This window comes from Oncorhynchus mykiss, chromosome 11, assembly GCF_057628025.1.
Source record: "Oncorhynchus mykiss isolate SJ-2025 chromosome 11, ASM5762802v1, whole genome shotgun sequence".
In the NCBI taxonomy this organism is placed as follows: Eukaryota; Metazoa; Chordata; class Actinopteri; order Salmoniformes; family Salmonidae; genus Oncorhynchus; species Oncorhynchus mykiss.
Window position 1 is genome coordinate 16,729,056 of NC_143032.1, and position 72,089 is coordinate 16,801,144.

Below are 72,089 nucleotides of genomic sequence, written 5' to 3' on the forward strand. Positions count from 1 at the left end.
GTCTGTGCATATTTTTCAATATAAAGTACTCTGCGAACCATCATACGCATTTGGTGTGTGTCATCATAGTGGTCTCTGACCTGTGGTCAGACTCCCTCAGGCAGAATACATTTGTATTTTTTTCTATGCTGATTTGAATATCATTGAGAAAACAGAAAGGTGTCAAATAATTGTTTCGCAAACATCCTTTCTAAATTTAAAAGTAATCCTAGGAGTATTCATCTAGTTTTTCTAAAGTATCGGTGATCTGATTACAATATGTTTGCTGGTAACATAACGGATTAAAGTTACAGTTTTTTGTAATCCATTACATGTAACATATGACATGTAATCTGTTTACTCACCAACCATGTGCGCACATGCCTGTTTGGCAGACTCTTTGTCAGAGTGACATCAGAGCATTCAACTAAGGTAGATAAACAGCAACGTCTAACAGTCATATCAAGAAAAACATTTCTGTAACCGTTACTCAGCATGTTGTTGCTGTTCGGGCCACTACGTGATCAAGACAAAGGAGATGATTGTGGACTACAGGAAAAGGAGGACTGAGCACGTCCCCATTCTCATCGACGGGGCTGTAGTGGAACAGGTTGAGAGCTTCAAGTTCCTTGGTGTCCACATCCCCAACAAACTATCATGGTCCAAGCACACCAAGACAGTCGTGAAGAGGGCACAACAAAACCTATTCCCCCCTCAGGAGTCCTCAGATCCTCAAAAGGTTCTACAGCTGCACCATCGAGAGCAACCTGACTGGTTGCATCACTGCCTGGTATGGCACCTGCTCGGCCTCCAACAGCAAGGCACTACAGAGGGTATTGAGTACGGCCCAGTACATCACTGGGGTCAAGCTTCCTGCCATCCATGACCTCTATACCAAGCGGTGAAAGAGGAAGGCCCAGAAAATTGTCAAAGACACCAGCCTAGTCATAGACTGTTCTCTCTGCTACCGCATGGCAAGCAGTACCGGAGCGCCAAGTCTAGATCCAAGAGGCTTCTTAACAGCTTCTACCTTCAAGCTATAAGACTACTGAACATCTAATCAAATGGCTACCCAGACTACTTGCATTGCCCCCCCCCTCGCTTTTATGCTGCTGCTACTCTCTATTATTATCTATGCACAAGTCACTTTAATAACTCTACCCACATGTATATATTACCTCAATTACCTCGACTAACCGGTGTACCCACACATTGACTCTGTATCGGTACCCCCTGTATATAGCCTCGCTATTATTATTTTACTGCTGCTCCTTAATTATTTGCTGCTTTATTTCTTTTTTTTTTTGGTAATGTTCTTACAACTGCATTGTTGGTTAATGGCTTGTAAAGTAAGCATTTCCCTGTAAGATCTACACCTGTTGTATTCGGCACATGTAACAAATAAAATTTGATTTGATTTGCAAATGTATTTCTTTATTTTAAAATCCAAAATAGCCTATGTGTTTTTTAATTAAATAACTTTAAAAATAAGTATTTTGTAGTTTATTTTGATACATTGATCTTTATGGTATTTTGAATTGTATTTTATAATTGTATTTTGCCCATTGTATCCACCCTTAACGGGACCTAGTCTGATATTATTACCTGGAGAGAGACGGTGAGAGAGCATGAGAGAGGGAGAGAAAGAAATGTTGACGTTTTTGCATCTAACTAATGTTTGGTGCAGTATTTTCTATTAAAAAGGGCACCAGACACCTTTATATCAGATACATACAGCAAGGCAACGAAAGAGAGAGGGAGGATAACACAAAGCCCCCGAAACTGACCTCTTGTGGAGGGATGCCAAAGGAGGTGATTCTCAGGTCGACTCCTTGGATGACGTCTAACCATGGAATCACAAAGAACAGACTTACACGACAGATCATCACTTTGTGGTACAGTAGATAGGAGCACATTTCAAATCAAATTTGATTTGTCACATGCTTTGTAGACAACAAGTTAAAGATCAAATACAATAAAAAATAGAAATACTGACAAGAGGAATGAATACACAGTGAATAACTAATAAAAATAACAAGTAGAAATAACATGGCTACATACAGAGAGTACCAGCACCGAGTCGATGTGCAGAGGTACGAGGTAATTGAGGTAGCTACAGTGCCTTGCGAAAGTATTCGGCCCCCTTGAACTTTGCGACCTTTTGCCACATTTCAGGCTTCAAACATAAAGATATAAAACTGTATTTTTTTGTGAACAATCCACAACAAGTGGGACACAATCATGAAGTGGAACAACATTTATTGGATATTTCAAACTTTTTTAACAAATCAAAAACGGCAAAATTATTCAGCCCCCTTAAGTTAATACTTTGTAGCGCCACCTTTTGCTGCGATTACAGCTGTAAGTCTCTTGGGGTATGTCTCTATCAGTTTTGCACATCGAGAGACTGACATTTTTTCCCATTCCTCCTTGCAAAACAGCTCGAGCTCAGTGAGGTTGGATGGAGAGCATTTGTGAACAGCAGTTTTCAGTTCTTTCCACAGATTCTCGATTGGATTCAGGTCTGGACTTTGACTTGGCCATTCTAACACCTGGATATGTTTATTTTTGAACCATTCCATTGTAGATTTTGCTTTATGTTTTGGATCATTGTCTTGTTGGAAGACAAATCGTCGTCCCAGTCTCAGGTCTTTTGCAGACTCCATCAGGTTTTCTTCCAGAATGGTCCTGTATTTGGCTCCATCCATCTTCCCATCAATTTTAACCATCTTCCCTGTCCCTGCTGAAGAAAAGCAGGCCCAAACCATGATGCTGCCACCACCATGTTTGACAGTGGGGATGGTGTGTTCAGTGTGATGAGCTGTGTTGCTTTTAAGCCAAACATAACGTTTTGCATTGTTGCCAAAAAGTTCCATTTTGGTTTCATCTGACCAGAGCACCTTCTTCCACATGTTTGGTGTGTCTCCCAGGTGGCTTGTGGCAAACTTTAAACAACACTTTTTATGGATATCTTTAAGAAATGGCTTTCTTCTTGCCACTCTTCCATAAAGGCCAGATTTGTGCAATATACGACTGATTGTTGTCCTATGGACAGAGTCTCCCACCTCAGCTGTAGATCTCTGCAGTTCATCCAGAGTGATCATGGGCCTCTTGGCTGCATCTCTAATCAGTCTTCTCCTTGTATGAGCTGAAAGTTTAGAGGGACGGCCAGGTCTTGGTAGATTTGCAGTGGTCTGATACTCCTTCCATTTCAATATTATCGCTTGCACAGTGCTCCTTGGGATGTTTAAAGCTTGGGAAATCTTTTTGTATCCAAATCCGGCTTTAAACTTCTTCACAACAGTATCTCGGACCTGCCTGGTGTGTTCCTTGTTCTTCATGATGCTCTCTGCGCTTTTAACGGACCTCTGAGACTATCACAGTGCAGGTGCATTTATACGGAGACTTGATTACACACAGGTGGATTGTATTTATCATCATTAGTCATTTAGGTCAACATTGGATCATTCAGAGATCCTCACTGAACTTCTGGAGAGAGTTTGCTGCACTGAAAGTAAAGGGGCTGAATAATTTTGCACGCCCAATTTTTCAGTTTTTGATTTGTTAAAAAAGTTTGAAATATCCAATAAATGTCGTTCCACTTCATGATTGTGTCCCACTTGTTTTTGATTCTTCACAAAAAAATACAGTTTTATATCTTTATGTTTGAAGCCTGAAATGTGGCAAAAGGTCGCAAAGTTCAAGGGGGCCGAATACTTTCGCAAGGCACTGTATGTACTGTACATATAGGTAGGAATAAAGTGACTAGGCAACAGGATAGATAATAGACAGTAGCAGCAATGTGTGTGAGTGTGCGGCGTCAGTATGCATGTGTGTGCATGTTATGTTTGTGTGGGCGTATGTAGTGTGTGTGTTGGGTTTCAGTGTAAGTATGTGTGAGTTTGTGGGTAGAGTCCAGTGTGTGTGCATAGAGTCAGAGAAAAAAAGGATCAATGCAAGTATTCCGGGTAACCATTTCTTTAGCTATTTACAGTACCAGTCTTGTATAGAAGTCTTATGGCTTTGGGGTAGAAACTGTTCAGGGTCCTGTTTGTTTCAGAATTTGCGCATTGGTACTACTTGCGGTGTGGTATCAGAGAAAACAATCTGTGACTTGGGTGGTTGGAGTGTTTTACAATTTTTTTGGCCTTCCTAAGACACCGCCTTGCATAGGTCCTGGATGGCAGAGAGCTCGGCCCCTTTGATGTACTGGGCCGTACGCACTACCCTCTATAGCGCCTTGAGGTGGGATGCCAAGCATTTGCCATACCAAGTGGTGATGCAGTCAGTCAAGATGCTATCGATGGTGCAGCTGTGGAACTGTTTGAGGATCTGATGGTCCATGCCAAATCTTTTCAGATTGTGAACAGAGAGGAACTTGAAGATCCCGACCCACTCCACTACAGCCCCATTGATGTGCATGGGGGGTGTGCTCGGCTCTCCGTTTCCTGTAGTCCATGATCACCTTTGTCTTGCTGACGTTGATGGAGAGGTTGTTGTCTTGGCACCACATTGCCAGGTCTCTGACCTCCTCCCTTTAGGCCGTCTCATTGTTGTTGATGATCAGGCCTACCACTGTTGTGTTATCGGTGGTGTTGGAGTCGCGCGCGACCACACAGTTGTGGGTGAACAGGCGGTACAGGAGGGTACTAAGCACTCACCCTTGAGGGGCCCCCGTGTTGAGGGTCAGCGTGGTGGATGTATTGTTGCCTACCTTCAACACCTAGGGGCGGCCCGTCAGGAAGTCCAGGATCCAGTTGCAGAGGGAGTTGTTCAGTCCCAGGGACCTTAGCTTAGTGATGAGCTTTGAGGGTATTATGGTATTGACTGCTGAGCAGTAGTCAATGAACAGCATTCTCACGAAGGTGTTCCTCTTGTCCAAGTGGGAAAGGTCAATGTGTTGGGGCGGTATGCAATTTGGAGTGGGTCCAGGGTGTCTGGGATGATGGTGTTGATGTGAGCCATGACCAGCCTTTCGAATCATTTCATGGCTACAGATGTGAGAGCCAAAGGGTGATATTAATTTAGACAGGTTACCTTGGCATTCTTGGGTACAGAGACTGTGGTGGTCTGCTTTAAACATGTAGCTATTACAGACTGGGTCAGAGAGAGGTTTAAAATGTCCGTGAAGACACTTGCCAGCTGGTCAGCGTATGCTCTGAGTATGCGTCCTGGTAATCTTTCTGAATCTGAATATTAACCTTTTTTTAACCTTTATTTAACTAGGCAAGTCAGTTAATTATTATTATTTTTATTACCTCACCAGTTCTCATTACTGAACGTTGTAAACCCTTGGATATCTGCACGAACCCTAGCCTAAATTACCTCACCAGTTCTCATTACTGAACGTTGTAAACCCTTGGATATCTGCACGAACCCTAGCCTAAATCAAGAATCAGCCATATACAAATTGGCTTAATTATTTATTTACTAACTAACTAAATAATCACACAGAATTACATAGCAAACACACAGTAGATATTTGGGTTTCTACATGATACAAAGATAAAGTCCCTAGCGGACGAAACCAATATGACGGCTTGGTAGATAGACAAAGGAAAGGGGGTGGGGACTGAGAAAGAGTGGGAAAGACAAAATGGATTCACTACACAATTATATTCATTGAAATGCTAATTGAACGGCCGCACATTCGAAAATAATTGCAATGTATATATTTACGCCCATTTATCGTTGTTGTCTTCTCTGTTGGAATCGCCAGTCTGTCTGCTGGAGAGTCAGTTCATCAGAGAGTCTCTGGTTAACTTCCCCAGAAGTCACAATGTCCTTCGTGGTTGTAGCTTTCTTCACGGCTCTGGATTTTCTATTTATTTTACCTTTATTTAACCAGGCAAGTCAACTGATTCTTATTTTCAATGACAGCCTAGTGGGTTACACTGCCTGTTCAGGGGCAGAACGACAGATTTGTACCTTGTCAGCTCGGGGGTTTGAACTTGCAACCTTCCGGTTACTAGTCCAATGCTCTAACCACTAGGCTACCCTGCCGCCCCTTGGATAGTGTCTGTTGTGTTGCATACAATACAGTCGTATGAAAAAGTTTGGGCACCCCTCTGAGGCTGCATAATAATTTACTGTCATCACAGAAAATGATCACAGTGGCATGCCATTAATTTTCTAATAAAAGCTGAGTACTGGGGTATTGTCCAGACAAAGATTTTTAGCGTAGCAATATTAAGTTGTATGAAATTTGTGAAAAATAGGCTATGCAAAAATGTGGGCACCCTTGTCATTCTGTTGATTTGAATACCTGTAACTACGTAGCACTGATTAATTGGAACACACAATTGGTTTGGTGAGCTCATTAAGCCTTGAACTTCATAGACAAGTGCATCCAATCATGAGAAAAGGTATTTAAGGTGGCCAATTGCAAGTTGTTGTTCTCTTTGACTCTCCTCTGAAGAGTGGCAACATGAGGGCCTCAAAACAACTCTCAAATGACCTGAAAACAAAGATTGTTCAACATTATGGTTTAGAGGAAGGCTACAAAAAGCTATCGCAGAGATTTAAGCTGTCAGTGTCCACTGTGAGGAACATAGTGAGGAAATGGAAGACCACAGCCACAGTTCTTGTTAAGGCCAGAAGTGGCAGGCCACGTAAAATATTGGAAAGGCAAAGGCGAAGGATGGTGAGAACGGTCAAAAACAGCCCACAGACCACCTCCAGAGACCTACAACATCATCTTGCTGCAGATGGTGTCACTGTGCATCGTTCAACAATTCAGAGCACTTTGCACAAGGAGAAGCTGTATGGGAGAGGGATGCGGAAGAAGCCTTTTCTGCACACACGCCACAAACAGAGTCGCTTGAGGTATGCAAACGCACATTTGGACAAGCCAGCTTCATTTTGGAATAAGGTGCTGTGGACTGATTAAACAAAGATTGAGTTATTTGGTCATAACAAGGGACGTTATGCATGGCGGCAAAAGAACACAGCGTTCCAAGAAAAACACTTGCTACCCACAGTAAAATTTGGTGGGGGTTCCATCATGCTGTGGGGCTGTGTGGTCAGTGCCGGGACTGGGAATCTTGTTAAAGTTGAGGGTCGCATGGATTCCACTCAATATCAGCAGATTCTTGGGAATAATGTTGAAGAATCAGTCACAAAGTTGAAGTTACGCCGGGGCCGGATATTTCAACAAGACAACGACCCAAAACACTGCTCAAATTCTACCTGGGCATTTATGCAGAGGAACAAGTACAATGTTGTGGAATGGCCATCCCAGTCCCTAACTGGAGATGTTTTGTAAGGAGGAATGGTCCAAAATTCCTTCATCCAGAATCCAGACACTCATTAGAGGCTATGGGAAGCATCTAGAGGCTGTTATTATAGCAAAAGGAGGCTCTACTAAATATTGATGTGATTTTTCAATTGGGGTGTCCAAATTTCTGCACCTGTCTAATTTTGTTTTGATGCATATTGCACATTTTCTGTTAATCCAATAAACCTCATTTTACTACTGAAATATTACTGTGTCCATCAGTTATTTGATAGATCAAAACTAAATTGCTGATTCAAACACCCAATTATTTATAAATGGAAATCATGAAAATTGACAGGGGTGCCCAAACGTTTTCATACGACTGTAGATGCTTCCACGGTTGTCAGTATTCTTGTACTAGATTCATGTCATTTCTAGCTGCAGACTAGTAGAGATTAGCTCTTATTCTGTAGTGATCAATAGTCTCAGAGTTGAACCATTTCCAGCCATGTAGCCAAAACTAGAACTGTATGGTCTAATGGTCTATAGAATTGTAGCTATTCCAACGTGGGGACTCGGCGTTCTCTGACTTAATCTATATTTTGTATGAAGTGTGCTTTATACTCTGTGGAAGAAGGGGCAATCCATGACGCCTGATGCAATGTCTGGTCTCATGTGTGCGTGGCCACTGACTAGTTTAAACTTTATAACTAAACAAGTATCTCGTTTAGAAGGTCAACATAACATTACATCTTCTCACAAATAGTTTCATATTCAATCATGTATTTTACACAACATTCAGATAGAAAACTACTAACTGATAAATGTACACTTCCAAAGCTACCGTTGTTCTGTGCTAACCTCTTTCCTGATGTCACAAAAATAAAACAACTTCGACAGGATTATTATTTAAATACCCACGGACCATTCCCACATTCTCAAAATAATAAATGTTGTTTAATACTCCAATTTTGGGGATTAGGAGTTGAACAAAGAGAAGCTCTTTGTTCCATATGTTTATTTCCCCTCTCTTTCTGCATGAACAGGGAGAGAGAGTCCCTGCCAGGAACTTATGACCTGTCGTAAAGTCATAAAACATGTGATGGGAGAGAGAGAGTGAGAGAGCCATGGTATATACCCCAAAGGGCCACGTCGTGACAGATGAAATCTATGCAGCCTACTCAATCATTTTTTATAGCTACTGTTTACATATACAGCGTTTCTCACTGAGTTCCCTGAATTCACATCTGACCTTGGAGTCATGACGGATAAAATTCAAATTTTTGGTGACTTTAATATTCACATGGAAAAGTCCACAGACCCACGCCAAAAGGCTTTTGGAGCCATCATCGACTCAGTCGGTTTTGTCCAATATGTCTCCGGACCTAGTCACTGCCACACTCATACTCTAGACCTAGTTTTGTCTCGTGGAATAAATATTGTGGATCTTAATGTTTTTCCTTATGATCCTGGACTATCGGACCACCATTTTATTAGGTTTGCAATCGCAACAAACAATCTGCTTAGACCCCAACCAAGGATCATCAAAAGCTGTGCTATAAATACTCGGATAACCCAAAGATTCCTACTGTAGATGCCCTCCACCTACCCAAGGACGTCAGAGTACAAAAATCGGTTAACCACCTAACTGGGGAAATAAATGTGACCCTGCGTAATACCCTAGATGCAGTCATACCCCTAAAAACAAAAAACATTTGTCATAATAAACTAGCTCCCTGGTATACAGAAAATACTCAAGCCCTGAAGCAAGCTTCCAGATAATTGGAACGGAAATGGCGCTACACCAAACTGGAAGCCTTCCGACTAGCTTGGAAAGACAGTACCATGCAGTATCGAAGAGCCTGCTGCTCGATCATCCTATTTTTCCAGCTTAATTGAGGAGAATAAGAAAAATCTGAAACATATTTTTGATACTGTCGCAAAGCTAACTAAAAAGCAGCATTCCCCAAGAGAGGATGGCTTTCACTTCAGCAGTGATGAATTCATGTACCTCTGAAGAAAAGATTATGATCATTAGAAAGCAAATGATGGACTGCTCTTTAAATCTGCATATTTTTCCAAAGCTTGGTTGTCCTGAGTCTGCATAACACTGCCAGGATCTAGGATCAAGGGAGACACTCAAGTTTTTTAATACTATATCTCTTGACTATATCTCTTTAATACTATATCTCTCTCATTGATGAAAATAGTCATTGCCTCTAAACCTTCAAGCTGCATACTGGACCTTAATCCAACTAAACTACTGAAAGAGCTGCTTCCTATGCTTGGTCCTCCTATGTTGAACATAATAAACGGCTCTCTATCCACCGGCTGTGTACCAAACTCACTAAAAGTGGTAGTAATAAAGCCTCTCTTGAAAAAGCCAAACCTTGACACAGAAAATATAAAAATACTATCGGCCTATATTGAATCTCCCATTCCTCTCATAACTGTTAGAAAAAGCTGTTGCGCAGCAACTCACTGCCTTCCTGAAGACAAACAATGTATATGAAACACTTCATTCTGGTTTTAGACCCCATCATAGCACTGAGACTGCACTCATGAAGGTGGTAAATTGCCTTTTAATGGCGTCAGACCAAGGCTCTGCATATGTCCTCGTGCTCCTAGGCCTTAGTGCTGCTTTTGACACAATCGATCACAAAATTATTTTGGAGAGATTGGAAACCCAAATTGGTCCACACGGACAAGTTCTGGCCTGGTTTAGATCTTATCTGCCTGAAAGATACCAGTTTGTCTCTGCAGATGTTTGTCCTCTGACAAATCAACAGTAAATGTCGGTGTTCCTCAAGGTTCTGTTTTAGGACCACTATTGTTTTCACTATATATTTGACCTCTTGGTGATGTCATTCAGAAACGTAATGTTAACTTTCACTGCTATGCGGACGATACACAGCTGTACATTTCGATGAAACATGGTGAAGCCCCAAAATTGCCCTCCCTGGAAGCCTGTGTTTCAGACATACGGAAGTGGATGGCGGCAAATGTTTTACTTTTAAACTCGGACAAAACAGAGATGCTTGTTCTAGGTCCAAAGAAACAAAGATATCTTCTGTTGGATCTGACAATTCATCTTGATGGTTGTACAGTCGTCTCAAATAAACTGTGAAGGACCTCGTTGTTACTCTAGACCCTGATCTCTCTTTTGACTAACATATCAAGACTGTTTCAAGGACAGCTTTTTTTCCATTTATGTAATATTGCAAAAATCAGAAACTTTCTGTCCTAAAATTATACAAGAAAGTTAAACCATGCTTTTGTCACTTCTAGATTAGACTACTGCAATGATTTACTTTCCAGCTACCTGGAAAAAGCACTAAATAAACTTCAGTTAGTGCTAAACACTGCTGCTAGAATCTTGACTAGAGCCAAACAATGTGATCATATTACTCCAGTGCTAGCCTCCCTACACTGACTTCCTGTTAAGGCTAGGGCTGACATCAAGGTTTTACTGCTAACCTATAAAGAAGAACATGGGCTTGCTTTTCCCTATCACTCTGATTTGGTCCTGCCATACATACTGTTACAGGAATTAAATTCCTCTATGTTTTAACACCCAATTAAAATTAAACACTCTGTCAATTCATAAGGATATGTATAACCCTTATTAGTATAAAAATGGACAGAGCCCAGTCTTATAGTCAAACAGCGACCTTTATTCACGAGAGTACTGAACACGATACAGTTTACCACAGGTTATAAACTGAAAATGACGTCATTAGTTTTCGAACTGTCCCGTCTCTTCTCCCACCCTGGTACAAAGGCAGTATCTCAAGCCTTCCCACATCGTCTCCCTACCAATTTAATATAATTTATGACCGAGCCAAGGTCTTCTTGTGTAGATAAGCATTCTAGCCAGTCTGAAGATATAGTTCATTCATTTCTACCAAGGAACAGACAGTCATTGTTCTAATTATTGATTATATTTACACACATTATATTCAGTACTAGGATTAAGAAAGAAAATGCATACATTTACAGTAACATAATAGTATTCTGATTAGTACATATACAGTAACATAATAGTATTCTGATTAGTCAGTCCTGATTGAAATGTATACATAATTAGTCATTATTGATAAAAATTCCCTTAACACATACCTACAAGTACGCTACGGTCACAAGACGCAGGCCTCCTTACTGTCCCTAGAATTTCTAAGCAAACAGCTGGAGGCAGGGCTTTCTCCCGTAGAGCTCCATTTTTATGGAATGGTCTGCATATCCATGTGAGAGACACAGACTCGGTCTCAACCTTTAAGTCTTTATTGAAGACTCATCTCTTCAGTAGGTCCTATAATTGAGTGTAGTCTGGCCCAGACGTGTGAAGGCGTCACTTGAATGGGTTGAGTCACTGACGTGAGCTTCCTGACTGTGTTGGCGCCCCCTCAGGTTCGTGCCGTGGGGAAGATCTTCATGGGCTACGCTCAGCCTTGTCTCAGGGTAGTAAATTGATGGTTTGAAGATATCCCTCTAGTGGTGTGGGGGCTGTGCTTTGACAAAGTGGGTGGGGTTATATCCTGCCCGGTTGGCCCTGTCCGGGGTATTGTCGGAAGGGGCCATGGTGTCTCCTGACCTCTCCTGTCTCAGCCACAAGTATTTATGCACCAATTGTTTGTGTGTCGGGGGCTAGTGTCAGTCTATTATATCTGGAGTATTTCTCCTGTCTTATCCGGTGTCCTGTGTGAATTTCAGTATGCTCCCTCTAATTCTCTCTCTCTCCCTCTCCTCCCGGAGGCCCTGAGCCCTGGGACCATGCCTCAGGACTACCTGGCCTGATGACTCCTTGCTGTCCGGAGTCCACCCGGTCGTGCTGCTGCTCCAGTTTCAACTGTTCTGCCTGTGGCTATGGAACCCTGAACCCTGACCTGTTCACCGGACGTGCTACCCTGTCCCGGACCTACTGTTTTCAACCCTCTCTCTACGGAACCTGCTGTCTTGAACTCTGAATGCTCGGCTTTGAATAGCCAACTGACATTTACTCCTGAAGTGCTGACCTGTTGCACCCTCTACAACCACTGTGATTATTATTATTTGATCCTGCTGGTCATCTATGAACGTTTGAACATCTTGGCCATGCACTGTTACAATCTCCAGCCGGCACAGACAGAAGAGGGCTTGCCACCTTTCAGAGACTGGTTTCTCTCTAGTTTTCTTCCTAGATTCCTTCCTTTCTAGGGAGTTTTTCCTGGCCACTGTGCTTCTACATCTGCATTGCTTGCTGTTTGTGTCACGTCTGCTCCCGCTCTTCCCCCCCTGGCGCTTGAGGGCTCCTGCCAGTTCGTTGGTCTTCCACGCCCCAACCGGCTTGCCCAGCGCCCATGTCTCGGCGAGTTCACCCACGTGGGACGCCGGGTGGTGCCCCTTGGCCCCCCAATTAAAGGCACGTCTACTCCCCCCTCCCCCCCCCCCCCCCGGCGCTGCCCTGCATCACGCACTCCTGCCATCTATTACGCACACCTGCCTTCCCTCGTCACACCACATCAGCGGGGTGGATTCTGCCGCCAAAGGAACCGGGGATGCCTAAGCCAGCCCGTCAGTTTTCCACGCCCTGGCTGGCTCGAGATGTTTCCTTGCCTCGGTTGGCTCGTCAGGTTTCCATCCCACGTCACACTCCACCGGATCTTTGGGCTCCCTCTCTGCAGCGGGATCGACAAGCGTCTTGCCTCAGCCAGATCGTCGGGCTTCCATGCCTCAGTCGGCTCGCCAGGCTCCCAAGCTCCTGCCGGTTCGTTGGGCTTCTATGCCCCAACCGGCTTGCCCAGCGCCCATGTCTCGGCCGGTTCACCCAGGTGGGATGCCGGGTGGCGCCCCTAGAGGGGTACTGTCACGTCTGCTCCCGCTCTTCCCCCGCCTGGCGCTTGAGGGCGCCAGGCTGCCCTGCATCACGCACTCCTGCCATCTATTATGCACACCTGCCTTCCCTCGTCACACGCATCAGCGGTATTGAACTCCCCTGGACTCACTAATCACCTGTTTATTACCACCCCTATATTTGTCAGTTCCCCTGCTCTGTTCCCTGCTGCAGACTAGTAGAGATTTGCTCTTATTCTGTAGTGATCAATAGTCTCAGAGTTGAACCATTTCCAGCCATGTAGCCAAAACTAGAACTGTATGGTCTAATGGTCTATAGAATTGTAGCTTTTTTTTTCTGTGTTACTCGTTTGCTGATGCTGTTCCTGTCTCGTTCCATGTCCGTTCTATACTAAATGTTTGACTCCCCGTACCTGCTTCGTCTCTCCAGCGTCATCCCATGTGACAGTTTGGGGTTTTAGGCTGGGTTTCTGTATAGCACTTTGTGACATCGGCGGATGTATAAAGGGCTTTATAAATTCATTTGATTGATTGATTGATTGATTCTCTCTGCTACCGTATGGCAAGTGGTACCGGAGCGCCAAGTCTAGGTCCAAGAGGCTTCTCAACAGCTTCTACCCCCAAGCCATAAGACTCCTGAACATCTAATCAAATGGCTACCCAGACTATTTGCACCCCCCCCCCCTCTTTTACGCTGCTGCTACTCCGTTTAGTATCTATGCATAGTCACTTTAATAACTCTACCTACATGTACATATTACCCCAATTACCCCGACTAACCGGTGCCCGTGCACATTGACTCTCTACCAGTACCCCCTGTATATAGTCTCACTATTGTTATTTTACTGCTGCTCTTTAATTATTTGTTACTTTTATTTTTTTATTTTTTGGTATTTTTCTTAAAATTGCATCTTTGGTTAAGGGCTTGTAAGTAAGTATTTCACCTGTTGTATTCAGCACATGTTTATGAATCCCCCCCAACACACACACACCTTTACCTGCACAAAATTGGAATCAGTCATGTAACTTTTGGATTAACCAATTAACCAAAGGATCCATCAAACGCATTTGGGGTGTCATCATATATTGAGTGGTCTCTGACTTGTGGTCAGACTAGCTCAGGTGGAACAAACTTAAACTTGCGCTTTTTTTAATGCAAAATTGAATGTCATTGAGAAAACAGAAAGTATATGTAAAGTATATATAATCTGATTACAATATTTTTGCTGGTAATGCAATTGGTTACAGTTTTTTTGTAAACGCACGCACGCACGCACACACACACACACAAACACACACACACACACACACACACACACACACACACACACACACACACACACACACACACACACACACACACACACACACACACACACACACACACACACACACACACAGGCTACCTGATGATTGTGCCAGTTGAACTTTTCGGCTATCAGTATCCTTTTCCGCACAAGTTGTTTGAAAAAGTAACTGTAATAATGTTACTTGTTTCATTATTCTGTTACTCATAAAAGTAACGTGTTACCCCCAACACTGGTTACGGGGCATTCTGACTCTGGTTGAATAGAAGTAGGTTAATCAGTCTGTAAACATTGGAAAACGAAGTATGAGCTACTGTCCAGAGTTATTTCGAGAGTGACTAGCAGCAACACTGATTATCTAACCTGGTGGTAGGTTAGGAGAATTAACATAACAGGTTAGAATAATTAAGTTAAGGTGAGGAAGAGGGTTAGGGTATGTCTCTCTCTCTTTCTCAATTCAATTCAAGGGGCTTTATTGGCATTTTAAACATATGTTAACATTGCCAAAGCAAGTGAAGTAAATAATAAACAAAAGTGGAATAAACAATCAAAATTAACAGTAAACATTACAGTAAACATTTCCAAAACAATAAAGACATTTCAAATGTCATATTATGTGCAAATAGTTAAAGTACAAAAGTGAAAATAAATAAACATAAATATGGTTCTATTCACAATGGTGTTTGTTCTTCACTGGTTGCCCTTTTCTTGTCTCTCTCTCTCTCTCTCTCTCTTTATCTTGCACACACTTCCTGTGATCTTGTGGCCGCAGAGGCGCGTTTGAAAGAGGGTCTGTGAGATATTGAAGCTTTGAAGAGTGTTCTCTGTCTGTGTCTGTCTCTGCTCTCACTGCAGATTATGGAGAGATTGGTTGATTGATTATCAGAGAGTAACTTTACCAACGCTACCTCTGCTAGCTTCTCTCTGGGGTGAGGAGACAGAGAACACAGGGAGAGGAGAGGACAGGCGAGAAAGAGAAGAGTGGAGTGAAGAAGCAGGGAAGAGTATCAAAAGAAGAGGTGAGGACTGACTGAGGAGAGTGGGAGGACCAGGCCTGGACTGATACAGGAAGAGCGGTAGACCCCCTGTTGCCCCGCTGTTGGGATAGTTACAATGGCATCGCCTCCATTGATGTACCACGGGGCAATCAGTAAACTGGACTGTGAGGATCTGCTGGGAAAGAAGGGGAAGGATGGAGCCTACCTCATCAGAGACAGCGAAACAATCCAAGGAGCCATGTGTCTGTGTGTCTAGTGAGTATTACACTCCTTGTTCTTTTTACAGAAATGTAGGACGTTTAATGTATACCAATCCATCATCCAAGCATTTTATAAATGCTTTATAGAATCCATCCTAGTTTTAATATTGCAGGGTGGTTTGGTGCTTTAGGGAATACTAGTCAGTACTCATTGGAGAAAGCCAGGAACCCCTGTGACATCTATAAAAAAAATGAGTGAGGAAGAAGGGTAACAATTAACCTTACACATTACACACTTGATGATCAGTACAGCCCCCTACCCTCCATGGCTAATTGTATGTGGACACCTGCTCGTCAAACATGGACATTAATATGGAGTTGTTCACCCCTTTGCTGCTATAACAGCATCCACTCTTCTTGGAAGGCTTTCCACTAGATGTTGAAACATTGCTGCAGGGACTTGCTTCCATTCATCCAGAAGAGCATTAGTGAGGTTGGGCACTAATGTTGGGTGTTTAGGCCTGTCTCACAGTCAGCATTCCAATTCATCCCAAAGGTGTTCAATGGAGTTGAGGTCAGGGATCTGTGCAGGTCAGTCAAGTTCTTCCACATCGATCTCAACAAACTGTTTCTGTATGGACCTCACTTTGTGCATGGGTGCATTGTCATGCTGAAACAGGAAAGAACCTTTCGCAAACTGTTGCCACAGAGTTGGAAGCACAGAATTGTCTAGAAGGTCATTGTATTCTGTAGCATTAAGATTTCCCTGCACTGGAACTAAGGGGCCTACCCTAAACCATGAAAAACAGCCCCAGACCATTATTCTTCCTCCATCAAACTTTATAGTTGGCACTATGGATTCGGGCAGGTAGTGTTCTCCTGGCATCTGCCAAACCAAGATCATCCACCGGACTGCCAGATGGTGAAGCATGATTCATCACTCCAGAGAATGCGTTTCCACTGCTCCAGATCCCAATGGCGGTGAGCTTTACACCACTCCAGCCGACGCTTCGCATTGCTCATGGGGATCTTAGGCTTGTGTGTGGCTGATTGGCTCAGCTCAAGCAGGGCAGAAATTTGATGAACTGACTTGTTGGAAAGGTGGCATCCTATGCCATGTTGAAAGTCATTCTATTTTTTATTTTTTTATTTTATTTTGTTGCATATAGATTGTGGCTTCCACAATGTATGTAATTAGAATTGTCTCCATCATTTCCAATCTCCCATATATTTTTTCTGTAAATATATAAAAATATATATTTTTTTTTAAAGAAAAAAAAGTATTATTTTCCCCTAACCCTGCCACCCCTCCCCTAATTGGAGTAAACTAGTGGACAACAACACTTAGGCTTCTACTTCCAGCTTATACATACTATATACATTTTACGGATACAGTATATATTACAATAGTTATCTTTTGTTTGTTTGTAGTAAGAGCCAATTTTGCTCTTTAATGTAGGGCAGACAGACAACTGCCTTACTTTCTCCCCCTTCCACTTGCCTCTTCCATTTTTGCGGTAATGCTGCAATTAGTTGGTTGTAATTTTTAATAGAGCATATATTTACATAGACATAGATACATATATTTACAATAGAGCATATATTTACATATATTTTTTGTTAGCTACAAGTGTGACATATTATATCAATAGTCCGTTTAATTTTGTCTGCCTTGCCATTCCAAATAAAATTGAATATTCTTTGCTCATATAATTCAAAAAACTGTTTGCTAGGTGTAGGCAAGGCCATAAGCAAATAGGTAAACGGGGATATGACTAAAGAGTTATAGGGTGATTTGTCCACAAATGGGCAGGTATTTTCCTTTCCACGGTAGCAAGATCTTATTTATTTTGCCAACTTACTATAAAAATGTATTGTAGTGAGAGCATGTTTTTCTTTCGGAGTATGAACACTGAGTATGTGCATTTCACCATCAGACCATTTTATTGGTAAACTATACGGTAATGTAAAAGTTAGATCTTTTTTATTGATCCAATAATTAATATGGTACATTTATTATCATTTGATTGTAATCCAGAAAGGTTAGAAAATGTATTTAGATCCTCTATGAGGCTGTGGAGGGATCCGAATTATGGATTTAAAAGAAAACACCTTTTTTAAAGCACTGGATTTCTAGGCCCTTGATAGTATTATTGGATCTGATTTTAATAGATAACATTTTGATGCCATAATAAATAGATATGCCGATAGTGGACAACCTTGTTTTACTCCTCTTGACAGTTTAATACTTTCTGAGAAATATACATTATTTACTATTTTACACCTAGGGTTACTATATATATATATATATATATATATACAGTGCCTTGCGAAAGTATTCGGCCCCCTTGAACTTTGTGACCTTTTGCCACATTTCAGGCTTCAAATATAAAGATATAAAACTGTATTGTTTTGTGAAGAATCAACAACAAGTGGGACACAATCATGAAGTGGAACGACATTTATTGGATATTTCAAACTTTTTTAACAAATCAAAAACTGAAAAATTTGGCGTGCAAAATTATTCAGCCCCTTTACTTTCAGTGCAGCAAACTCTCTCCAGAATTTCAGTGAGGATCTCTGAATGATCCAATGTTGACCTAAATGACTAATGATGATAAATACAATCCACCTGTGTGTAATCAAGTCTCCGTATAAATGCACCTGCACTGTGATAGTCTCAGAGGTCCGTTAAAAGCGCAGAGAGCATCATGAAGAACAAGGAACCCACCAGGCAGGTCCGAGATATTGTTGTGGAGAAGTTTAAAGCCGGATTTGGATCCAAAAAGATTTCCCAAGCTTTAAACATCCCAAGGAGCACTGTGCAAGCGATAATATTGAAATGGAAGGAGTATCAGATCACTGCAAATCTACCAAGACCTGGCCGTCCCTCTAAACTTTCAGCTCATACAAGGAGAAGACTGATCAGAGATGCAGCCAAGAGGCCCATGATCACTCTGGATGAACTGCAGAGATCTACAGCTGAGGTGGGAGACTCTGTCCATAGGACAACAATCAGTCGTATATTGCACAAATCTGGCCTTTATGGAAGAGTGGCAAGAAGAAAGCCATTTCTTAAAGATATCCATAAAAAGTGTTTAAAGTTTGCCACAAGCCACCTGGGAGACACACCAAACATGTGGAAGAAGGTGCTCTGGTCAGATGAAACCAAAATTGAACTTTTTGGCAACAATACAAAACATTATGTTTGGCGTAAAAGCAACACAGCTGAACACACCATCCCCACTGTCAAACATGGTGGTGGCAGCATCATGGTTTGGGCCTGCTTTTCTTCAGCAGGGACATGGAAGATGGTTAAAATTGATGGGAAGATGGATGGAGTCAAATACAGGACCATATAAAAGACCTGAGACTGGGACGGAGATTTGTCTTCCAACAAGACAATGATCCAAAACATAAAGCAAAATCTACAATGGAATGGTTCAAAAATAAACATATCCAGGTGTTAGAATGGCCAAGTCAAAGTCCAGACCTGAATCCAATCGAGAATCTGTGGAAAGAACTGAAAACTGCTGTTCACAAATGCTCTCCATCCAACCTCACTGAGCTCGAGCTGTTTTGCAAGGAGGAATGGGAAAAAATGTCAGTCTCTCGATGTGCAAAACTAATAGAGACATACCCCAAGTGACTTACAGCTGTAATCACAGCAAAAGGTGGCGCTACAAAGTATTAACTTAAGGGGGCTGAATAATTTTGCACGCCCAATTTTTCAGTTTTTGATTTGTTAAAAAGGTTTGAAATATCCAATAAATGTCGTTCCACTTCATGATTGTGTCCCACTTGTTGTTGATTCTTCACAAAAAAATAAAGTTTTATATCTTTATGTTTGAAGCCTGAAATGTGGCAAAAGGTCGCAAAGTTCAAGGGGGCCGAATACTTTCGCAAGGCACTGTATATAACTTTAACCCATTGTATAAGAGATTTTCCAAAATGTAAATATTCCAGGAATTCATATATAAATTCCAGTCGTACTTTATCAAAAGCCTTTTTAAAGTCAGCTATGAATACCAGGCAATGTTTCACAGATTTTTCATAGTGTTCTATTGTTTCCGGTACTTGGCTTATTTTATCTCCAATTTATTGTCCATGTAAAAAACCTGTCTGATTAGGATGAATAATATACGACAATACCTTTTTAATTCTATGCACTATAAATGTTTCTAGATTTTTTTGCATCACAACATTGAAGTGTAAGGGGCCTCCAATTGTTTAAATGGACTGGATCTTTATATTTACCACTTGGGTCCTGTTTCAGTAATAATGAAATCAGACCTAGTTGAGTATCTAATAATGTAAAATGTTTATAGGAATGGTTAAAACATGCTAATAATGGTCCTCTGAGTACATCAAAAAAGGTTTGGTATCCCTCAACTGGTATGCCATCCAGCCTTAGACTTTTCCCAGACTTAAATACTTTAATTGTATCAAGAAGTTCCTCCACTGTAATTTGGCATTCACATGATTCATTCTGTATAGCTGTTAATTTTACATTATTAAAAAAAAATCTTTACATTTAACTTTGGCTAGTGGAGATGAAAGGAAAACATATGCTTAAAGTACTTTGCTTACTTTGCTTCTTTCAATATGTAATTTGGTGAACATGGGTGACTGTCATTTGTAACACGTCTCAGTCAATTATTTGTGTGAGTATTTCTATGTTGAAGATTTAAAAGATAATTTGGTGCATTTTTCCCCATATTCCATCCAGTTCGCTTTGTTATAATATCTTATTTCTTGAATAAGTTTCTCCAGTTCTTTTAGTTTTTCCTCTAACTTATTCGTATTCTATGGTACAGATTGTATTGCTATATATCTACTGCCAGTGTTTGTCTCTGGAGATTGTATGGCTGTGTGCTCGATTTTGTACACCTGTCAGCAATGGGTGTGGCTCAAATTTGAAGGGATTTCCACCTACTTTTGGCCATGTACAGTCATGGCCAAAAGTTTTGAGAATAACACAAATATTAATTTTCACAAAGCCTGCTGCCTCAGTGTCTTTAGATATTTTTGTCAGATGTTACTATGGAATACTGAAGTATAATTACAAGCATTTCATAAGTGTCAAAGGCTTTTATTGATAATTACATGAAGTTGATGCAAAAAGTCAATATTTGAATCATTTGTGTTGACCCTTCTTTTTCAAGACCTCTGCAATCCGCCCTGGCATGCTGTCAATTAACATCTGGGCCACATCCTGGCTGATGGCAGCCCATTCTTGCATAATCAATGCTTGGAGTTTGTCAGAATTTGTGGGTTTTTGTTTGTCCACCAGCCTCTTGAGGATTAAGTTCTCAATGGGACAAAGGTCTGGGGAGTTTCCTGGCCATGGACCCAAAATACACTGCTCAAAAAAATAAAGGGAACACTTAAACAACACAATGTAACTCCAAGTCAATCACACTTCTGTGAAATGGAAATTATAGGCAATTAGCAAGACACCCCCAATAAAGGAGTGGTTCTGCAGGTGGTGACCACAGACCACTTCTCAATTCCTATGCTTCCTGGCTGATGTTTTGGTCACTTTTGAATGCTGGCGGTGCTTTCACTCTAGTGGTAGCATGAGACGGAGTCTACAACCCACACAAGTGGCTCAGGTAGTGCAGCTCATCCAGGATGGAACATCAATGCGAGCTGTGGCAAGAAGGTTTGCTGTGTCTGTCAGCGTAGTGTCCAGAGCATGGAGGCGCTACCAGGAGACAGGCCAGTACATCAGGAGACGTGGAGGAGGCAGTAGGAGGGCAACAACCCAGCAGCAGGACCATGAGGGTGGTATGAGGGCCCGACATCCACGGGTGGGGGTTGTGCTTACAGCTCAACACCGTGCAGGACATTTGGCATTTGCCAGAGAACACCAAGATTGGCAAATTCGCTACTGGCGCCCTGTGCTCTTCACAGATGAAAGCAGGTTCACACTGAGCACATGTGACAGACGTGACAGAGTCTGGAGACGCCGTGGAGAACGTTCTGCTGCCTGCAACATCCTCCAGCATGACCGGTTTGGCGGTGGGTCAGTCATGGTGTGGGGTGGCATTTCTTTGGGGGGCCGCACAGCCCTCCATGTGCTCGCCAGAGGTAGCCAGACTGCCATTAGGTACCGAGATGAGATCCTCAGACCCCTTGTGAGACCATATGCTGGTGCGGTTGGCCCTGGGTTCCTCTTAATGCAAGACAATGCTAGACCTCATGTGGCTGGAGTGTGTCAGCAGTTCCTGCAAGATGAAGGCATTGATGCTATGGACTGGCCCGCCCGTTCCCCAGACCTGAATCCAATTGAGCACATCTGGGACATCATGTCTCGCTCCATCCACCAACGCCACGTTGCACCACAGACTGTCCAGGAGTTGGCGTATGCTTTAGTCCAGGTCTGGGAGGAGATCCCTCAGGAGACCATCTGCCACCTCATCAGGAGCATGCCCAGGCGTTGTCGGGAGGTCATACAGGCACGTGGAGGCCACACACACTACTGAGCCTAATTTTGACTTGTTTTAAGGACATTACATCAAAGTTGGATCAGCCTGTAGTGTGGTTTTCCACTTTAATTTTGAGTGGTATTGTTCGTCACCAAACTGTTCCTGGAAGGTTGGGAGAAGTTGCTCTCAGAGGATGGGTTGGTACCATTCTTTATTCATGGCTGTGTTCTTAGGAAACATTGTGAGTGAGCCCACTCCCTTGGCTGAGAAGCAAGCCCACACATGAATGGTCTCAGGATGCTTTACTGTTGGCATGACACAGGACTGATGGTAGCGCTCACCTTGTCTTCTCCGGACAAGCTTTTTGCCGGATGCACCAAACAATCGGAAAGGGGATTCATCAGAGAAAATAACTTTACCCCAGTCCTCAGCAGTCCAATCGCTGTACCTTTTGCAGAATATCAGTCTGTCCCTAATGTTTTTCCTGGAGAGAAGTGACTTCTTTGCTGCCCTTCTTGACACCAGGCCATCCTCCAAAAGTCTTTGCCTCACTGTGCGTGCAGATGCACTCACACCCCTCTACTGCCAATCCTGAGCAAGCTCTGTACTGATGGTGCCCCGACATTGGTACTATTTTCTACATTGTAGAATAATAGCGAAGACATCAGAACTATGAAATAACAATTTATATTTCAGATTCTTCAATGTAGCCACCCTTTGCCTTGATGACAGCGTTGCACACTATTGGCATTCTCTCAGCCAGCTTCATGAGGTAGTCAGCTGGAATGCATTTCAATTATCAGGTGTGCCTTATTAAAAGTTAATTTATGGAATTGATTTCCTTATTAATGTATTTGAGCCAATCAGTTGTGTTGTGACAAGTCAGAGTTTGTATACAGAAGATAGCTCTATTTGGTAAAAGACCAAGTGTCACGTGTGCTCCCTCTCTGGCCTCTAGGTCACCAGGGTGTTTGCACACCTGTCACGTGCATCAGCGCCTAATGACACTCACCTGGACTCCATCACCTCCTTAATTACCTGCCCTATTTGTGTCACTCCCTTTGGTTCATTCCCCAGATGTTGTTTCTGTTTCATGTCTGTATGCTGTTAGTGTTTCTTGTTTTGTATTATGTTCCGTTTCTTTATTAAATATTCACTCACTGATGAAACTGGCTCTAATGAGGACCGCCACTGGAAAGGAAGGCCCAGAGGTACTTCTGCTGCAGAGGAAAAGTTCATTAGATTTACCAGTCTCAGAAATTGCAGTCCAAATAAATGCTTCACAGAGTTCAAGTAACAGACAATCTCAACATCAACTGTTCAGAGGAGACTACGTGAATCAGGCCTTCATGGTCGATTTGCTGCAAAGAAACCACTAATAAAGGACACCAATAAGAAGAGACTTGCTTGGGCCAAGAAACACGAGCAATGGACATTAGATCGCTGGAAATCTGTCCTTTGGTCTGATGAGTCCAAATGTGTCACGTTCACTGTCTTCAAACTCCCTGTCATAGATGAGCATGTAATTCCACATCTTTTAATAAAGTGAAACTTTCACACAAAAAAACAGGTAAACAGAAACCAAACGTGATGCAACCATGGCACACACAAACACACACAGAAAATAAATAATTACCCACAACATTAGGTGGGAAAAAGGCTGCCTAAGTATGATTCTCAATCAGAGACAATGATAGCTGCCTCTGATTGGGAACCACACTCGGCCAAAAACAAAGAAATAGAAAACATAGAATGCCCACCCAAATCACACCCTGACCTAACCAAATAGAGAAATAAAACGTCTCTCTAAGGTCAGGGCGTGACAAAATTAGAGTTTTTTGGTTCCAACCACCGTGTCTTTGAGACGCATAGTACTTGAACAGATGATCTCCGCATGTGTGGTTCTCACCATGAAGCATGTAGTAGGAAGGTGCTTTGCTGGTGACACTGTCTGTGATTTATTTTGAAATCAAGGCACGTTCTGCAGCGATACCCCATCCCATCTGGTTTGCACTTAGTGGGACTATCATTTGTTTTTCAACAGGACATTGACCCTAAAACACCTCCAGGCTGTGTAAGGGCTATTTGACCAATAAAGAGAGTGATGGAGTGCTGCATCAGATGACCTGGCCTCCACAATCAATCACCCGATCTCAAACCAATTGAGATGGTTTGGGATGAGTTGGACCACATAGTGAAGGAAAAGCAGCCAACAAGTGCTCAGTATATGTGGGAACTCCTTCAAGACTGTTGGAAAAGCATTCCAGATGAAGCTGGTTGTTAGAATGCCAAGAGTGTGCAAAGCTGTCATCAAGGCAAAGGGTGGCTACTTTGAAGAATCTCAAATATAAAATATATTTTGATTTGTTTAGCACTTTTTTGGTTACTACATGATTCCATATGTGTTATTTCATAGTTTATGTCTTCACCATTATTCTACAATGTAGAAAATAGTAAAAATAAAGAAAAACCCTTGAATGAGTAGGTGTTCAAACATTTGACTGCTGCTGTATTTGTGTGTTGTGTTTCTGCAGTAAAAAGAAGGTGGTGTATACCTACAGAATCCTCCAGACCCACACTGGAAGCTACACCCTGCAGGTACACCCTGTGTGTGTGTGTGTGTGCGCTTGCGTTTGTATGTGTTTCTGATGGTCTGTCTGTCTGTGTGTAGACAGCGTCTGGTGTAGAGGAGAAATTCTTTAAGACGTTAGAGGAGCTGGTCCGCCATTATAAGCGTCGGGGACAGGGATTGGCTCAGCATCTGCGCCACTCAGTCAAGCGGAAGACACTGCTACAACTTCCCGCCCCCAATGTCATCGACGAGGTTCCTGATTATGAAAGTAAGTAACACTCTGTCTGTCTGTCTGTTAGTTTCACTTCCATCTGTCACTGACTTTTTTTCAGATGTCCAGATCGTTATCATCCTTAAATACACACTCACTACTTGTCCTTTCTCTGTCCCTCTCTTGTCTAGATGTGGATGCATCAGACTACGTTGTTGTCCTGCCCTCTTGATTCAGCAGCACACCCCTGACCTACATCATCTATGAGCCTGTAAATATCTAGGTGTGGTGCCTGCAGGCAGGTTTAACATTTTTTTTTATCCTGATGCCAGGGGCGGATTGGTCATCTTGCTCAAAATGCCAGATGAGCTGGTCAGATGTTAGCCCATAGGGCCTGTCTAATTCATTTTTTAAAGCTAAATTATCATTATCTGGCTAATACTGTAATTGGGGCCTCTAAGGAAAAAAATGGGCTGGTGTGTTAGAAATGCCAGGGCTGATTTTTGGTCTCAGTCCTCCCCTTCCTTATGCAATGTGTTGTGTGCTGTTCTGTGTGCTAGGGATACTGAGATTGTCAGAGAGAATAGTGTTTGTCTGGTTGTTGAAGTGGAAGTTAAAATCAAATTTTATTTGTCACATGCATGGAATACAACGTGTGTAGACTTACTGTGAAATGCTTGCTTACGAGCCCTTTCCTACTATGCTGAGTCAAAAAATATATATATATTTATATACTATAAAATATATAGTAACACAAGAGGAAGAAAAAAACAAGAATGAAGCTATATCATAAAAATAATATTTTGGTGGGTGCTTATATTTGTCCTGTCTTACACATCTACAGGTGTGTATTAATACGCATGTGTGAATTGGAAATTAGTTTTTTGCATAATCCACTCTCCCGGAGACACCTTCAGAGAGTGGGGTAACAGGGAGTACCAGTATCAGTACCATATCAATGTGTAGAAGTACGAGGTTTTTGAGGTAGATATGTACATAAAGGCAGCGTAAAGTGACTAGGCATCGGGATAGATAATAATAAGAGTGAAATAAAGAACAGAGCAGCATATGTGTGTGTGTGGCGTCAGTATGCGTGTATGTGTTGTGCGAATGTAGCGTATCTAAATGTATGTGGGTTTGTGAGAGAGTCAGTGTATGTATAATATGTATATATCATCTTGTGAGTGAATAGTATCAGTGCACATATGGTTTGAAACATCCCATAGAAACATTAATATATTTTTGTTACTATGGCATTCCGAATAGAGTTTATTTACTTGTAAAGATTTAGGCCTACTCTGGATAAGACTAAGCTGTAATGTGTAAATGTTCCTAGCTTAAATAAAAAGTTTGTAAACACCAGTATTTATCTACTTTTCCCCTAACTAAATTAAAATGCTGTTATGTAACATGTAACCAACTGTGTGTTGTTGTAACATAAACCCCCCCCCCCCCCCCCCATACTCAGTCTGGGCTACATAGACATACACACTCATGCTCACACACATCCACTTGTTTTTGTCACACTTGTTTTCTCACCTCTCTGCAATGTCCCCTGCTGTAGACAGTGTGTTTCACTTTCAGCCTTCCCTGAACCAGAGGACACTGGGGTGTAATCATTACGTCTTGCAATGGAAACCGTTTACTCAAATATCTCTTAATTAATTAGGTGGGACTTGCAACTCTTCTTCTTATAATTCTTCTGCGCGCTGCTCCTTTTACACCGTTTTAGCTAGAAACGCCGTTCAAACTTTAAAACATGCGGACTTGTCTGCATTGAGTTGCTTACATTATTTGACTTTATAAAATATTTTATACTTTTTAAACTATTGAACTTTTTGGCCCTCTTTTTGTCCTCCATCCACTTCCATGGCATTTCCTCAACATTCTAAAACTCATGACTTCAATATTCACTGTAAACAATGTAGCTGCTACTTTGATCAATTTCCCCATAAGTTAGGCAAAAAATGTGAGGGTATGACATCTTGGTCTACTTCTAACTAATTTAGCTAACTTCCATGGAACTTTCAAATGATAACAATGGGAGACCACATTCTAAACATGAGACAATGAGTAAATATTGTGACTTTTGACATGAATAATCAATTACCTTAAACACTTTTCCCAACAATGCGTTGTAGATAAAAACAGACAGACACACACACCATCCTCACCTTCAACCATACATTCATTCCTTTATCATAGCAATCAGTCCAACTTAACCTCCTTTCATCTCTTCAACCCTCCATCCATGAGGTCTTCCATCCCATTATCCTTACTTTATTTATCTATCCATTTATTTATCTATCCAGTAATAACTATCTTTTAACAGATTTATCATTTGATTAATAATTAACATATGTTTGAAGTAAGGGATAAATGCTTGAGATAAAGTTGATTAATTTCTTTGAAACTTCAACAATGCCTCCTTGTTTTCTGTACTCTACTATTACAGTTTGCCTATACTGTGGTATTCTAGCAGGAGACTGTCTGAAAGTGTAGTAGTCAAAGTGTTGTTATTTGTGATGAAATATGTGCTCAAACTGCCCCACAATCCAAAGTAATAAGGTTGACAGGGTAGTGTATCAAAGTAATCGGACCAATTATTTTATTAAATTGAACTTTGACTATATTTAACTGCTTGGCTTAAGTAAAACAGTTTAAACTTCTTCCACTAACACAACAATACTTGTAAAGAGTTGAAGCAAGTCCCACCAATTTTTCTTAATGGAAATTACCATCTACTTATGTGTAAATATTGCCAAGCCAATAGGAACATTTTGTGTGAAAGATAAAATGTCTCACTAATAATGTTTCTTGCCTGAATTTGTCTACAGAGAATGGAAACATTAAAACAGCATTAGAAAAAACTGGCTGCATGTGGTTGACCAAATAAGTGATATTTATAGGCTTGCTGACTTTTCTGGGTTGACTGACGCGACAATACTCCAATGCTGTCCAACCACAGTTTCCACCCCCCCGTAGGCAATTCGGGCCACCCATGTCATGACCAACTGAAATGCACAAACCACAGAGCTTCTAAGTATGCAACATCACAAGACTTCCGGGAATGCATACAAAAAGACCAAATGGTTTGGGGTTTGAGAAGTCAATGAAAGAAGTGAAGAATTCTTCCTTAGTTGTTCCTTTTTCTAAAGGCACAACCTAGATTCAAGCCATTAAACAAGTTTCCATTGACCCAGATTTGTTCGACAAAAGCAATGTAGCAAAAAAATTCATTGCGACATGGATAATGGAAACAGCAGATATACAGTGCCTTCAGAAAGTATTCAGACCCCTTGACTTTTTCCACATTTTGTTACGTTACAGCCTTACTGTAAATGTATTAAATAAAACCTTTCCCTCAGCAATCTACGCACGATACCCCATAATGACAAGGCGAAAACAGGTTTTTAGAAATATCTTATTTACATAAGTATTCAGACCCTTTACTATGAGACTCTAAATTGAGCTCAGGTGCATCCTGTTTCCATTGATCATCCTTGAGATGTTTCTACAACTTGATTGGAGTTCACCTGTGTTAAATTCAATTGATTGGACATGATTTGGAAAGGCACTCCCCTGTCTATATAAGGTCCCACAGTTGACAGTGCATGTCAGAGCAAAAACCAAGCCATGAGGTCGAAGGAATTGTCCGTAGAGCTCTTAGAGAGGATTGTGTTGAGGCACAGATCTGGGGAAGGGTACCAAAAAAATGTCTGTGGCATTGAAGGTCCACAAGAACACAGTGGACTCCATCATTCTTAAATGGAAGAAGTTTGTAACCACCAAGACTCTTCCTAGAGCTCGTCGCCCAGCCAAACTGAGCAATCGGTGGAGAAGGGCCTTGGTCAGAGAGGTGACCAAGAACCCAATGGTCATTCTGACAGAGCTCTAGAAGTCCTCTGTGGAGATGGAAGAACCTTCCAAAAGGACAACCATCTCTGCAGCACTCCACCAATCAGGTCTTTATGGTAGTGGCCAGACAGAAGCCACTCCTCGATAAAAGGCAAATGACAGCCCGCTTGGAGTTTGCCAAAAGGCACCTAAAGAACTCTCAGACCATGAGAAACCAGATTCTCTGGTCTGATGAAACCAAGATTGAACTCTTTGGCCTGAATGCCAAGCGTCATGTCTGGAGGAAACCTGGCACCATCCCTACGGTGAAGGATGGTGGTGGCAGCATCATGTTGTGGGGATGTTTTTCAGCGGTAGGGACTGGGAGACTAGTCAGGATCGAGGCAAAGATGAACGGAGCAAAGTACAGAGAGATCCTTGATGAAAACCTGCTCCAGAGTGCTCAGGATCTCAGACTGGGGTGAAGGTTCACCTTCCAACAGGACAACAACCCTAATCACACAGCCAAGACGAAGCAGGAGTGGTCACTGAATGTCCTTGAGTGGCCCAGCCAGAGCCCAGACTTGAACCCGATCGAACATCTCTGGAGAGACCTGAAGGCACTGTAGGATACATTTTCTATAGCTCCACAGGGGTGGATTTTCTTTTGTCTAACTTCCGTTATTGCGACAAATTATGATGGAAACTGTTTTTTTTTTTTGTTTAATAAATTCTGATTGCCAAATTCTTTTGAAGGTACATGGGGCACTTAATGTTATCGCGTAACTAACTATAAGCTCCACTCCATATTTAATTCTAAATGCCTAGTGCTTGCAAAATAACATTGCTAAACTATAAAAAATAATGTTTCTTTGCAGGACAAGGATTGTCCTAACTTTCAAGAATGCCTGAATTGCTTTGCCTTGCTGTTCTGGTTGGCTGGCAAGTTTCATCTTCCAATTATTTCAGATCTACAGGAGTGAAGTTTCACCATGGACCTTGGCGATACGTTAAAGAATTATTTGAATATGGCAAATATTAGTCAATTATTGCATTTCATCCATGCTGGCTTTTGTGGGCTACCTGAGACATGAAACAGATCGGTGGAAGGGCGTATCAGGCTGTCGCCAATTTATTAATTTGCCTAAATGGGTAATGGAAACACTTGAATCACTACATCTTTAATTGCCTCTGTAGGTTTTTGAGAAAATGTAATTTTTTTAATATAAGTGACATGACTGTCAGCTGTATTTATTGACACAATATAGTCCAATGGAGACGTACCCTAGCAAGCAATTGTTGCATCTATTTTCAATGCGAACTTTCGAAATGTTGACCTAAAATTCTCTGTGCACATTCATGTTAACATAGCTATCGTCATAAGTAGTTGAATATGTTATTACTCCAACTTCGTGAAAGTGACAAACTAGCTAGGTTTCCATCCAATTGGCGACAGATTTTCATGCAAATTTTCTAATATCTGCATAAAGAATATATGCAAATTTTTCCACCAGTGGTGTGTTTCCACCCAACACGGCTTGTTGCAGATAAAAGTCAGTGTGCGATGACATAGTGCACACAAAATGTACCTTTTCACTTAAGTTTTCATGTACCGAATACAGTTCTAAAGTTCAATGTGTTTCCATCACATTTTCAACTCTACCTATAGATTTGTCACAAAAACTGTAATTGAATAGCAAATGTGTCTACTCTGGACTTGGCACATGCGCTCTAGCCAACAGCTTGCGGATACAATGCAGGTGGGCTGTGCTGGTAGGCTAGTAATACATAATGAAATTATTATGGATACCTGTTTCCATCACAGCTTTCATGATAAAAAAAATAAAACAATTATGACTTTACTTGCATAAATACTGTGGAGTGTTCATTTTTGTAAAAAAAGGATATTGAAGGGCTGCCTTTGGAATTGACAGGCTGCACATGGACAGTTCGGCGCAAGACGACTGTTGGACTCCATTACGTTTTTCTATGCATGAGCTATGGGAACTAGGAAATCTCCGACCTCCGACTTCAGTGAGTTCACGACAACTGGGAACTCGGAAAAATACGTGGTCAAATCATGACGTCAGTGATCTTCAGGTCGGAAAGTCTGAGATCTGGAAAGAGGCACGAGTTGGATGACCTTTCAAAAAATATTTCCAGTCTGAGCTCTTTTTTTTTGCAAGTTCCCAGTAGTCTTGAACTCACTGAAGTCGGAGGTCGGAGATTTCCTAGTTCCCAGTTGTTTTGAATGCAGCATCAGCTAGCCAACGTCGCCATGACAACGGCTGCAAGCGGGATTAGGGATTGCTATTGGAGAAGCAATTTTAGCCTTTCTTCATATTGTACGGTCTTTGCTCAAGCCATAAAGCCCCACAGTGGAGGTGTCATAAAACCCGTTAAACATAGCGGTCAAACAGGGAAATGGTTCCAATAATTTTTGCATCACCAATTTTTCCCATATAGGAATTAGAAACACTTCAAATAAGTGCTGTGTTTGTGTAGGCTTACCCTGGCGTGACTTTTTGTTAACGTAAATCTCTTTTAAAGTAGACGTCATGCAAAACTACAAATCCCTGCAAGCTGCTGTACATCATCTCTAGCTGACACACATGTATTGTGTCCATTTAACACTTGCACAAGACAATTCACAGAGTTGTCCATCTAAAGAAATATAGCCAATTTATTCATTACTACAGTTAGCTAACATTAGATAGTTAATCCAGAGATTCTTACCTTTGCCTCGATTCGACAATCTCGTCTAGATCATCATGGCATTAGTAGTTATATATGATTGCCACATTAGCAGATAATTAGCGTTTCACTTTTTGGGGTTAGATATAGTCAAATATAGTGTAACGACTCTGTGTTTATAAGCGCGGAAATCGACTCTGCTGCACAAGCATACTTTTGCGGCTCAGTCGATATCGCGCCGGACCTCGGGCTAGAAGGTCGAGGGTTCGAGACCTGCTCCCTGCTGTTTCATTATAATATTGATAAAAGTCACCTTGTCCTAGAGAGATTTACACAGTTATCAAAATGTCATATCAGGGTAAGCCTACACGAAACCCAGCCCTTATTTGAAGTGTTTCTAAAATCCCCTATGGGAAAAATGAAAGGTAGAAAAATGATTGGAACTATTTCCCTGATTGACCGGTAGGTTTTATGGGTATTATGACTCATGTGGCACTCTATAGACCCCTTTCCAGTATACAACACACTGACTTCATGCTCAGATGCTAGCAGACTATTGGCGACAGTAAAAAAGCCATCGCCATCTTCGCCCATTCAACATAGCCTAGATTTACATTTATATTACTTCTAAACATAATAACCCTTTAGGGTTCTCATACACTTACAATTATGTTTTGATTCTTGCTTGAACAGTCTCTAATATTATATTTGGTTGTGATATTTGCAAAATAATTATTTTGGATGCAGCAATTGTTAGCTAGAATGCTAACGCTCATTGAATAAGGCTGTAGCAAAAGCTAGCCAAAGTGACATTTTACTGGCTGATTGAAAGGGGTCTATAGAAGTGCGTGGCACCAACTTTATTTTAATATTTTTTTTCTTTAATTTTACATTTTTTTTTAATTCAGAAAAAACAGTAAACATGCAAGAAGTATATGTACGGTAGTTGTAGCGATGAGACAAGATAGTAACTACTAACAATTGGATACCACGAAAAAAATGACAGATTATACAATGACCTTAAAAGATACACACATATTGATTGTTTTAACAGCTTTCTTATTAGAAGAATGTAACCGCCGTTATTGGTGGAAGAAGGTGAGGACCAAGGTGCAGCGTGGTACGTGTCCATATTTATTCAAATGAACACGGAGATAACAAAATAACAAAGAGAAACAACCGATATGGTTCTCAATCAGGGACAACGATAAACAGCTGCCTGTGATTGAGAACCATACCAGGCCAAACACAGAAATCCCAAAACATAGAAAAAGGAACGTAGACAACCCACCCAACTCACGCCCTGACCATACTAAAACAAAGACATAATAAAAGAACTAAGGTCAGAACGTGTCAAAGAATGTACTGCTCAAATTCCTTATAGAAAACACGGAAGTGTTTTTTTATTAGTGAATTTTTCCATTACCACAATTAGATTTATCCTTATTATAGTTAATTAAGGAAACCGAACAGCACAGCGTGGCACCGACTTGCCTTGTTTGCGCATTTCGGTCATGTCTTGCATGGCACCTGCCTACGTAATACTTACAATCTTGAAAGTGTGTGCTAAACTAGGGGGTGATGATAGTTCTAAGGCTGGTTTCTTTTTTACAGCAATTACTTAAATTGTTATCTAAATTATTTTTAAACAACCCTTTACTTTGGTTTGATATCGTTCTACCGGTGTGTGTGTGTTATCCGGCTCCGAGCTGCAAGTCGCAGACAGGGGGCGGGCCTAGATGCAGGCCAGAAAACAGAGCCGGGCTTAGCTCTCATCCAATGGCTACAGCTCTCTGGCTGACGGGGAGGAGTCATGCTGTCTACAGGCGCTGCAGCTGCTGACTGAACTACTGGAGGCACGGCAACCCAACGTGGACGTACAGAACTAAAAGTGGAAGCCTGTATCTACATAGCTTCATCATCCAGTCTAAATCGGTGATAACTCCTGTATGTACATCCAAAGTGATTTTTCTTTGTCCTTTCTTATGTGTTTCTCTTCAGGAGGGGTTGGGTTGAGGTTGTGTGCGTGTGTTGGGCTTTGTTGAGTTGTTGGTTCCAATGGTGTTGGGTCTACAACAGGGACGGGACCCAGCCGCACCACACACACCACCAGCTTGCTACTAAATATAAATTACAAGGGGGGACTGGTCTGTGTGTTGGTCTGTGTGTGTGTGTGTGTGTGTGTGTGTGTGTGTGCGTGATCAGCCTTAATTCTTCCACTGCTGTGTAATGAGGATTGTGTGTAGCATGGTGTCTCGTCAGGTGAGCTCCCAGGTCTGTCTCTCTCAGGTTCAAATACTGCTCTCCTGTTGCCATAACAATGACCCCCTCACCAGCCACGACTGCAAATGCATCAACACAGGCATCAAGCATTCTCATACCAAAGAGATGGACTCAAAATTATGTGTGTGTGTGTTTCAGTCAAGTGTGTGGTGAGGCGGTTTTGAAGCCTCTGGAGTTATGAGTAAACTGAGACAGAAGGTGAAAGACATGGAGACCAGCTTCTACAGAATACTACAGGTACACACACACCTGTGGAGCTGAGCTAAATGATTGACACGTTAAATCTCTCTCCCTGTAGGACCAGAGGAGGGTCACATTCCTCTCTCTGGCTCTCACGTTCAATCACTAAGAACATGTTCAGACCGGGCTTCGTCTACTGTTTGAGGCCACGCCTCTCCCAGACTTTCCTTCACTAGCGTGAGGGACTGAACACAAACATAAACAAGCACAATTAAATCAAATGTTATTTGTCACATGCTTTGTAAACAACAGGTGTAGACTAACAGTGAAATGCTTACTTACGGGCCCTTCCCAACAATGTAGAGAGAAAGAAAATATAGAAAAGTAATAACATGTAATGATAAAAGTAATAATAAATAACTTGGCTATTTGTATTTATTATGGATCCCCATTAGCTGCTGCCAAGGCCCCTACTCTACTACCACATATCTACAACACTAAATCCATGTGTACGTACTAACTTATTCCTTGCCACCCATTCTGAAACTAACTACAGCTCTTTGTTAAGTGTTGCAGTCATTTCAGTCGCTGTGGTAGCTGACGTGTATAGAGTTGAGTCATCTGCATACAGATCTAACAAAATGTAAGTGCTGTGCTTGTTGAATGTCCTTCCCTATAAGCATGCTGAAAGTCTGTTGTCAACTTGTTTACTGTAAAATAGCATTGTATTTGGTAAAACACAATTCTTTCCAAAAGTTTACAAAGGGTTGGTAACAGGCTGATTGGTTGGCTATTTGAGCCAGTAAAGAGGGGAATAACTTTTGCTTCCCTCCAGGCCTGAGGGCACATTCTTTCTAGTAGATTTAAATTGAAGATGTGGCAAATAGGATTGACAATATCGTCCTCATTAATTTTCCATCCAAGTTGTCAGACTCCGGTGGTTTGTCATTGTTAATAGACAACCATTTTCTCACCTCTTCCACACCTACTTTACGGAATTCAAAATTACAATGCCTGTCTTTCATAATTTGGTCAGATATACTTGGATGTGTAGTGTCAGCGTTTGTTGCTGGCATGTCATGCCTAAGTTTGCTAATCTTGCCAAAGAATCATTAAAGTAGTTGGCAATATCAGTGGGTTTTGTGATGAATGAGCAATCTGATTCAATGAATGATGGAGCGGAGTTTGCCTTTTTGCCCATAATTTCATTGAAGGTGCTCCAAAGCTTTTTACTATCATTCTTTGTCATTTATCTTTGTTTCATAGTGTAGTTTCTTCTTCTTTTTATTCAGTTTAGTCACATGATTTCTGAATTTGCAGTACGTTTGCCAATCGGCTGTACTGCCAGACCTATTTGCCATTTATTTCGCGTCATCCCTCTCAACCATCCTCATCAATCCACAGGGATTTAAGTTTCTACAATAATTTTCTCAATGTGTGCCTGCTTATTAGTAACTGGGGTAAGCAATTCCATAAATGTGGTAAGTACAGCGTCTGGTTGCTCCTCATTACACACCACAGACCAACAATTCTTTATATCAATAATGGGAATCACTGCAAAACTTCTTGTATGACCTCTTATACACAATATTAGGCCCATCCTTCGGATCTTTGGTTTTCCTAGATATGGCTACTATATTGTGATCACTACATCTGATGGATCTGGATACTGCTTTCAAACAAATATCTGCAGCATTAGTAAAGATGTGATCAATTGATGATTTCATTCCTGTGCTGTTTGTAACTACCCTGGTAGGTTGATTGATAACCTGAACCAGCTTGCAGGCATTAGTTAGAGTTTGAAGCTTTCTCTTGAGTGGGCAGCCTGATGAAAGCAAGTCAATTTTAATCACCCAGAAAATGTACCTCTCTGTTTATATCACATACATTATCAAGATTTTCACACTTTATCCAGATACTGACTGTTAGCACTTGGTGATCTATAGTAGCTTCCCACAAAAATGGGCTTTAGGTGAGGCAGATTAACCTGGAGCCATATTACTTCAATAGCATTTAACACGAGATCCTCTTAAGCTTTACAGAAATGTGGTTCTGGATATAAACAGCCACACCTCCACCTTGGGCATTTCTGTCTTCACTGTAGATCTTATAACCATGTATTGCTACCACTGTATCATCAAAGGTATTATCTAAGTGAGTTTCAGAAATTGTCAGAATAGGAATGTCATCTGTCATCTAGCAAATTATGGATTTCATGAATCGGGGGAAGAAGGCAGATGGGCCGAGAATGATTCTTCTTCTTTCTGGTTCCGACACACATTGATTTACGCTGACCTGGAGTCCAACAATGAGCAGCCATTTACGCTCACCTGGAGTCCAACAATGAGCAGCCATTTACGCTCACCTGGAGTCCAACAATGAGCAGCCATTTACGCTCACCTGGAGTCCAACAATGAGCAGCCATTTACGCTCACCTGGAGTCCAACAATGAGCAGCCATTTACGCTCACCTGGAGTCCAACAATGAGCAGCCATTTACGCTCACCTGGAGTCCAACAATGAGCAGCCATTTACGCTCACCTGGAGTCCAACAATGAGCAGCCATTTACGCTCACCTGGAGTCCAACAATGAGCAGCCATTTACGCTCACCTGGAGTCCAACAATGAGCATCCATTTTCTGGTTCAAGCTAGTAGAGGGGTGCAGTGGCAGAAACTGATAATAGTCCAGGAAAGCCCCGTTATGATCCTTTTGATAGGAATCATTTAAAGATCCCGATCCTTATTCAGTACAAGGCGCTTGGTCAATGTTTGTATTTCAAATCAAATCTAATGTATTTATTTAGCCCTTCGTACATCAGCTGATAACTCAAAGTGCTGTACAGAAACCCAGCCTAAAACCCCAAACAGCAAGCAATGCAGGTGTAGACGCACGGTGGCTAGGAAAAACTCCCTAGAAAGGCCAAAACCTAGGAAGAAACCTAGAGAGGAACCAGGCTATGAGGGGTGGCCTCTTCTGGCTGTGCCGGGTGGAGATTATAACAGAACATGGCCAAGATGTTCAAATGTTAATAAATGACCAGCATGGTCAAATAATAATAATCACAGTAGTTGTCGAGGGTGCAGCAAGTCAGCACCTCAGGAGTAAATGTCAGTTGGCTTTTCATAGCCGATCCTTAAGAGTATCTCTACCACTCCTGCTGTCTCTAGAGAGCTGAAAACAGCAAGTCTGGGACAGGTAGCACGTCCGGTGCTAACAGGTCAGGATTCCATAGCCGAGGCAGAACAGTTGAAACTGGAGCAGCAGCACAACCAGGTGTTTCTTCATGAAGAATAATAATCCTTTCTTTAGCTGCATCAAGTTCAATTCATTTTTTCACAAATTAAGGTACCCATCTGACCTTTCCCGGTGACTACAGCGAACATGTCGCAGATTATACACTTAATAGTCCGCGAGTGCCCATCAGATTCAAAGGAGTTTTCACTGCTGAAAGCTGACAGTCCAAGGGAACAAACATTTGCCACGCCGCCGGGGACTTAGATGCACCCTCCATGGCCGCCCCTACCAGCGCCTCGCACAATTGTGTTGTCTGTCTCGTTGAATGTGAAGAGTGAGAGAGAAGGGAGGCGGGTGATGGCTGGGTCAGTTGTCAGCGGCAGGTTGCCGGCTGTTCCTTGCTACGCACCTGCTCGGCTGCGTGTTAACGTTTGGTGTAGCTTCAGAGCTGTGTCGGGCGTATCCCCAGTGTCTGTAGTCGTGGGGAATACACAACATACAGTTACAGCATGTACTGTCCAACAACTGGAGTCACACTCACACACTGGAAAAAAGCTATTTCCTTTAGTAGTTCTATAGAGAGCGTTGTATGTTGAGCTCTTGGTAGCCTGGCTCGGTTAAGTGAGGAAAAAACTAAGATGTTGGAAGATGTGTAAAATGCAGAGTTTTGATTTAAAAGGTTATTTAAAGTTTAAAAAATGAAAAGTTTGGTAGGTAGCCAAGTCGCACCAAGCAGCACAAAAATGCGGAAGTGTGCCGTTTTCACACTGTACCTAGTCGATGTGCAGGGGTACGAGGTAATTGAAGTAGATATGTACATAAACCTAGGAATAAAGTGACAGAAAGTAAACAGTAGCAGCAGTGTATGTGATGAGTCAAAGTTTGTGCAAAAAGGATCCATGCAGATTGTCCTGGTAGTTATTTTGCTAACTATTAAACTAACTATTTAGCAGTCTTAGGGCTTGGGGGTAGAAGCTGTTCAGGGTCCTGTTGGTTCCAGATTTGGTCCATCGGTATTACTTGCTGTGCAGTAGCAGAGAGAACAGGGTATAACTTGGATGGCAGGAGTCTGACAATTTTGAGGTTCTTCCTCTGACACCACCTGGTATATAACTCCTAGAAGGCAAGGAGCTCAGTCCCAGTGATGTAGTGGTCCGTCCGTCCACTACCCTCTGTAGCGCCTTGCGGTTGGATGCCAAGCTTGATGGTTCGTCGGGCGGGCATAGCCGGATTTCTTTTAAGCTTCTGGGTCCCGCTCATTGAAAGTGGCAGCTCTACCCTTTAGCTCATTGCAGATGTTGCCTGTAATCCATGGCTTCTGGTGGGGGTACGTAGTGTCACTGCGGTGACGACGTCATCAATGCACTTTTTGATGAAGCCAGTGACTGATGTGGTATACTCCTGTAGTCTACATATGCCCATCAAAAAAAAGAAGATGACATCAGATGAGAACCTCGGTGAATACCGGTAAACCTCTTATTTAGAAGTTATTTTCCCTGTAACAATTGCTTGTTTCTCCTTTCACATTTTTAAAACCCAAATGCCTCCTTAGGCTTCCCTTACACTCGGCAAACTATAATGAATTCTAGTTCAACAGCAATACGTCATGTCTTTTTATCCTGGCGATTTTATTATATCATTACATTTTACATGTATTTATTTATTGTTGTTGCTGATGGAAAAAAATAACAGATGTTTTTCGTCTATTAATAAAAATAAAACCAAACTAATTAGAATGATCCACACTGTCCTGGTTTTATGGTGAGAACGTCCACGGTACACATGCAATGCAACTTCTGGAGAAGTGGCAATGCGATCTCTGGTTCCAATATATAATTGTTTTTATTTGGGAGCAGTATAAAGGTGAGTGGACATTCTCCCTTTCGCTTTATATTGGATCTGTCCAGCTACTGTGAAAAGTTTAGATGTGTTTAAAATCCTCCATGATGACCCACGGGGAGCAATTATGGTGCCTGTAAGTGTATTTAGGCATAGCCTATTTAAAACAAGTTGTGGTGTTTAGAATTTGATTAGAATTAGTATCTCTTTAATGTTGCATATTGACAATGTTTGGCATGTCCATGCTCAGCCATAATGTAATTTACAGTAGGCATATCCCCTATATCAGTGCTAATGCTATGTATATATTTCTACACTGAAGCCAGGGGAATTGCTTAGAACATATTTAGCAAAGATGGGATGGGTCTAGATATTTTAAAAATTATAACAGAATAACATTGGAATTTGAGTTTTTTCCAAGGCAATAATAAAAGACCATAAATACACAACTTCAAGCATCCACATGTACTGTATAGCTATGGAGCACGTTCTGATTGGCATGTGAGGGACCAACCCTCGACACACCCACAACTTGCTTCTTCATCAAAACCCAGTCCTTTCGTGCCACCCAGAGTAACAGTTTTTAAAATACTTTGTGAATTTCATGGGATGGTATTGTCAAGATTCAATTGTTATTGTACTTTTTAGGATGATATTGGCAGAATATATTTGTGCTCTGCAAATGTTTCGTCATTTCATTTGGAGGCTTTAGAGAGAACTCTGATACGTTAAAACAACCTGATCTCCAAAGTCCACGTCTGTTGGTATCAATCACGCACAAACAGGAGCTCCCGCGGTGCAACACCGGTTACACCAGCACTGCGCTGATCATTATTGGTTGTGAAAATAGATAAACATATTTCTAACACACCCCTAGTGCTACTGCCAGAGCGCTGATCATTATTGGTTGTGAAAATAGATAAACATATTTCTAACACACCCCTAGTGCTACTGCCAGAGCTTAGATTTACCATTGCGTTAGGTTTGTCAATCGATTACAAATTACATGACCCTCCTGTGGACTAAATAAAAAATACTAAACCCTCCCCTGACTGAAATTTAAAAAACGTACATTTTCCTCTGGGTAACAATTGTGTAAATTTCAACCACTCCCTGAATATCTTTGTTCAATGTCATGATTCCTCTCATCCCTCCCAAATGTGTAGCTGTATTTTTATTTATTTATTTAAAACTTTTTTAACATTGTCTATGGGCAAGCACAGATTTGTTTTCAGATCCCTCCTATGTACTTCACTCATTTACAGTCACCCTTTTAGCCAATGGTGTTACATACATTTTCTTCTTGTTGGGACAAGTGACTTCAGCTTTCGGCCAAGTAAAAAATCTGTTCTGCATGTCAGAGGGACAAGCGTCTAAAGAAGTTAATGTCAAGTCCTCCCACTGGGCACGGACATAAATTCTATGTCTAGTCCACTTTGGTTCAATGTAATTGCATTGGAATTACGTGGAAATAACATTGATTCAACCAGTGTGTGTCCAGTGGGCTGTCACTGTTTTACTGTCCACTGTATTGATATTGAAATAAATATTGACTGGTCAGATGATCAGTGTATTCATTGTTTGATCAAAACTCCTACATTTCTCCTGTAGTGGGAACAACTGGAGTGGGGTTTGAACCAGCAACCAGAACCTGACCTGTTATACAAGTCCAGACCTCTGTAGTAGACAAAGCTACACAGGGAGGTACATTAAAATGAAGGAGTTTTATACACATCCAACTTACCCATCCAAAACCTACAGTACTGTATAGAGGGACCCAGTAGGCCTGTAATTGCTCTTTATATTCTGCAGTCCTCAATGAATGTATCTGTAATGCAGGAACCTTTTCTGTAAATTCATTGCCTGGAAGGCCACACATTAGTGAAGCAAAGCTCATACGTGTACTGTGTCCCCTCACATACTTTCTGTCTCTCACACACCCTACCCCCTATCCTGTATCTCTGTGGCGGAAGTGGGGGATTGCATGCCTACCCCGGCCTGTCTCCGCCTGTTCCCGCCACTCACGGCTCCGGGGGTCACGTCACGAGCACAAGGAGAGAATGGATAACTTTTTTTAAGTTCCAGAGTCTGTCCGGTGTCGAACAGCCATGAACCACCGTTTATTGGGACCGGGAGCCCTGGTTCTGTTCGCAGTCCTTGTAACAGGTAAGTCCGTTGACGTGTAACGTTTTATTTTTTCCTTGTGAGCATTTTGGATATATTGTTTTTGTTCAATTAGGGCTATTTATTCCCAAAATAACGTTTATCTTTCAACATGTTCTATTGAAAGTGGACTATATTTTCTGTAGCTGATGCCTAATTGTAGCCTAAAAGTGAGTTATGACCAGTATTAGGCCTGTGATTCACTACACACACTGGTTCAATGTCCAAGACTTCTTAAAACCTTTTACTGCAGTGGGCTAAATCAGAGTCACAGTGTTTCTTGGTAGTCTTAAACAAATCTACCATGAAACAAAAGTATATACCTCAAACACATGGTTATGGGCTTAAAAAAAGAGGACGCCTGTACCATGTCACATACAAAGTTGAAATGTATTACATTTTGAGTTTGCATCCCAATATTACACTTTATATAGTATATGTCACATAAGACTGAAATATAACAAAACTGACATAGAAACACTGGATTTTCATTGTTTATTTGATTTATTTATGTTTGTTAAATATGAAAAGTATGAATAATATTCGACCCATGAGGCCACTAGGTCATTTGACTGCAGCAAAGGGCTACTCTCCATTGGATTGAGGCTGCTATCTGGGCTATTTAATACAAGTACCCTATTATTCAATCCTATGAACATTGCTGTTCGAAGCCTATAATGGATGTATCTGTGCATTGACTTCTGTGTGTGTGTGTCAGAGTGTTTGGCCAGGAATGAGGAAGAGCGGTTGATTCAACATCTGTTCAAGGAGAAGGCTTACAACAAGGACCTCCGGCCCGTAGAAAAACAGGACGAAGCTGTCGTTGTGTACATCGCCCTCACACTCTCTAACCTCATCTCTCTGGTATGACCACTCTGTGTGTGTGTGTGTGTCGATGTGTTTGTGACTGGTATGCGTTTCTGTGGTGTTTCTGGGTCCTCTGCTCCTCTCTGTGTGTGTGTGTGTGTGTGTGTGTGTGTGTGTGTGTGTGTGTGTGTGTGTGTGTGTGTGTGTGTGTGTGTGTGTGTGTGTGTGTGTGTGTGTGTGTGTGTGTGTGTGTGTGTGTGTGTGTGTGTGTGTGTGTGTGGTGTGTGTGTGTGTGCGTGTTTTGGTGTGGGTGTGTGTGTGTGTGTGTTATTTATAGCCCAGTCTGATCCTCATGGATGTACAGTACCAGTCAAAAGTTTGGACACACCTACTCATTCAAGGGTTTTTTCTTTATTTTTACTATTTTCTACATTGTAGAATAATAGTGAAGACATCACAACTATGAAATAACACATATGGAATCATGTAGTAACCAAAAAAGTGTTAAACAAATCTAAATATATTTTCTAATAGCCACCCTTTGACTTGATGACAGCTTTGCACACTCTTGGCATTCTCTCAACCAGCTACACCCAGAATGCTTTTCCAACAGTCTTGAAGGAGTTCCACTTATGCTGAGCACTTGTTGGTTGCTTTTCCTTCACTCTGCGGTCCAACTCATCCCAACCATCTCAATTGGGTTGAGCTTGGGGGATTGCGGACGCCAGGTCATCTGCCTCCGCACTCCATCACTCTCTTTCTTGGTCAAATAGCCCTTACACGGCCTGGAGGTGTGTTGGGTCATTGTCCTGTTGAAAAACAAATGCTAGTCCGGCTTGTCACGTCCTGACCTTAGTTCCTTTTGTATGTCTCTATTTGAGTTTGGTCAGGGCGTGAGTTGGGGTGGGCATTCTATGTTGTGTAGTCTAGGTTTTGTATTTCTGTGTTTGGCCTGGTATGGTTCCCAATCAGAGGCAGCTGTCGATCGTTGTCTCTGAATGAGAACCATACTTAGGCAGCCTGTTTTCCCACTATGGGTGGTGGGTAGTTATTTTCTGGTTAGTGTTTGTTGCAACTTTCAGAACTGTTCGTTTATCGTTTTGTTGTTTTTGTTTGTGTATTCATTCTGGATTAAAAGTATAATGGATACGTACCACGCTGCACTTTGGTCCTCCTCTCCTTCTCCCAAAGACATTCATTACACCACTAAGTGCAACCCAACTTATGATCCAAGATGGCGTAGCAGTCAGACGTCCTTGTCCTGTCGTGTCCCTTGTATATATTGTTTTACATATTTTTCGTCACATATCTCTTACCGACGTGGTTCCTGCACAGGAACACCTCAGCGGAAATTTCAGAGCGCCACCTATAGTACTATAGTATAGTACTCGATAAATCTCAAACTTTCATTAAAACACACATGCAAGGTACTGAATTAAAGCTACACTCGTTGTGAATCTAGCCACCAAGTCAGATTTGTAAAATGCTTTTCGGCGAAAGCATGAGAAGCTATTATCTGATAGCATGCACCCCCCCAAAATACCAAAACGTCACCTAAACAATAGATTTTGCGGTAGCCGGCGCTACACAAAACGCAGAAATAAAATATAAAACATTCATTACCTTTGACGAGCTTCTCTGTTGGCACTACTATATGTCCCATAAACATCACAATTGGGTCTTTTTCCCGATTAAATCCGTCAAAGTATGTCCAAAATGTCCATTTATGAAGGCCGTCTGATCCAAGGAAAAGTCACCTTTACAAGACGCAACGTCACTTTTTAAAATAAAAAAAGTTGCCTATAAACTTTTACAAATCAAATTCAAACGACTTTTGTAAACCAACTTTAGGTATTAATAAACGTTAATAATCGATCAAATTGATCACGGGGCGATCTGTATTCGATAGCATCCTTAACAGGTTTAAAATATTTTGCTAAACCTCATCATCTAAATACTCTCCTGCAACCCGCCTCACCCAATGTGGCGTGGATCTGCTTTTTATTCCTAAAGTATTTATATTTACTTCGGATCTGGAATCTCTTAACTGAAGCTAGCCAGCTAACTACCAGATATCAGTCAGCAAACCATTGCTAGCGGTCATCAGCTAACCTTCAGCTCGGAAAGCTCTCGCCAGTTCGAACAACGTGACTCTAACCAGAGCAAAACGGACCTGTTATTTTTATCCACGGATTCCTACCGCAAACTGAACATTATCATCTGGATCTTCACAACTAGCTAACCGCAATCCCGGATGACTACTCCTGGCTAGCGTTTCCATCCCAGAGCAAGCACCAATTTAGCTTGAAGCTAGCCCGGCCAGGGCTCCTGTGCTACCACCGAAGCATACTCCTGGGCTACAATATCGGCCTGCTAGCTACCTAGAGCTACTTGGAACTGTCCTGGTTAGTGATTACTGTCTTATTTCACTGTAGAGCCTCTAGCCCTGCTCAATATGCCTTAACCAACCATGTTGTTCCACCTCCTACATATGCAATGACATCACCTGGTTTAAACATCTCTAGAGACTATATCTCTCTCTTCATTACTCAATGCCTAGGTTTACCTCCAATGTACTTACATCCTACCTTACCTTTGTCTGTACACTATGCCTTGAATCTATGCTATCGTGCCCAGAAACCTGCTCCTTTTACTCTCTGTTCTGAACGTGCTAGACGGCCAGTTCGTATAGTCTTTAGCCGTACCCTTATCCTACTTCTCCTCTGTTCCTCTGGTGATGTGGAGGTTAATCCAGGTCCTGCAGTGCCTAGCTCCACTCCCACCCCCCAGGTGCTCTCATTTGTTGACTTCTGTAAACGTAAAAGCCTTGGTTTCATGCATGTTAACATTAGAAGCCTACTCCCTAAGTTTGTTTTACTCACTGCTTTTGCACACTCTGCCAACCCAGATGTCTTAGCCTTGTCTGAATCCTGGCTTAGGAAAACCACCAAAAACCCTGAAATCTCCATTTCTGACTATAACGTTTTTCCGCCAAGATAGAACTGCCAAAGGGGGCGGTGTTGCAATCTACTGCAAAGATAGCCTGCAGAGTTCTGTATTACTTTCTAAGTCTGTACCCAAACAATTTGAGCTTCTACTAAAAATGTTCCTTTCCAGAAACAAGTCTCTCACTGTTGCTGCTTACTATAGACCTCCCTCTGCCCCCAGCTGTGCCCTCGATACTATATGTGAACTGATTGCCCCCCATCTATCTTCTGAGCTCGTGCTACTAGATGACCTAAACTGGGACATGTTTAACACCCCGGCCATCCTACAAACTAAGCTTGATGCCCTCAATCTCACACAAACTATCAATGAACCTACCAGTTACAACCCAAAATCAGTAAACAGGGGCACCCTCATAGATGTCATCCTAACTAATTCGTCCTCCAAATACACCTCTCTCCAAATACACCCGCCTCATTGCCTGCATCCGTAATGGGTCTGCGACCAAACGAACACCCCTCATCACTGTCAAACGCTCCCTGAAACACTTCTGTGAGCAGGCCTTTCTAATCGACCTGGCCGGGGTATCCTGGAATGACATTGACCTCATCCCGTCAGTAGATGATGCATGGCTATTCTTTAAAAGTGCCTTCCTCACCATCTTAAATAAGCATGCCCCTCTCAAAAAATTTAGAACAGGAATAGACATAGTCCTTGGTTCACGCCAGACCTGTCTGCCCTTGACCAGCACAAAAACATCCTGTGGCGTTCTGCATTAGCATCGAATAGTCCCCGTGATATGCAACTTTTCAGGGAAGTTAGGAACAAATATACACAGGCAGTTAGAAAAGCTAAGGCAAGCTTTTTCAAACAGAAATTTGCATCCTGTAGTACTAACTCAAAAAAGTTCTGGGACACTGTAAAGTCCATGGACAATAAGAGCACCTTCTCCCAGCTGCCCACTGCTCTGAGGCTAGGAGACAATGTCACCACCGATAAATCCACTATAATTGAGAATTTCAATAAGCATTTCTCTACGGCTGGCCATGCTTTCCACATGGCTACCCCTACCCCGGTCAACTGCCCGGCACCCTCCACAGCAACCCGCCAAAGTCCCCACCATTTCTCCTTTACCCAAATTCAGATAGCCGATGTTCTGAAAGAGCTGCAAAATCAGGACCCCTACAAATCAGCCGGGCTAGACAATCTGGACCCTGTCTTTCTAAAATTATCTGCCGAAATTGTTGCAACCCCTATTACTAGCCTGTTCAACCTCTCTTTCGTATCGTCTGAGATTCCCAAAGATTGGAAAGCTGCCGCGGTCATCCCCCTCTTCAAAGGGGGTGACACTCTAGACCCAAACTGCTACAGACCTATATCTATCCTACCCTGTCTTTCTAAGGTCTTCGAAAGCCAAGTTAACAAACAGATTACTGACCATTTTGAATCCCACCATACCTTCTCCGCTATGCAATCTGGTTTCAGAGCTGGTCATGGGTGCACCTCAGCCACGCTCAAGGTTCTAAACGACATCGTAACCGCCATCGATAAGAAACATTACTGTGCAGCCGTATTCATCGACCTGGCCAAGGCTTTCGACTCTGTCAATCACAACATTCTTATTGGCAGACTCGACAGCCTTGGTTTCTCAAATGATTGCCTCGCCTGGTTTACCAACTACTTCTCTGATAGAGTTCAGTGTGTCAAATCGGAGGGCCTGACTGCCTCTGACAGTCTCTATGGGTGTGCCACAGGGTTCAATTCTCGGGCCGACTCTTTTATGTATACATCAATGATGTTGCTCTTGCTGCAGGTGATTCTCTGATCCACCTCTATGCAGACGACACCATTCTGTATACTTCTGGCCCCTCCTTGAACACTGTGTTAACTAACCTCCAGACGAGCTTCAATGCCATACAACTCTCCTTCCGTGGCCTCCAACTGCTCTTAAACGCAAGTAAAACTAAATGCATGCTTTTCAATCGATCGCTGCCCGCACCTGCTCGCCCGTCCAGCATCACTACTCTGGACGGCTCTGACTTAGAATACGTGGACAACTACAAATACCTGGGTGTCTGGTTAGACTGTAAACTCTCCTTCCAGACTCACATCTCAAATCCAAAATTAAATCTAGAATCAGCTTCCTATATCGCAACAAAGCATCCTTCACTCATGCTGCCAAACATACCCTCGTAAAACTGACCATCCTACCGATCCTCAACTTCGGTGATGTCATCTATAAAATAGCCTTCAACACTCTACTCAACAAACTGGATGCAGTCTATCACAGTGCCATCCGTTTTGTCGCCAAAGCCCCATACACTACCCACCATTGCGACCTGTACGCTCTCGTTGGTTGGCCCTCGCTTCATACTCGTCGCCAAACCCACTGGCTACAGGTTATCTACAAGTCTCTGCTAGGTAAAGCCCCGCCTTATCTCAGCTCACTGGTCACCATAGCAGCACCCACTCGTAGCACACGCTCCAGCAGGTATATCTCACTGGTCACCCCCAAAGCCAATTCCTCCTTTAGTCGTCTTTCCTTCCAGTTCTCTGCTGCCCATGACTGGAATGAATTGCAAAAATCTCTGAAGCTGGAGACTCACATCTCCCTCACTAGCTTTAAGCACCAGCTGTCAGAGCAGTTTACAGATCACTGCACCTGTACTACACCTATCTGTAAACAGCCCATCTACCTACCTCATCCCCATACTGGTATTTCTTTATTTATTTTGCTCCTTTGCACCCCAGTATCTCTACCTGCACATTAATCTTCTCCTGATCTACCATTCCAGTGTTTAATTGCTATGTTGTAATTACTTCGCCACCATGGCCTGTTTATTTCCTTAACTTACCTCATTTGCACTCACTGTATATAGACTTTTTGTTTTCTTTTGTTCTACTGTATTATTGACTGTATGTTTTGTTTATTCCATGTGTAACTCGGTGTTGTGTATGTGTCGAATTGCTACGCTTTATCTTGGCCAGGTCGCAGTTGCAAATGAGAACTTGTTCTCAACTAGCCTACCTGGTTAAATAAAAGGTGAAATAAAAATAAATAAATAAATAAATAAATAAAAGATGGGATGGCCTATCACTGCAGAATGCTGTGGTCGCCATGCTAGTTCAGTATGCCTTGAATTCTAAATAAACCACACACAGTGTCACCAGCAAAGTACCCCCACACCATCACACCACCTCCTCCATGCTTCACGGTGGGAACCACAAGTACGGAGATAATCCGTTCACCTACTCTGCGCCTCACAAAGACACAGCGGTTGGAACCAAAAATCTCAAATTTGGACTCATCAGACCAAAGGAGAGATTTCCACCTGTCTAATGTCCATTGCTCGTGTTTCTTGGTGTCCTTTAGTAGTGGTTTCTTTGCAGAAATTTGACCATGAAGGCCTGATTCACACAGTCTTCTCTGGACAGTTGATGTTGAGATGTCTGTTACTTTTATTTTGGCTGCAGTTTCTGAGGCTGGTATCTCTAATGAATGTATCCTCTGCAGCAGAGATAACTCTAGGTCTTCCTTTCCTGTGGCGGTCTTCATGAGAGCCAGTTTCATCATAGCGCTTGATGGTTTTTGCGACTGCACTTGAAGAAACTTTCAAAGTTCTTGACATTTTCCGGAGTGACTAACCATTATGTCTTAAAGTAATGATAGACGTTTCTCTTTGCCTATTTGAGCTGTTCTTGCCATAATATGGACTTGGTCTATCTTCTGTATACTACCCCTACCTTGTCACAACACAATTGATTGGCTCGAACGCATTGAGAAGGAAATAAATTCCACAAATGAACTTTTAGCAAGGCACATCTGTTATTTGAAATACATTCCAGGTGACTGGTTGAGAAGCTGGTTGAAGCTGGTTGAGAGAATGCCAAAGCTGTCATCAAGGCAAAGGGTGGCTACTTTGAGGAATCTCAAATATAAAATATATTTTGATTTGTTTAACACTTTCTTGGTTACTACATGATTCCATATGTGTTATTTCATAGTTTTGATGTCTTCACTATTATTCTACAATTTTGAAAATAGTGAAAATAAAGAAAAACCCTGTGTGTGTCCAAACTTTTGACTGGTACTGTATGTCACAAAGAGGACCACGATCCAGTCAGCCTGAACAACCTGGAGAATGTAGAAAAACAGACACTGCCTTGTCTCTCTCTCTCTCTCTCTCTCTCTCTCTCTCTCTCTCTCTCTCTCTCTCTCTCTCTCCGTAGAAAGAGGTAACCGAGACTCTGCTGACCAATGTGTGGATGGAACATGTGAGTATATTCTTCTGCTTTATTTCAACCAGTTGGTCTTATCACTGTGTATCTTTATAAATATAATACATCTATAACAGTTTCCTATTCACATACACGCTCACATCATTCACTGTGTGTGTCCAGGGCTGGTATGACACCAGGCTGTCATGGAACACCGCTGAGTTTGACGATATCGATGTCCTGCGCCTCCCGCCCAGCATGGTGTGGCTGCCGGAGATCGTCCTAGAGAACAAGTAACACACACCCTCACCTTCTATGGGTCTGTTATCCTTTTCTCCTCTGTCTTACGATGCCCAGTTCCAGACTGTTTCCTACTCTAATATATTGCTGTGGGTGTGTCAGTAATGATGCCCAGTTCCAGACTGTTTCCTACTCTAATATATTGCTGTGGGTGTGTGTCAGTAACGATGCCCAGTTCCAGGTGGCGTACTACTGTAACGTATTGATCAATCCGGAAGGCTATGTGTACTGGCTGCCGCCAGCCATCTTCAGATCCTCCTGTGCCATCAACGTCAACTACTTCCCCTTCGACTGGCAGAACTGCACTCTCAAGTTCACGTAAGGAAGGGTCTGATACCCCCACCCCCCACACATACACACAAACGCAGGCATGCACGCACACACACACACACACACACACACACACACACGTAAAACGCTGTTTCCCATGATGCAGCTCCCTGACCTACAATGCTAAGGAGATCACCATGCAGCTAAAAGAGGAGCTGGAAGATGACAAGTCCTACAAGGTGGAGTGGATCATCATAGACCCTGCAGGGTTCACAGGTACACACACACACACACTCTCTCTCTCTGCTGAATCATCCATAAGCCAGCCCATATAAATGCCAGTATATAAACCACTCTTTCACTCATCGCTCACTTTCATCTCTTCCTCCCCCTATAGAGAATGGAGAGTGGGAAATCATTCATAAACCGGCCCGTAGGAACACCTATAAGAATATCCCTATAGAGAGCAACAAGCACCAGGACATCACCTTCTATCTCATCATCAAACGCAAACCTCTGTTCTATATCGTCAACATCATAATCCCCTCTGTCCTCATCTCCTTCATGGCTACACTGGTCTACTACTTACCAGCTGACAGTAAGTATACCCTTAATCTCTTATCCCTTACCTCTACCATGAACGCTGACCTTACTACCTAACTACCACACTACGTCCACAGTGATTACTGTGTGTGTGTGTCTAGGTGGGGAGAAGATGACTCTGTCCATCTCGGTGCTGCTGGCTCAGTCTGTGTTCCTGCTGCTGATCTCACAGAGACTGCCAGAGACCTCCATGGCTATACCACTTATTGTCAAGTAGGACACACACACCCTTTTGTATGTGTTTGTGTTTCATAGACACACTGTTTGTGTGTTTGTGTTGCAGACAGTTACCAGTTGTTTGATTTTGAGAAGAATCCCCATGATGATCATGGTGTTTGTGTGTGTGTCTTTTGTCTGTGTGTGCATACATGCATGTAGGTATCTGATGTTCATCATGGTTCTGGTTACGGTGGTGGTGTTGCACTGTGTGGTGGTCCTCAACCTGCACTTCAGGAGCCCCAGTACACACATCATGACAGAGTGGACTAGAGAGGTACACACAGACTACACAAGGAGTAGAGCAGGCCTAATTGTTACTCTATGGATACCTGCAACTGCAATTTAAACTAAAATGTGACATGGTTTTGTGTGTCTGTGTGTGTGTCTCTGTGTGTGTGTGTCTCTGTGTTTGTGTCTCTGTGTGTGTCTGTGTCCTCTCCTCCACTAGTTCTTCCTGGAGAGGTTGCCCCGCCTGCTGCGGATGTCCCGCCCTGCAGAGTCAGAGTCTAGCTGGGAGGGGGCGTTGCCAAGGCGATCTAGCTCGGTTGGTTACATTGCTAAGGCGGAAGAGTACTACAGTGTGAAGTCACGCAGCGAGCTGATGTTTGAGAAACAGTCTGAGAGACATGGGCTGGCCACACGGGCTACACCTGCGGCAGGTACACAGAGCAGACACACATATATAGGCACAGAGAACAGACACATGAACATGCACAATCTTCTATAGTGAATGTTATGTACGGGAAGGTATATGATTCCTTACTTTGTGTGCGTGTAGCTGTGAAGCCCCAGTCAGATGGAGAGGTGACAGAGCAGCTGTACTCTGAGATGAAGCCTGGTGTGGATGGAGCCAACTACATTGTCAAACACATGCATGACAAGAATGACTACAACGAGGTAAGAGAAGAGGGGGAGATGGAGAGAAAGAGGGGGAGGGGCAGGGGGAAAGGAGGGAGGAACAGAACATTAGATATAATACAATACATTATCCTATTCATGTCAAACTCCCCAGTGGGACTTGGGTCTGTAACAAAGGCTTCAGTCACTAGTGTGTTAGTGTGTCATTACGGCTCAACAATGGTGATCATGACATACATCAATGCAATGCTTGCTGACCCCCCCTCCTCTCGTCTTCTCTCTGCTCCCCCCGTAGGAGAAGGATAACTGGAGTGGTATAGCTCGTACGGTGGACCGTCTGTGTCTGTTCCTGGTCACCCCAGTCATGACAGCAGGCACCATCGTCATCTTCCTCATGGGTATCTACAACCACCCTCCGCCCCTGCCCTTCGAGGGAGACCCCTACAACTACCTGGAGGAGAACAAGCGCTACGTCTGATACACACCAACGCTTACACACGTTCGCACACATGTGAAGTGTGGTTCTGCTGTTTGTTCACCTTCACCTTCACTAACACATCCGCAACCGCCCAAATATAAAATATGAGGCCTGCCCCCGACCCTAACCCACAAATATAGAAAATGCACTGTGGGCCTACAGTCAGATGGCAGAACTATTTTTGGACAGGCCTTTGTATATAGGCCTATGTTTCTGCTTATCATTTCCAACATTTTGGTAGGTTATTTGTTAGTCAACTTGTTTGTAATTAGATAGGCCTAAATGTAGCTCCTCTACTGTCATTACTAGTTGACCTAGAACACTAAGTAATCCCTTAACCAAAATGTAATTAATCCATAGAATTAATGTTTCAGTCAACTTGACATCGGTAAAGTTTGTTTTCTCTTTCATCTCTGCTTCTTTTGCAGCAAAGACATGTAGGGCCCGGGCGAAAATTCTATAACAAAAAAAAAACTGGGAAAGATTTTTTTGCAAAATTTCCAAATGACATCAGTTTGACCGGTTTTTAGAAATGTAAAAGCTATTAAAAAGACCCAACATGTTTTTGATAAGATTTAAGTTCAGCTTGGATGCATATTTTATGTGATTGAAATGCTATCAGCTTTTATGATGCTGATAAAGATAGCACCGCCACCTTCACAGACGTTCCCTAACCGTGCATTCATTCTCTCAAGATCCTGAAAGAAATACAGTACATTCAGAAAGTATTCTGACCCCTTCACTTTTTCCACATTTTGTTACATTACAGCCTTATTCTAAAATTGCTTAAATTGTTTTTTCCCTCATCAATCTACACACACAATACTCCAGAATGACAAAGCAAAAACAGAAAAAAATTATTATGAAAGATTACATTTACATAAGTATACAGACCCTTTACTCAGTACTTTGTTGAAGCACCTTTGGCAGCAATTACAGCCTCGAGTCTTCTTGGGTATGACGGTACAAGCTTGTCACACCTGCATTTGGAGAGTTTCTCCCATTATTCTCTGCAGATCCTCTCAAGCTCTGTCAGGTTGGATGGGGCGCGTTGCTGGACAGCTATTTTACGGTCTCTCCAGAGGTTCAGGTCCGGGCTCGGATAAGCCACTCAAAGACATTCAGAGACTTGTCCCAAAGCCACTCCTGCATTGTCATGGCTATGTGCTTAGGGTCGTGGTCCTGTTGGAAGGTGAACCTTCACCCCAGTCTGAGATCCTGAGAGCTCTGGAGCAGGTTTTCATCAAGGATCTGTCTGTACTTTGCTCCGTACATCTTTGCCTCGACCCTGACTAGTCTCCCAAACCCTGCCCCTGAAAAACAATCCCACAGCATGATAATGCCACCGCCATGCTTCACACACCGTAGGGGTGGTGCCAAGTTTCCTACAGATGTGACGCTTGGCATTCAGGCCAAAGATTTCAATCTTGGTTTTCATCAGACCAGAGAATCTTGTTTCTCATGGTCTGAGAGTCCTTTAGGTGCCTTTTGGCAAACTCCAAGTGAGCTGTCATGTGCCATTCACTGAGGTGTGGCTTCCGTCTGGCCACTCTACGATAAAGTCCTGATTGGTGGAGTACTGCAGAGATGTTTGTCCTTCTGTAAGGTTCTCCCATCTCCACAGAGGAACTCTGGAGCTCTGTCAGAGTGACCATCGGGTTCTTGGTCACCTACCTGACCAAGGCCCTTCTCCCCCTATTGCTCAGTTTGGCTGGGCGGCCAGCTCTAGGAAGAGTCTTGGTGGTTCATAGCTTCTTCCATTTAAGAATGATGGAGGCCACTGTGTTCTTTGGGACTTTCAATGTTGCAGAAATGTTTGGTACCCTTCCCCAGATCTGTGCCTCGACACAATCCTGTCTCTGAGCTCTACGGACAATTCCTTCGAATTCCTCATGGCTTGGTTTTTACTCTGACATGCACTGTCAACTGTGGGACCTTATATTGATGTGTGTGCCTTTCCAAATCATGTCCAATCAATTGAATTTGCCATAGGTGGACTCTAATCGAGTCTCATAGCAAAGGGTCAGAATATTATATAAATAAGGTATGTTTTTTTAGTTAGCGAACATTTCAAAAACAATATTTTCACTTTGTAATTATGAGGTATTGTGTGTAGATTGTTGACAGAAAATAATTATTTTATCAATTTTAGAATAAGGCTGTAACGTAACAAAATGTGGAAAAAAATCTAAAGTCTGAATATTTTCCGAATGCACTGTAAATACCATTTTTCTAATTCTGTTCCTGAGTCAAAATGTTGTGTATCATTTTACTGCATGCAATTCTTTATTCTGCAGGAGTTAATATTATATTAGGCTAAGTGGGAGGTTATAGACCTACAGTCAGTGTCCAGATTTCAGTCAGGCTACTATTCCATTGAACCCATCTGAACAGTACAATTCTCTTGACGTGCCATTTTGAAGTCCCCGTCTTGTGACTGTTGAATTTGTATAGCGCCTCACAATCATCACACATAACATAGTTACCACTGCTATCATCTTCTTTTACCACTTCACCTAATCTTTCCCAAACATTAGACTACTGTTCTGGCCCTCCTTTTATTTATTTTCAACTCTCTATTTCGCAGCTTTTCTCTTATTGAATTAACTCTGACATTGTCCTTTTTGCCTCAGTGGATTGGCGTTAACTTTTTAAAAGAAGTTCGCAATTGGCGTGTTGGACAATTTGGAGCGCTACAGTTGGGCCCTAATGTTTAGGCTTCAAATCAAATTTTATTTGTCACATGCGCCAAATACAACAGGTATTACCTTACTGTGAAATGCTTACTTACAAACCCTTAACCAACAATTCAGTTCAAGAAATAGAGTTAAGAAACTAAACTAAACTAAAGTAAAAAAATAAAATAAAAAAGTAACTCTACAAAATTACATGTGCCTTGCGAAAGTATTCGGCCCCCTTGAACTTTGCGACCTTTTGCCACATTTCAGGCTTCAAACATAAAGATATAAAACTGTCTTTTTTTGTGAAGAATCAACAACAAATGGGACACAATCATGAAGTGGAACGACATTTATTGGATATTTCAAACTTTTTTAACAAATCAAAAACTGAAAAATTGGGCGTGCAAAATTATTCAGCCCCCTTAAGTTAATACTTTGTAGCGCCACCTTTTGCTGCGGTTACAGCTGTAAGTCGCTTGGGGTATGTCTCTATCAGTTTTGCACATCGAGACACTGAAATTTTTTCCCATTCCTCCTTGCAAAACAGCTCGAGCTCAGTGAGGTTGGATGGAGAGCATTTGTGAACAGCAGTTTTCAGTTCTTTCCACAGATTCTCGATTGGATTCAGGTCTGGACTTTGACTTGGCCATTCTAACACCTGGATATGTTTATTTTTGAACCATTCCATTGTAGATTTTGCTTTATGTTTTGGATCATTGTCTTGTTGGAAGACAAATCTCCGTCCCAGTCTCAGGTCTTTTGCAGACTCCATCAGGTTTTCTTCCAGAATGGTCCTGTATTTGGCTCCATCCATCTTCCCATCAATTTTAACCATCTTCCCTGTCCCTGCTGAAGAAAAGCAGGTCCAAACCATGATGCTGCCACCACCATGTTTGACAGTGGGGATGGTGTGTTCAGCTGTGTTGCTTTTACGCCAAACATAACGTTTTGCATTGTTGCCAAAAAGTTCCATTTTGGTTTCATCTGACCAGAGCACCTTCTTCCACATGTTTGGTGTGTCTCCCAGGTGGCTTGTGGCAAACTTTAAACTACACTTTTTATGGATATCTTTAAGAAATGGCTTTCTTCTTGCCACTCTTCCATAAAGGCCAGATTTGTGCAATATACGACTGATTGTTGTCCTATGGACAGAGTCTCCCACCTCAGCTGTAGATCTCTGCAGTTCATCCAGAGTGATCATGGGCCTCTTGGCTGCATCTCTGATCAGTCTTCTCCTTGTATGAGCTGAAAGTTTAGAGGGACGGCCAGGTCTTGGTAGATTTGCAGTGGTTTGATACTCCTTCCATTTCAATATTATCGCTTGCACAGTGCTCCTTGGGATGTTTAAAGCTTGGGAAATATTTTTGTATCCAAATCCGGCTTTAAACTTCTTCACAACAGTATCTCGGACTTGTCTGGTGTGTTCCTTGTTCTTCATGATGCTCTCTGTGCTTTTAACGGACCTCTGAGACTCTCACGGTGCAGGTGCATTTATACGGAGACTTGATTACACACAGGTGGATTGTATTTATCATCATTAGTCATTTAGGTCAACATTGGATCATTCAGAGATCCTCACTGAACTTCTGGAAAGAGTTTGCTGCACTGAAAGTAAAGGGGCTGAATAATTTTGCACGCCCAATTTTTCAGTTTTTGATTTGTTAAAAAAGTTTGAAATATCCAATAAATGTCGTTCCACTTCATGATTGTGTCCCACTTGTTGTTGATTCTTCACAAAAAAAGACAGTTTTATATCTTTATGTTTGAAGCCTGAAATGTAGCAAAAGGTCGCAAAGTTCAAGGGGGCCGAATACTTTCGCAAGGCACTGTATATATACAGGTTGAGTCAACCGCGCATCACTAACACACGCACGCTAACACGCAAACACTCAAACACACACACACACACACACACACACACACACACACACACACACACACACACACACACACACACGCAAGACACTTAAAGGCCATGCTACAGCCAATCAAAAACATTTGTTGTCTTTCCTATAAGGCTCAGTCACTCTGGGTTGACGGCCTGGTTTCAATGTGTAATCTTTAACTACCTAGGTGCCTAGACTTTTTTTTTTTTACTTAAAACTTCCCCTGGGTAGTGTCTTGGCAGTTTGGATTAACTTGACTGTTTATGACTAATATATGTGTGCGTTTTTAATAAATATTTACAACAGGTGTGTTTAAAAAAGCTATTTGCCTATTGTGTCTGTGTTCAGTGTGGTATTATCATATGAAGAGGTTGTAAAAAGACAGGTGAAAGACGGGTCTCAGAGATGGCGCCGACAGATATGGCAGCTCTGCTTCTAGCTCCTAAGCAACTTTGCGGTATTTAGTTTTTTGTGTGTTATTTCTTACATTATTAGCCAATAATAGTTTTATGTTATTACATAAAGACAGAAATTACTTTGGGATATCAGAGTGGTAGTAACTTACCAGCATTACGACAAGGAATACGACTTTCCCAAATTGGATCCTTTGTTCGTACCCCCAGAGCAATTGAACTCATTCCAGAGGCAGCTCCTAAATACCACCGGTGGAGAAGAGGTATTCAGAGTGGACTTTTAGTCCGACTCAGGAGGCATGCACACCATCCACCGCTTCCGAGTATATTACTCGTTAATGTTCAGTCTCTGGATAATAAAGTAGATGAGGTCAGGACGAGGATCTCCTTCCAGAAAGACATCGGGGATTGTAACATGCTCTGTTTCACGGACACATACTGTCCCCGTCCATACAGCCATCTGGGTTCTCGGTACATCATGCAGACAGGTATAAAGAACTCTCCGGGAAGAAGAAGAAAGGCGGGGGTGTATGTTTCATTATTAACCCCTCATGGTGTGATTGTGATAACACATAAATTCAAGTCCTTTTGTTCACCTGACCTAGAATACCTCACAATCAAATGCCGACCATATTACCTCCCAAGAGAATTCTCTTCGGTTATAGCCACAGCCGTGTATATTCCCCCTCAAGCTGATACCATGACAACCCTGAAGGAACTACACTGGACTTTGTGCAAACTAGAAATCACATATCCTGAGGACACATTTATTATAGCTGGGCATTTTAACAAAGCAAATTTGAGGAAAATGTTACCAAAGTTCTATCAACACATTGACTGTAATACTCACGCTGGTAAAACATTGGTCCACCGCTACTCAACTTTTCAAAATACCTACAAGGCCCTCCCCCGCCCTCCCTTCGGCAAATCTGATTAGAACTCCATTTTGCTCCTCTCTTCCTATAGGCAGAAACTCAAACAGGAAGTACCCATGCTAAGGTCTATTCAATGCTGGTCTGACCAATTGGAGTCCATGCTTCAAGATTTTGATCACGCGGACTGGGATATGTTCCGGGTAGCCTCTGAGAATAACATTGAAGAATACACGGATACGGTGACTGAGTTCATCAGGAAGTGTATAGGAGATGTTGTACCCACTGTGACTATTCATCTTACCCAAACCAGAAACTGTGGATAGATGGCAGCATCCGCACAAAACTGAAAACGCGAACCACCGCATTTAACCATGGCAAGGAGACTGGGAATATGGCCAAATACCAACAAATATTCCCTCCGTAAGGCAATCAAACAGTTAAAACGTTAGTACAACGACAATGTGGAGTCGCAATTGAACTCCTCAACACCTCCTCGTATGTGGCAGGGTCTACAGACAGTACACCGAAGTCTTGCTTCCGGACAAGCTAAACACCTTCTTTCTCCCACTTAAGGGATAACACAGTGCCTGCCACCAGTGCAGCCCTCTACCAAGAACTGTGAGCTCTCCTCCATGACTGACGTAAGACATTTAAGAGTGCTAACCTTCGCAGGGCTGCCAGCCCAAAGGACATCCCTAGCTGTTTCCTCGGCATGCGCAGACCAGCAGGCTGGGGTGTTTACAGACATATTCAATCTCTCCCTTTCCCAGTCTGCTGTCCCCACTTGCTTCAAGATGTCCACCATTGTTCCCGTATAAAGCAAAGGTAAGTGAACTAAATGACTATCACCCCTGAGCACTCACTTCTGTCATCATGAAGTGCTTTGAAAGGCTAGTTAAGGATAATATCAACTCTACTCTACCTGACACCCTAGACCCATTTACATTTGCTTACCGCCCCAAAAGATGCACAGACGATGCAATCATCATCACATTGCACACGGCCCTATCCCATCTGGAAAAGAGGAATACCTATGTAAGAATGCTGGTCATTGACTATGGCTAAACATTCAACACCACAGTACCCTCCACGATCATTCAGCTCGGTGCCCTCGGTCTGAACCCCGCCCTGTGCAACTGGGTCCTGGACTTTGACTGGCCGCCCCCAGGTGGTGAAGGTAGGAAACAACACCTCCACTTCTCTGATCCTCAACACAGGGGCTCCACAAGAGTGCGTGCCCAGCCCCCTCCTGTACTCCCTGTTCACCCATGACTGCGTGGCCATGCAAGCCTCCAACTCAATCATCAAGTTTGTAGATGACACAACAGTAGTAGGCCTGATTACCAATAATGACGAGACAGTCTACAGGGAGGAGATGAGGGCCCTGGGAGAGTTTTGCCAGGAAGATAATCTCACTCAACGTCAACAAAACAAAAAAGCTGATCGTGGACTTTAGGAAACAGCAGAGGGAGCACGCCCCTATCCACATTGACGGGGCCGCAGTGGAGAAGGTGGAATGCTTCAAGTGCCTCAGTGTACACATCGCTGACGATCTGAAATGGTCCACCCAACCTCAGGAGGCTGAAGAAATTTGGATTGACCCCTAAAACCCTCATAAACTTTTACAGATGTGCAATTGAGAGCATCATGTCGGGCTGTATCACCACCTGGTACGGCAACTGCTCCGCCCACAACCGCAAGGCTCTCCAGAGGGTAGTGAGGTCTGCACAACGCATCATCGAGGGCAAACTACCTGCCCTCCAAGACACCTACACCACCCGATGTCACAGGAAGGCCAAAAAGATCATCAAGGGCATCAACCACCCGAGCCACGGCCGGTTCACCCCGCTATCATCCAGAAGACAAGGTCAGTACAGGTGCATCAAAGCTTGGACCGAGAGACTGAAAAACAGCTTCCATCTCAAGGCCATCAGACTGTTAAACAGCCACCACTAACATTGAGTGGCTACTGCCAACATACGGACTCAACTCCAGCCACTTTAATAATTAAAAATTGGATGTAATAAATGTATTACTAGTCACTTTAAACAATGCCACTTCATATAATGTTTACATACCCTACATTACTCATCTCATATGTATATACTGTACTCTATACCATCTACTGCATCTTGCCTATGCCGTTCGTCCATCACTCATCCATATATTTATATGTACATATTCTTATTCATTCCTTTACACTTGTGTATATAAGGTAGTTGTTGTGAAATTGTTAGATTACTTGTTAGATATTACTGCATGGTCGGAACTAGAAGCACAAGCATTTCGCTACACTTGCATTAACATCTGCTAACCATGTGTGTGTGACCAATAACATTTGATTTAATTTCGGTTTAAGTCTGGGCGGAGATGACACAGAAAAAAAGTGAAATAGGCAATCTTGTGCATTTCATAGTAATACCCTCCTGGATGTACTAGTCTCCGCAAAGCACATGTCAATGGCGGTCGGTGCCGTTTAAGATGAGCCGCTTTATTATGAGCATAGCCTTCTTTCTATCACAGCATATTGGATGACTGTCATTCATATTTCATTCACCCAGCTCAATGTAACATTGATAGGTTTAGGCTACTACATGATACTAGAATTTTCCCTATACCTGTCATGAATGACTGAATGTTTACAACGTAGGTGCACGGGTAGAGAGACATTTGAGTAGTCAAGGTGACAGACAGTGACACATTCAATAAATACACCCCTGATCACACGCAAGCACAGTTCACTTGCATAGCAGCCACATAAAAACAGCATGATCCCTTTGATTGTTGGATAATTCCTTCTCATATCTACGCGCCCTCTTTCTCTCACCTTTTCCCTTCGCTAGTGGACTTCAGTGTACAACAAATCTGCTGTCAGTGACCAGGTAAAAAAAACTTTCCAAGCCAAACTTTAATATCATATAACAGCTAACTGCTACACACAGCCTACATCATTGTCACCATATTAGCTAACGTCAAGGCAAAATAGCTACTAGAACCGATGCGTTAGTAAACCTGCTACAATCATGCAGTACAGTGTACTGTTAGCAAGCAGTTTAGTAGTTACACCAGTGGGCCCAGTGGCCAGATAGGTCCGGTCTGGCCGGCCAGATAGGTTGGTCCTTTCCTGTTTCAGCATGACAATGCCCCTGTGCACAAAACAAGGTCTATACAGAAATGGTTTAACGAGATCGGTTTGAAAGAACTTGACTTGCCTGCACAGAGACAGATTGGTATTGTCCGGCTGACTGGCCGGCCAGATAGCTAAGTCTGGACCCAGCTGTCTGGCCGGATCTACCTATCTGGCCTGTCAGACCTACCTGGCCGACTAGACCAGGTAGGTGCGGCCGGCTGGTCAGAAAAGTAGGTCTGGCCGGCCAGATAGGTAGGCCCAGCCGGCCAGATAGGTAGGTCTGGCCAGATGGCTTGGTCCGGTCGGCCAGACCCATCTGGCATGCCAAACCAAGCTATCTGGCTGGCTGGCCAACCGGACCTAGCTATCTAGCCAGATAGGTAGATCCAGCCGGCCTGGCCAGATAGGTGGTTATGGGCGGCCAGATAGGTCTTGTTCAGATAGGGGGGGGGGGGGGGGAGAAAAGGTCTTGTTCAGATAGGTCTTGTCCGGTTCGGGCGGCCAGATAGGTCTTGTTCAGATAGGTCTTGTCCGGTTCGGGCGGCCAGATAGGTCTTGTCCGGCTGGCCTGATTGGTCTTGTCTGGCTGGACAGACAGGTAGTTCCAGCCTAGCTATGTGGCAGGCCGGACCTAGCTATCTGGCAGGCCAGCCAGACCTGCCTATCTGGCCAGCCGGCCGACGCGACCAGCTATGTGCGGCCAGCCCGCCCTCCAGGTTTGTTTTTATATTTCAACCTGCATGTTCTGATCCATGTTCTATTTTAGTGCCTGGCTACACAGACGCTCATTCAAGCAAGCAGTTTGGATGAAATTATTTGAATAACATGTTTGCATACATTTATTTTGCAACGCTTGTGGGCTCAAGTGGGCAGTGTGATCAGCATGTTATCCTGATGGCTGGGCCGGCTGTGGGGCCGGCTGTGGGGCCTAATCATATAATTATATTTAATTCAATAGCGTCTGTGTGGGCCTAGTCATAGAGATTTCTCATTTTAACTTTAAAAATGTATGACCTTTTATTGTGGCATATACACTACCAGTCATGATGTTTTCATCTGATTTTCAAACAATCACTTCAATGTGCTCCTTTAGTAGGCTACCTGGGCACGTTCATCCACTTGCAACATATTTATTTTTTCAAATTATTTTATTTCCTTTTGTTGCTTAATTGTATAGTTTCTGGTTTATTGTATACCGGTTTGTCGACTGCACGTAGCACAGACACATAGTATTGACATTCATTCCGCAGTGGTTGGGAATGGGTAGGGGAGCTGGACAATCATAATGACGATGTTGATAAGGATTTTTCCACTACCTCTATGATGAATTACTGAACTATAAACCTATGCTTGAAAACAAATACAAATATAAGTAAAAGATATAGGTATTTTAATAGCCTTCATTTTAACTGATCTATATTAAACGCTTGTGTTTTACTTTCTAGATGTATTTATTATTTGTGGATGTTTACAGGATGTTTTTAAAGGATTTTCTTATATTGGAGTGAAAAGATGTCGTCTTCTAAATAACTCAAATGTGATGTGTATACTATACCCTAGATGACAGATAAGAGGCGCTGTTGTGAAGCCTTTTTTATACTCCTACACCATTGTAAAGCTATATAGAAATGTTATATTACAGACACCTTAATGCATAGTATTAAATTATAGTACGTGAACTGAACATAAAAATATATTAAAACATTTTCCTAAAGTATACTTTTTTGAGAATACTAACAATGACAGTTAAATATCATGTAATGTTGTCCTTGAAACAATCAATTGACCACTGCACCAGCCTACAGAGCCCACGGGGCAAGGTGAATGCAGTCTTCTCCTGATCTCTTGGGTCCATAGCAACCTGCCAGTAACCAGTAACCACTGGTGTTGTCTTGAGTCTAATCTAATACCATTTGTCCTGCTTGAGACTGGTCAGTGAAACCTGAATTCTGGGAGGGGGCTTGCATCCTTATGGGCCATGTGTACTAAATTTGGCGTTAGAGTAGGATGAAGGTTCTGCTAGACAATAATCTGAGGTCAGTTTTGTATCTCCTTCATGGTTTAGATTAGACTTTAGGTAAGGAAACCAGTGCTGACCCTAGATCTGTGTCTAAAGGGAACTCCTACCCAAAGATGTCGCTGGTCAAAGACAATTGAACATCACCCTCTAGTGGCCCCATCTTTCTCATCATGAAAAACACAAACGTATAGATGTCAGAAATCAGTAGTTAGTCTAAATTATCAAGAGACTGAACATCACACATATCAAAGCCAGACCATCCACCCAGAGTGACTGATCTTCATAGGAAAAACAAGTGTTTTTGATTGGCTGTAACATGACCTTTATACAGTAGGATTAGGTGTGTATGTGTGTATAATTGTAAGTTGAATCAGTGTGGTGGAGACTGCATTATTCTAATTATTGTGAAAATGTTTGTGACTTTCGGAAAAGGACCATGGTAAAGGAAGTTATACTGAGTGAGTGCACAGTCTTAATGGTCACATTCACATCATAGCCAGGGAACTGGAAACTGGAAATTTACTATCCAGTATAAGTAAATACAGCTTGAGTTTCCTGGAATAGGTGGTGCTGTGAGTAGGGGAGTGAGTAAGAGGGAGGAATATGGTGCAGTAGTCTTTCTTCAGCTCAGAGTGGCTGGGCCAGGGTGAGTCCTGTCCGAATTTAGTGCGTAAAAACACCACATTGAATACGACAGTAAAGTTCGCAAAAACACTACAGTGAACACTATTGTATTTATACCATAGTATACTATAGTATTTTTTCATCTGGGTGTTTACCAAGTAAAAGAATGTTGCCCATCCAGTGTGTCAAGAGTCATGCCAGGAGTCATTTCAAACTCTTGGACAAGAACTGATAGCTTGTTTGCTACCCTCAGTTCAGCTGCATTCCACTCCTTGTACCTTGTACTCATATGGTACATGACACAGAGTCTAAGATAAAGGGGGGGGGGGGGAAGTCAAAATTAAACAGAATAAAAGTACATTTGAATGACACTAAGTGGCACTGTTTTTACAACTAATGCCGGTTTGCCTGAGGCTGATGTCATGCAGGTGTTTGTACACATGCATATACACACACTCTCATTCAAATAAACACATACAAGAACACACACATACATGTAATAGTGCCAGACATACACACAAACATATACAGTTGGCATTGCTGTTATGATTTCAGTTGTCCTTGATGTCCTTTGTTTTAAATGTATTATTATTTTTTTTATTTTTTTGCATTGTTGTTTGCTGTTTTCTTCTGTCTTTTCCTTTTTTCTCTTTAGTTCATTCTCTTGGTTGTTGGTGCATTGGGGGGTTCTTGGGGGATTGGAATGAACTGTATGTCTTTTTTCCGGGGCTGTGGGAGGGATCTCGAATGGTTGAGGGACAGCTATTGGGGAACTGTGGGGGGATCTTGGGGGGTTCGGGTTTCACAAGATTGTGATCATGAAAAAGGAAACTATGACATATTTTATATCACTACCATGCACATGCACCCTCACACATAATGATGGCTCTGTTGCGGAAAGACTGATACATGTTTGATTGTGTCTTGATGCTGTATTGTTTATCCTTCATGTTCTAATACTTTAATGTTACCCCTTCCTTGTGTTTTTTGTAATAAATAATACAAAAATAAATATATATATATATATATATATATATATAGTGTGCTAACAATACATTTGTGGAGTGGTTGAAAAACTAGTTTTATTGACTCCAACCTAAGTGCATGTAAACTTCCGACTTCAACTGCACATAGCCTACAAGGCACTGATGCAGACCTTTGGAACATCTACATTTTAAAAAGTCTAATGAATCCATTTAATATAGGCTGCACCATGACAAATCAATTATTTATTTTAAACAGGAAAGAATCATGATATGAAGAAAATGTTGTCTATTTCAGAAGAACAGAATAGCATACTCTGAGTTGTCCTTATGCAGTAGTTAATTTAGTAGGTCCAGCCGGCCAGATAGGTTTTCATCAAGGATCGCTCAGTTCATCTTTCCCTCGATCCTGACTAGTATCCCAGTCCCTGCCACCACAATGCTTCGTCGTAGGGATGGCGCCAGTTTTCCGTCAGACCTGATGCTTCAATCTTGGTTTCATCAGACCAGAGAATCTTGTTTCTCATGGTCTGAGAGTCCTTTAAGTGCCTTTTGGCAAACTCTAAGCAGGCGGTCATGTGCCTTTTACTGAGGAGTGGATTCTGTTTGGCCACTACCATAAAGGCCTGATTGGTAGAGTGTTGCAGAGATGGCTGTTCTTCTGGAAGCTTCTCCCATCTCCACAGAGGTACTCTGGAGATCTACCCTTCTCCCCCGATTGCTCAGTTTGGCCGGGCGGCCAGCTCTAGGAAGAGTCTTGGTGGTTCCAAACTTCTTCCATTTAAGAATGATGGAGGCCACTGTGTTCTTGTGGACCTTCAATGCGGCAGACATTTTTTTATACCCTTCCCCAGATCTGTGCCTTGACACAATCCTGTCTCGGAGCTCTACAGACAATTCCTTTGATCTCATGGCTTGGTTTTGGCTCTGACATGCACTGTCAACTCTGGGACCTTATATAGACAGGTGTGTGCCTTTCCAAATCATGTCCAATCAATTGAATTTACCTCAGGTGGACTCCAATCAAGTTGTAGAAACATCTCAAGGATGATCAATGGAAACAGCATGCACCTGAGCTCAATTTAGAGTCTCATAGCAAAGGGTCTGAATACTGAATGAATGAATGACAGGAATTAAGGACATGAATGGATTACATTTTATTTTTGTGTCAAATCGTCAGTTGGCAACCCATCCCTTATTGGATTAATTGACACAAACAAACATTACAATAATTCACTGAGATAATTCAGTGATAATCAGTGGTCATTGCATAAAGAGTGAAACAATTTAAGATAGAAATCAATACATAATAGGTTATCCAAACAATAATTATATCCCTAGAGCAGTAATAAATATATTGTACATACATACATATATACATATACATACTTACACACTGTATATACAGACACAGACACATAGTATTGACATTCATTCCGCAGTGGTTGGGAATGGGTAGGGGAGCTGGACAATCATAATGACGATGTTGATAAGGATTTTTCCACTACCTCTATGATGAATTACTGAACTATAAACCTATGCTTGAAAACGAATACAAATATAAGTAAAATAAATAGGTATTTTAATAGCCTTCATTTTAACTGATCTATATTAAACGCTTGTGTTTTACTTTCTATATGTATTTATTATTTGTGGATGTTTACAGGATGTTTTTAAAGGATTTTATTATATTGGAGTGAAAAGATGTCGTCTTCTAAATAACTCAAATGTGATGTGTATACTATACCCTAGATGACAGATAAGAGGCGCTGTTGTGAAGCCTTTTTTATACTCCTACACCATTGTAAAGCTATAGAGAAATGTTATATTACAGACACCTTAATGCATAGTATTAAATTATAGTACGTGAACTGAACATAAAAATATATTAAAACATTTTCCTAAAGTATACTTTTTTGAGAATACTAACAATGACAGTTAAATATCATGTAATGTTGTCCTTGAAACAATCAATTGACCACTGCACCAGCCTACAGAGCCCACGGGGCAAGGTGAATGCAGTCTTCTCCTGATCTCTTGGGTCCATAGCAACCTGCCAGTAACCAGTAACCACTGGTGTTGTCTTGAGTCTAATCTAATACCATTTGTCCTGCTTGAGACTGGTCAGTGAAACCTGAATTCTGGGAGGGGGCTTGCATCCTTATGGGCCATGTGTACTAAATTTGGCGTTAGAGTAGGATGAAGGTTCTGCTAGACAATAATCTGAGGTCAGTTTTGTATCTCCTTCATGGTTTAGATTAGACTTTAGGTAAGGAAACCAGTGCTGACCCTAGATCTGTGTCTAAAGGGAACTCCTACCCAAAGATGTCGCTGGTCAAAGACAATTGAACATCACCCTCTAGTGGCCCCATCTTTCTCATCATGAAAAACACAAACGTATAGATGTCAGAAATCAGTAGTTAGTCTAAATTATCAAGAGACTGAACATCACACATATCAAAGCCAGACCATCCACCCAGAGTGACTGATCTTCATAGGAAAAACAAGTGTTTTTGATTGGCTGTAACATGACCTTTATACAGTAGGATTAGGTGTGTATGTGTGTATAATTGTAAGTTGAATCAGTGTGGTAAGACTGCATTATTCTAATTATTGTGAAAATGTTTGTGACTTTCGGAAAAGGACCATGGTAAAGGAACACGTCATACTGAGTGAGTGCACAGTCTTAATGGTCACATTCACGTCATAGCCAGGGAACTTAGCACAGCTATTTACTATCCAGTATAAGTAAATACAGCTTGAGTTTCCTGGAATAGGTGGTGCTGTGAGTAGGGGAGTGAGTAAGAGGGAGGAATATGGTGCAGTAGTCTTTCTTCAGCTCAGAGTGGCTGGGCCAGGGTGAGTCCTGTCCGAATTTAGTGCGTAAAAACACCACATTGAATACGACAGTAAAGTTCGCAAAAACACTACAGTGAACACTATTGTATTTATACCATAGTATACTATAGTATTTTTTCATCTGGGTGTTTACCAAGTAAAAGAATGTTGCCCATCCAGTGTGTCAAGAGTCATGCCAGGAGTCATTTCAAACTCTTGGACAAGAACTGATAGCTTGTTTGCTACCCTCAGTTCAGCTGCATTCCACTCCTTGTACCTTGTACTCATATGGTACATGACACAGAGTCTAAGATAAAGGGGGGGGGGGGGAAGTCAAAATTAAACAGAATAAAAGTACATTTGAATGACACTAAGTGGCACTGTTTTTACAACTAATGCCGGTTTGCCTGAGGCTGATGTCATGCAGGTGTTTGTACACATGCATATACACACACTCTCATTCAAATAAACACATACAAGAACACACACATACATGTAATAGTGCCAGACATACACACAAACATATACAGTTGGCATTGCTGTTATGATTTCAGTTGTCCTTGATGTCCTTTGTTTTAAATGTATTATTATTATTTTTATTTTTTTGCATTGTTGTTTGCTGTTTTCTTCTGTCTTTTCCTTTTTTCTCTTTAGTTCATTCTCTTGGTTGTTGGTGCATTGGGGGGTTCTTGGGGGATTGGAATGAACTGTATGTCTTTTTTCCGGGGCTGTGGGAGGGATCTCGAATGGTTGAGGGACAGCTATTGGGGAACTGTGGGGGGATCTTGGGGGGTTCGGGTTTCACAAGATTGTGATCATGAAAAAGGAAACTATGACATTTTATATCACTACCATGCACATGCACCCTCACACATAATGATGGCTCTGTTGCGGAAAGACTGATACATGTTTGATTGTGTCTTGATGCTGTATTGTTTATCCTTCATGTTCTAATACTTTAATGTTACCCCTTCCTTGTGTTTTTTGTAATAAATAATAAAAAAATACAAAATAAATATATATATAGTGTGCTAACAAGACATTTGTGGAGTGGTTGAAAAACTAGTTTTATTGACTCCAACCTAAGTGCATGTAAACTTCCGACTTCAACTGTACATATCCTACAAGGCACTGATGCAGACCTTTGGAACATCTACATTTTAAAAAGTCTAATGAATCCATTTAATATAGGCTGCACCATGACAAATCAATTATTTATTTTAAACAGGAAAGAATCATGATATGAAGAAAATTTAGTCTATTTCAGAAGAACAGAATAGCATACTCTGAGTTGTCCTTATGCAGTAGTTAATTTAGTAGGTCCAGCCGGCCAGATAGGTTTTCATCAAGGATCGCTCCTTTCATCTTTCCCTCGATCCTGACTAGTCTCCCAGTCCCTGCCACCACAATGCTTCGTCGTAGGGATGGCGCCAGTTTTCCGTCAGACCTGATGCTTCAATCTTGGTTTCATCAGACCAGAGAATCTTGTTTCTCATGGTCTGAGAGTCCTTTAAGTGCCTTTTGGCAAACTCTAAGCAGGCGGTCATGTGCCTTTTACTGAGGAGTGGATTCTGTTTGGCCACTACCATAAAGGCCTGATTGGTAGAGTGTTGCAGAGATGGCTGTTCTGTTGGAAGCTTCTCCCATCTCCACAGAGGTACTCTGGAGATCTACCCTTCTCCCCCGATTGCTCAGTTTGGCCGGGCGGCCAGCTCTAGGAAGAGTATTGGTGGTTCCAAACTTCTTCCATTTAAGAATGATGGAGCCCACTGTGTTCTTGTGGACCTTCAATGCGGAAGACATTTTTTTATACCCTTCCCCAGATCTGTGCCTTGACACAATCCTGTCTCGGAGCTCTACAGACAATTCCTTTGATCTCATGGCTTGGTTTTGGCTCTGACATGCACTGTCAACTCTGGGACCTTATATAGACAGGTGTGTGCCTTTCCAAATCATGTCCAATCAATTGAATTTACCTCAGGTGGACTCCAATCAAGTTGTAGAAACATCTCAAGGATGATCAATGGAAACAGCATGCACCTGAGCTCAATTTAGAGTCTCATAGCAAAGGGTCTGAATACTGAATGAATGAATGACAGGAATTAAGGACATGAATGGATTACATTTTATTTTTGTGTCAAATCGTCAGTTGGCAACCCATCCCTTATTGGATTAATTGACACAAGCAAACATTACAATAATTCACTGAGATAATTCAGTGATAATCAGTGGTCATTGCATAAAGAGTGAAAAAATTTAAGATAGAAATCAATACATAATAGGTTATCCAAACAATAATTATATCCCTAGAGCAGTAATAAATATATTGTACATACATACATATATACATATACATACTTACACACTGTATATAGACACATACATACATACATACATACATAACAAATACAGAAAAAGGAAACCGAAGGCATTTGAATGCAGTCAGGCATGAAGAGAAGATTCATGTGGGAGACAAGCCTATAAACAATCTATATTCACACGTGCCATTTACCACATAGAAGCTAAATATTTGTATAATTTAATTATAGACAGCCATTTTTCCTTTTATTCCAGGCTTTGTCTAAATATTCTGCAAAGGGAAATATACAACGGACAAAAAAAAAAATGCAGTTTCTCCTCATGGCTCAGCCACATAATGCCAGGGTATATCTGGTGTGCTTTCTGGAATAAGATCAAGCGTATATCGTGGTACAAAGGGCAATAGAGAATACAATTAGTTTCATTCTCTATTTCTTCGAGGTCACAATAGTTACATTGTCTTTCAATATGCAGAGGCAATATCCCTGATCTTACCTGTTTTAATATGCAGGGGCAATATCCCTGATCTTACCTGTTTTAATATGCAGGGGCAATATCCCTGATCTAACCTGTTTTATTATGCAGAGACAATATCCCTGATCTTATCTGTTTCAATATGCAGGGGCAATATCCCTGATCTTACCTGTTTTAATATGCAGGGGCAATATCCCTGATCTTACCTGTTTCAATATGCAGGGGCAATATCCCTGATCTTACCTGTTTTAATATGAAGGGGCAATATCCCTGATCTTACCTGTTTTAATACGCAGACACAATATCCCTGATCTTACCTGTTTTAATACGCAGACACAATATCCCTGATCTTACCTGTTTTAATATGAAGGGGCAATATCCCTGATCTTACCTGTTTTAATATGCAGAGACAATATCCCTGATCTTACCTGTGCACATAGCGATCTCTTGCTTTTAGGTAGGTTATACATAATACATATCTCACACACAAATTCACCCTTAAACAAAAGGTTCTCAATTTGGGTTTATGATTAATCTCCTCCACCCATTTTTTTCATATTGCATCAACAGTTAAAAACATATATATATATATATATATATATTTATAGGAAGCTGATGGGATCCTCACGAAGTTGCATAGCTTATAGAAAGGTTGTGCAACATGGGCTCTCATGAAGTGGATTTTGGATTTTCAAAAATGTTTGCATTGATGTCAGAGTGATTAGAGGGACAATAGAGTGCTGAGTACCAGGTAGTTAGCAAGTTTGGTAGGCTACTAATGACCAACAGCATCAGAGCTTGGAGAAGCCTAAACGGCCACGTGGAATTTGACTGCGGTCATGACTCGGGACCGCTGGTGTGCCGGAAATATGGTCACCATAACAGCCCTACTCCAGCCTCTGACTCTCTCTGACTCTCTCTCTCTCTGACTCTCTCTCTCTGACTCTCTCTCTCTCTCTCTCTCTCTCTCTCGTTGTCTTCCCAGAGAGAGCCTGTCTGGGAGTTCCAGATGGATCATGTTACATACAGGCAGGCCTAGAGATGACGTGTGTTCATCAAGATGTGATGGTACAGTAGATAAACTCGCTATCACAGTGTATTATCAATTAGATTTCCTCTCCTCCTGCATCCTCTCAACACCAAATCTGATGGAAGAAGTTGGTGAATGACATATGCTGCCCAAAGAGCAAAAGGTTATAAGCCAAGTAAATTAGTGTAACCGCTTCCTGTAGAACACTGAGACACTTCCTCCCCAGTCATTCTCCATTTTCTGTCACTGCATCACCCTGCGCTACTTGTTGGCCTTCTGTCTTCCTCTCCTCCCCTCGTTTATTCAGGGGCTTGTTGAGATGATTAACTTCATTATCTACACAAGAGGGATTGTTAGTCAGTTACATGGACATGGTCTAATAACATGGTCTAATATATATATAGTTTTAGAAACCATATATATATATATATATACATACAGTGCCTTGCGAAAGTATTCGGCCCCCTGAACTTTGCAACCTTTTGCCACATTTCAGGCTTCAAACATAAAGATATAAAACTGTATTTTTTTGTGAAGAATCAACAACAAGTGGGACACAATCATGAAGTGGAACAACATTTATTGGATATTTCAAACTTTTTTAACAAATCAAAAACTGAAAAATTGGGCGTGCAAAATTATTCAGCCCCCTTAAGTTAATACTTTGTAGCGCCACCTTTTGCTGCGATTACAGCTGTAAGTCGCTTGGGGTATGTCTCTATCAGTTTTGCACATCGAGAGACTGACATTTTTTCCCATTCCTCCTTGCAAAACAGCTCGAGCTCAGTGAGGTTGGATGGAGAGCATTTGTGAACAGCAGTTTTCAGTTCTTTCCACAGATTCTCGATTGGATTCAGGTCTGGACTTTGACTTGGCCATTCTAACACCTGGATATGTTTATTTTTGAACCATTCCATTGTAGATTTTGCTTTATGTTTTGGATCATTGTCTTGTTGGAAGACAAATCTCCGTCCCAGTCTCAGGTCTTTTGCAGACTCCATCAGGTTTTCTTCCAGAATGGTCCTGTATTTGGCTCCATCCATCTTCCCATCAATTTTCACCATCTTCCCTGTCCCTGCTGAAGAAAAGCAGGCCCAAACCATGATGCTGCCACCACCATGTTTGACAGTGGGGATGGTGTGT

General features: G+C 42.0%; 2 protein-coding genes across 2 annotated transcripts; both read left to right on the forward strand.

Moving 5' to 3' along the window:
- Nucleotides 1-15,095: 15,095 nt before the first annotated feature.
- si:ch73-264p11.1 (SH2 domain-containing protein 1B) lies at nt 15,096-26,105 on the forward strand. The gene is made up of 4 exons (XM_021620365.3): nt 15,096-15,584; nt 24,495-24,558; nt 24,632-24,800; nt 24,935-26,105. The coding sequence occupies exons 1-4, from the start codon at nt 15,445-15,447 to the stop codon at nt 24,973-24,975; spliced, it is 414 nt and encodes a 137-aa protein (XP_021476040.3). The 5' UTR covers nt 15,096-15,444; the 3' UTR covers nt 24,976-26,105.
- Nucleotides 26,106-40,727: 14,622 nt separating this feature from the next.
- Nucleotides 40,728-56,560, forward strand: chrnd (cholinergic receptor nicotinic delta subunit). The gene is made up of 12 exons (XM_090189568.1): nt 40,728-40,977; nt 41,693-41,838; nt 48,958-49,002; nt 49,129-49,238; nt 49,408-49,563; nt 49,682-49,791; nt 49,913-50,113; nt 50,220-50,331; nt 50,497-50,611; nt 50,786-50,996; nt 51,116-51,234; nt 51,491-56,560. The coding sequence occupies exons 1-12, from the start codon at nt 40,920-40,922 to the stop codon at nt 51,671-51,673; spliced, it is 1,566 nt and encodes a 521-aa protein (XP_090045694.1). The 5' UTR covers nt 40,728-40,919; the 3' UTR covers nt 51,674-56,560.
- Nucleotides 56,561-72,089: the final 15,529 nt, after the last annotated feature.

What these genes read in the sequence shown, in the direction of transcription:
- si:ch73-264p11.1 (XM_021620365.3), top strand. Translation starts at nt 15,445, where the DNA reads ATGGCATCGCCTCCATTGATGTACCACGGGGCAATCAGTAAACTGGAC. An exon ending in GCCATGTGTCTGTGTGTCTA is followed by an intron (nt 15,585 to 24,494) that starts GTGAGTATTACA and finishes GTGTTTCTGCAG; the next exon opens with TAAAAAGAAGGTGGTGTATA. An exon ending in CTGGAAGCTACACCCTGCAG is followed by an intron (nt 24,559 to 24,631) that starts GTACACCCTGTG and finishes GTCTGTGTGTAG; the next exon opens with ACAGCGTCTGGTGTAGAGGA.
- chrnd (XM_090189568.1), top strand. Translation starts at nt 40,920, where the DNA reads ATGAACCACCGTTTATTGGGACCGGGAGCCCTGGTTCTGTTCGCAGTC. An exon ending in CTACTACTTACCAGCTGACA is followed by an intron (nt 50,114 to 50,219) that starts GTAAGTATACCC and finishes GTGTGTGTCTAG; the next exon opens with GTGGGGAGAAGATGACTCTG. An exon ending in TGACAGAGTGGACTAGAGAG is followed by an intron (nt 50,612 to 50,785) that starts GTACACACAGAC and finishes CTCCTCCACTAG; the next exon opens with TTCTTCCTGGAGAGGTTGCC.